The 72,089-nt window shown below is 37.6% G+C and overlaps 2 protein-coding genes across 4 annotated transcripts; both read right to left on the bottom strand.

The window, feature by feature from the left end:
* Positions 1 to 14,208: 14,208 nt before the first annotated feature.
* LOC110944336 (protein NUCLEAR FUSION DEFECTIVE 6, mitochondrial) lies at positions 14,209 to 21,757 on the bottom strand. 3 transcript variants are annotated; one of them, XM_022185996.1, is made up of 5 exons: positions 21,544 to 21,757; positions 20,905 to 21,029; positions 20,727 to 20,824; positions 19,084 to 19,115; positions 14,209 to 14,387 (listed from the first exon to the last, which is right to left on the bottom strand). In XM_022185996.1, the coding sequence occupies exons 1-5, from the start codon at positions 21,672 to 21,674 to the stop codon at positions 14,312 to 14,314; spliced, it is 462 nt and encodes a 153-aa protein (XP_022041688.1). In that variant the 5' UTR covers positions 21,675 to 21,757; the 3' UTR covers positions 14,209 to 14,311. The 3 variants fall into 3 exon arrangements, with proteins under 3 accessions (XP_022041688.1, XP_022041702.1, XP_022041695.1); XM_022186010.1 differs by lacking the exon at positions 19,084 to 19,115 and having other exon boundaries at positions 20,765 to 20,824; XM_022186003.1 differs by lacking the exon at positions 19,084 to 19,115.
* Positions 21,758 to 48,710: 26,953 nt separating this feature from the next.
* On the bottom strand, positions 48,711 to 51,982 carry LOC110944353 (eukaryotic translation initiation factor 3 subunit D). Its single transcript, XM_022186016.2, has 2 exons — positions 50,212 to 51,982; positions 48,711 to 48,923 (listed from the first exon to the last, which is right to left on the bottom strand). Exon 1 carries the CDS (start codon positions 51,919 to 51,921, stop codon positions 50,215 to 50,217), a length of 1,707 nt encoding a protein of 568 aa, XP_022041708.1. The 5' UTR covers positions 51,922 to 51,982; the 3' UTR covers positions 48,711 to 48,923; positions 50,212 to 50,214.
* Between the last annotated feature and the right edge of the window lie 20,107 nt (positions 51,983 to 72,089).

Consider the following 72,089-nt stretch of genomic DNA (forward strand, 5'->3'; position numbering starts at 1 on the left):
AGGTACGTCAGCATAAAAATGCCGGCGAGTACATAGGTTTTGTATGAGTTTCAGATTCATGGCTCGTTTTACATATTGCAATACTTATTTAAAAAACTTGTTTTGAAAAGTATAGTATTGCGACACAAATAACCAACTCAAATCAAATTGGTTATATTTCATAAAAAAAATCTCGTAGCCATGATTCTTAACCCCAAAACATTTGTTTAATTAAATCCAGATTTGTAAATCGTTTATGGAATAAAACTCGAATAGTATAATATATTGTTGGAAAACCTTGTATTACAACTTTGTTTTGTTTACCATTGCCCAAGTGATCTAGATAACGCAACGATATATAATGTATTAAAAGCACTTATATATAGGAAGTACCAGCGGCGTATCCACCATGCTTTTAACACATTATACCCGCCCCGTTACCTAATCACTTCCCTAACCCAACGGTTCAAACAGATTCAAACAGTTCGTGTCAATCAACGGTTACAAACGGTTCACATAGTCAAATAGTCACTAACGGTTCACATAGTCAAATGGTTACAAACGGTTCACATAATCCAACGGATCATCTAGTCAACGGTTATAAACGGTTCACATAATCAATGGTTACTAACGGTTCACATAGTCAAATGGTTACCAACGGTTCATATGATCAAATGGTTACAACGGTTCGAATGATCATATGGTTACAACGGTTCAAAATGTAAAACAATGTGTCCATATGCTGGATGAGCATATGCGACAAAATGTAGTATATGGAAATCAATGTGCTAGCATGTTACGTGAACATACATAGCAAAACACAATGAAATCGTGTACTAATAATGTACTATTGAACATAGTAAGTATATGATATAAAAACATGGGAAACATGAAAGTATCAAGTAGGTACATGTGTTCCACCCCAAAACAGTTTGAAAACAGTAAAAGAGGGGACTATGTACTCACCTGAGAGTGCTTAGAAGTCTTGAACAACAACCAAGCAAAGCTAGAGTGATTAGGGAATCAAACGGCACCCTATATAGGTAACTATGTAAATAACCGGACCTAAATCGGGAGATAGGATAGAATGAGGTTCTATAAATCAAATGAGTAATTGAACTCATATGGTATGATTTAATAGACCCTACATTCTGATTGAAAGGCCTACCTAAGTGCTTTTGACCCGTTTCGACACGTTATGGTAACATAAGCTACTATAAGGCATCGTTAGCGTAAAGCTATGTTCGGATGGTTAACTATGTGCTATGCCAAGTCTTACATGCCCAATTATCCCTAAACATGTTACTAAATCAGATTACTTGTCAAAAATATGTTCACATAGGCAAAATACGGATTTTAGCTTCAAAAGGGTATTTTGGTCATTTCCTATGGGCATACAAGCTAACAAGCAAATGACCAACCAATCCTATGTGATCATAAGGTATAACCTCAGTGGTTATTCCCTATGCAACTATGATCACTAACTAAGCTTGGTCGGATCCTAACGATCGACCAAACGGGTCGGGTTCGGAAGTATAAGCGGTTGTTTAGTCCGCTTATCTTACGACCCTAAACAAGCACAAACTAATAGTGTCGAGTTAGACATGTCAAAACATGTCTAACTTACTGATTTGGTATCAAAACAAAGTGTTTTGATACCCTAAAGTAGTTCCGAGGCAAAATGCGTGCTAAAACGCATTTTGACCGAAACTTTGACTCGACACTACAACTAGATAACGTGGTAATCAGCGGTTATAATCGCGAAGGATTATAACTATCGTGATTACAATCACGTGTCAAAGTTCAATTGAACTTTGACTTGACCAATTGATGGTCAAACCCGAAAGTCAAACTGTTGGCCAAACTGTTTGACTTTCTGCACTACATAAGGAAAAAGCAAGAAAAAGAATGAAAGAAGCTCACTTAAGGTCCTTGCTATCTTTTCTACAAGAAGACAAAGTCCCAAATGCTTGAGAGAGAGCTCCAAAGCAGATGTGAAGAGAAGAATGAGAAGAATGAGCAAGGAATGAATGAAATGGATGGGCTATTTATACTTGTGGTGATGCTCTAGGATCATCACAAGTGGTTTGTTTAGCCATTAAGGAATAAATCTCATCCATACAAGTGTTAGGAGCAGGTGCAAAGCCTTGGAGAGCACTTAAACTTGCTCAACACACCAAGAATTTACCAAAACAGCCCCTGAATTTGCAAACAGATGCTGAAAACACACTTTCTGCCCAGATGAGGCGCTCGCGTAGCGCTAGGGCATAGGCCTTAGGGCTCGCGCTACGCTAGCATGTATCAGGTTCAGCAAAGTTTCAAAATTGACAGAAATGGTCCCTGCACGTGTTTAAAGCCTTTTTCGATGCGTTTAAACCCCGTTAACCTCATTTCAAGGCTCTAAAATGAAGTTAAAGCATAGGGGACTCAAAACATGCTCAAAAATATCTCGGATGTCGGTTCGTTTGGTCGTACGGTCACGTTGTTCGGTTATTTACGACGAAACTCGAACGGACGCGAAAACGATCCAAATTAAGCGACGAATGGAATTTTTGCATGGCGATCACTAAAATAAAAATATTTTAGTGTGTACAAAAATTTTGGATGTCCAGATGTGTCCAGAACGTAAGATATGCGCGAAAATGCAAACTTACGCCGTTTTTGACACTTTTAGTCCCTGTAAGATCATATAAGCATGTTTTCACACACCGAACCTATCAAAGCTTATTTCTAAGCCATATTTAGGTTATATATGGTATGTTTAACTTATGATCAAGTTCCGGACTGTTCGACACCATAGGAATCGGTATAGTTTCGCAGTTTGACACAATTAGTCCCTGCGATCGAATAAACTTGATTTCGGCATACCAAACCATCCAAAACTTATTTCTAAGTTATGTAAAGGTTATTTAAGGTATGTTAAGCCTATGTCACTATTCCGGAGTGTTTGTTGCATTAAACTGGTTATATTTACGCATCAGATCGTGTATAACCTTCCAGAAAGCGACTTAAAGCCCGAAATCGAACAAGAATTGATATGTGCAAATGATACACATATTTTCACAATTCCCAAGAATGAAATACAAAATTTCATTGGTTTGGCATTTGTTTGACGGTCACAGTGACACAGGTGTCACCGAAGGTTTTATAACGTAACCACAAGATCATTCACTTCATTTTCATCACAACTCACCAACACAAAACTCTCTCCTCTCCTTCTTCTAGTCTCGGCCGAAACCAAGCACCACCACTACCCTCACTTTCACTTCAGCTTCATCCATTCCTTAGTGATACAAAGGTGTAAGAAGCTTGATTAAGGACCTAGGAGCCATTGGATGGTGAAGGACCTCTCTCACAAGCTATTAACCACCAAGATTAGCATCATCTTCATCTTGTGTTCTTCCCTAGCCTTGTGCTAGTAGTAAGACCCATCTAATCCCATTTTACATCTTGTTTGTTGGTTAAAAGTATATGTAAATCACTAATCATGAGGAACACTAAAGATCAAGAACATAATCTTTAACATAAGACTAAAAATCATCATGAACTATGTTGTTTAAGTGTTTATATGCTTCTTGATTGTTGATTGTTTGTGTTAATGATGTTAAACATCATATGAAACTTGCTAGATTGTGATTAAACACATGATCTAGCAAGATAAGAGGATGATCTTGTGAAAGACCAAGATAATCATACTTTTTGTAAACATGGACTTGAAGTATGAAGATGTTTTCTTGAATAATGATGATCAAAGTATAATATAAGACTTGTGAATGAATGATTTCAAAACTAGTTTTCTCAAGAAACTAAGTTTACTTATGAGATTTACATAAACATGGTTCTTAAAGAAACTAATCACAATTTTAGTGGTTAATCAAGTGTAGAAACATGTTATTAACAAGAAAAATTCAAGAAGAAATATTTTTAGAAAATCAAGTTACAAGTTGTAAAGATCTAAAATCTTCAAGAATGATGTTTTTAAACAAATAACCACACTTTAAAGGGTAACTAAGCTTACTAAACACTCTACTAAGTTACTACAAATTTTTATAAATTTTCAAGTTCATGAAGTAGTGTAAAATGCATGATTTTGGCACTTGGTAAGTATTGTTTGCTTTGTTGATGAATTGTGATGATTTATAAAAGAAAATGATATGCTTTGAAAGCATGGAAACCTCCATTTTCAAGAGGAAACTATGGCAAAATTTTTCTAGAAATTAAACACTTAGAAAAATATTTTTAAACAAGTGTTTACAAGTGTATTTTAACCATAATTTTTCATATAAAAATTGCCATAATTTTTGTTACAAGAATTACAAATATTGGAGGTTGGTTTTTGATAATAAAAATGACTAAGTATGTAGTTAGGAGAATATATATTTAGATGGCACCATGTGTGTGATAACTTGTATATTATGCGTATTAGTTATACTATTTTAGGACTTGAAATAATATAACCCACCAAAATACCAAAAATTACAATACAAAATATTACCAAAATTCCAAGAATATAAATATATAGTTTATACCCAAAATTGGAGAAACCGAACAAGGAATATAACTTACATAAATATTCTGGAATTACATTCATAAGTATATTTTGGTAAACGGTATTTTGGAAACCAAGAGAACGAAAATATGGTTCTTATAGTTATTATAAAAATATATCATATTTTTTACAAGAAGGAAAAATATATTATTTTTGAGTAAAGAAAAATATAGGCAAATTGGATTTAAATAATCCCAACTCACTGTTATTGGTTAACAATAATCCCAACTCATTTAATCACCAATAATAATCCGAACTATTCACTTTTGTTTGTAAAATACTCCCAGTTAAAAAAACATTAACTAGGTTAAAAATTGCTGATGTGGCTTGCCACGTGGCATATTTTGATGACGTGGCAGCTGATGTGGCAGTCTACGTGGGATATTTTAATGACGTGGCAGCTGATGTGGCAGGTGACGTGGCAAGCCACATCAGCAATTTTTTAACCTAGTTAGTGTTTTTTTAACTGGGAGTATTTTACAAACAAAAATGAATAGTTCGGATTATTATTGATGATTAAATGAGTTGGGATTATTATTGGCCAATAACAGTGAGTTGGGATTATTTAAATACAATTTGCCAAAAATATATATATGTTTTCTTGAATTATTAGAAGATATATTATTTTTGGAAGAAAATATATATTTTCTCAAACAAATTTAGAATATATTATTTTTGGGATGAAAAATAGATTTATAAATATTTTCTAAGTTAATCTTGAAAATATGTTATTTTTGAGATTTATATGAAAATACAAATCTTTTTGCCAAGGAAGCATTTCAAATAATTTTCTATAAAATATTTCTTAAAATATATATTTTAAGAATATGTGTTGGTGAATTTTTATTATTCCGGAAAATTATATACAAAATTAAGTATAAGAATACTTAATAAATACAAGAAAATACGTATTCTCGTACGTATAAATACACACCGGAATACGTCACCAATACTTGGCAAAATGCACAAGGTTAAGAATACATGTGTAAGTATACCCATCCTTGGGAAATTGTTCTTTGAAGGATTATAAAACAAACAAGTTAAAATATATTATTTTAACAAATATTTCTATAATTAATAAATATAATTTAAGATAAAATATTTATTATTTTAACAAATAATTATATACTTTGGGATAATATTAAGACACAAAGAAACGTAACTCAAAGATACTAATTAAGACTAAAATCAAGGCATGACCCATCCGTCTAATACACCTTAGCACGTTTGTAGGTAGTCGTGTGATCGAGTAGCAGCTTTGAGTTACACCGGATTTCGAGACGCAAGATTGTGAGTTCATGTCCCCCTTTCCTCTTACCTGTTTTCAGTTTTATAACTTCGGGGTGAAATACATGTTACAAATGATTACGATTACAAATGGTATGCTAAGAATGAACTGTTAGATCATGTGAATGGGTAGGCGTTAACTTGAGACCATTAATCCTTTTATAAGGACCGAGGGGCATGAGTGATAGATCTATTTGGGTGTTGCGAGCCCCACCCATGGGTCCGCGAGTTGGCCACATGTGGTGACTATGTCGTCCCATCCGGGAGGCCCGGTACGAAATACGCAAAGGATTGAGCCTTCCTACACCGTTGCACACATACTAATGACCTTGCAAATCATTAATTGATCTGTTCATTGTTCGCTTTCATACCGGTTTACAAATACTTACATACTATGGTTACAAAGTTTATTATGAGCTCACATCCAAAACACATGAACTCGCTCAACTTTTGTTGATGTTTTCAAACTACATGTATTTCAGGAAACTGATTATGGATCTGGCAGGCGTACGAGGATTTTCAAGTTGTGTCTTCGAATAAAAGATGTCATCCAGTGTCGAAGGGTTTGGATTGTGTATCTTATCTTGGATAAGATACATAGTTCAAAGCCTAGCTTTTAATAGTGTCTTTTGTTGAGTACAGTATGGAACTTAAAACTTGGATTGTTATGTACTTTAAACTTGAAGTCTTGGTTTGTGGTTAAACAATGATGGTTGTAATATTTTGAAACTTAATTATGGATAAACATCATAGTTTTATCATATAGTTGTTTGTTATGGTTGAACGCAATGATATTAAGCAAGTCACACATAATCACGCTTCCGCAAAAGTCAGGGTGTGACACTTTTAGCTATATATATATATATATATATATATATATTATGTATGTATATGCGTATGGTGTGTGTGTGTGTGTGTTGTGAAAGGTGGCAGCTAAGGGGAGTGTCCACCTTCTCTCTCTTGCCACTTGTGGGTCTTGGAAGCTTAAAACAATGATTAAGCCTTTTTAGCAAATCTTCCATATCTTGCAACATCCTAGAAACCCCATTTCAAAAATTAAACACCTCTCTCTCTCTCTCTCTCTCTCTCTCTCTCTTGAACACCTATGGCCGAACACCCCTTCACCCACAATCATTTTCATTTTCCAACTTGTTTCTTGAAGATTCATGTTCATACAAACTCATTTCAAACTTATTTGAAGATCCAAGAGGGTTTTAAAGGTGATTTCAAGAAGGTGCAAGCTCCATATCATCAAAACCTACTAAAAATCTTGAAGGTATAAACTCACTTTAAAAATCTTGTTCTTGATTCATGGTGATAGTGATGGTTATGGAGGTTTCTCTTGTTCTTGGATTTAAACACTAACTTGAAACTAAAAACAAATAGGTTTTTGAATAAAAATGAAATGGATGAATATATATATATATGTGGGTATGGCCGTATGTATGTATATGTATATGAGATTGAGTATTGACTTTTGATAGATTCTTGTTTGACATGATTCTTGTAAAGTGAAATGCATGTGTGATCAAAAGAATGGTCTAAAAAGGTTTTATAATTTGAGATGAACATGTGAAAAGTGAAATTTTGGAATCATGTGTGTGTGCCTATATGTGGCCATGTATATATATATATATATAGGGTATGGCTAGGTAGAAAACCCTAAAAATTTGAGAAAACCCTAGAAAACCCAACCTCCTGACTTTTTTTTTTTTGAAAAAAATAACACAGGTAATATACATGTTTTTAAGAGTTTTGAGCCAAAAAAATCAAAAAAGCGCCGAGTGGTTTTTTAAAAAAAAATAAACAAGTTTCAGCACTTTTTTTCTCTAACACATGTTAGTGACGAAAGTTGCTGAAACTTGTTTATTTTTTTTAAAAACATCCACTCGGCGCTTTTTTGATTTTTTAGGCTCAAAACTCTTAAAAACATGTATATTACATGTGTTATTTTTTTCAAAAAAAAAGGGTCGGGAGGTTGGGTTTTCTAGGGTTTTCTCAAATTTTTAGGGTTTTCTATCTAGCATTGTCCTATATATATATATATATATATATATATATATATATGCATGTGAAAATTTGATGTTAGTTCATAAACATGTAAGAACAAGATTCTTGCATTTATGATAAATGATTGGATGATAATCATATGAAGATTAGAATGTTCTTGAATGACTGAACATGAGTTAAATGCATGTTGGATATAAATTAGTTCATGCATGTTGATGATGATGTGAATTAAATGCATTAGATGCTTGTACTTAAGCATGCATGTGGATATATGATCATGAAATAGACGAAGGTTATATCTTATTGCTCCTACCTTATCAAACAAATCTCTTGATTGCTCACAAATAGACGAAGGCTAAAGCACATGCTCCCACCAATGATAGTGGCTGAGAGGGTGTTGGTAGTGGAATTTTTTTCCCTCACACCAGAATATATATAAACATAGTCTTCGACCAATGAGAGTGGTTGAGGAGGTGTTTGATATGGAATTTTTTTACCCTTACACCAAATATATAAAATGCTAAGAAAGGCCAAAATGGAGTCTATAGGGCTATGACAAATATGGTCAAACATAAAAAGCCCGCGAGCAATCAAGCAAATATCCCCTTCTCAACTTTAGAAATCCACTAGTTCTTACACGAGTAAAACTAGCAGATTGACCATGTTAAAATAGAGACTATAGCTAAAGCACTTATTCCCGCCAATAGTAGTGGTTAAGAAGGTGATGATAATGGGAAAACCTAACCTCCCTCACACCAGAATATTTAAAATAGTCTTAATGACTTAAAAGTGCAAGAAAAGCCGAAATGAAAAGTCTCTAGAGCTATGACAAATTGCATAGCCAATTATAAATCAAAGCCCTTAGAGCAAATCAGTTTATATATTTCATTAAGTTCTTACAAATCCTCAAGTGGGAGTAAGACTATGTAAGGAACATCATGTCACTAGGAAGAAACCTCAAAATTCTGAGGAAAAGGTGTACGTATAAACATTTTGTCTCAAACAAACCCAAATACTTCAATGTTTTCTTTGTTTTTATTGACTTTATGAACATGATTTATTTGTTATTTCAGGCTTGTTTCTTTTTTTTTACTATGGTTCTTGACTAAACTTTTTCCCTGCCTAGGGTAGACGAATACACATTATGTCTGACATTTATTTATTGGTTTGAAACTTTTATTTTGTGGATTTTAATACTAAAGTAAAAACATGTGTTTTCTGATCTTTCGTATATGCGTATTTAACCTTGTTCATTGAATAATTATTATCCCTCATCTTGCTAATTGAATGTCTTTCAAATAATAGTTGCATGCTAGGTCATTTATTGTGTGTTCTTAACTATTGGATGTTTTGCTAGATGTAGCAAACCATAGGGATATAGTTGTAATTTGAATAGAGTTAGGTATTCTACCAATCTCGATAGTTGTGAAGTGAGAGGTTGTCGGTCTGTCTTTAATGTTAGATCGCTAGGATTAGATACTTTGTGAGAAGATCCCCTTCGTTTCCCTTTCATTATTTGCTTATCGAGTCTAATCATAAAACCATAGTTACATGTGACTTTCGCACTGTGAGGTAGATTGTCTAGAGGGTACTTTATTATTAGAGTTGGAAAGCCCGTAAGAGAATCCACTAAACTGATAGTTAAACAGCTTTTAGATTTCCATAGGTTTCTTCTCGAGAAGGGTCGAGAGTCCTTTAGGTTATCTTTTAAGTTTAGTAATTTAAGATCCCGGTTTCCACAATAGTTTCATAACCGATATAACCTGTCAAACATGTGTAGGTAGTGTGTCTTCTCATCATCTGGTCACATATTCAGTCTCATTTCGTGTTTTCGTCACTTTTAGTTAATTTTAGTAGTTTGTTAGAAACCCCCAACCAACAAAACAATTAAATCTAGTCAGTCTTAGATAAGTTAGTCAAGTCTAGTAAACGTAGTTAATAGAGTATCATTGGTTCGATACTCAGACTTACTTAAGCTTTACTACATTGACCGGTACACTTGTTGGTTGTGTGGTCTAGGTTTTAGAGAGTCGTAGTTATAAATTTAAAACTTAGAGTGTCTAGTTTAGAGTTAAAATTATGTAGTTTAAGTAGAGCACTTTGAGCACATCAGTAAATATGATGATTTAGAGATTTTTACACATACGTGATTTACTTGGATGGCTGGTTAGCACTCAATTTACTTGATCAAATTGGATTAATTACACATACGTAAGGACATGTGAACAAAATCTAATGTGTGCACTTTGTTGTTTTACTTGATTAGGACAACATTCTTACAGTTGCAAGTGAGGAAACACTAATCTCGTATCACACGAAGATTAGATTATTACGTGCACGCACAAAGTCTTGTATCATGTAGGGTTGTTCAAATCGCTCATTGCTCGCTCGCTGATCGCTCGGAAAACGCTTGGAATATGCTCGCTCGGTTTGGTTCGGTTTGCAAACGAGCCAAGCATGAGCAAAGGTCCGCTCGGCTCGGTTCGGCTCGAATTAATTTTTATTAATTTGTTACATATAATTATATATGCACACATGAATTACATGTATATTCATATTTTATATACACCGCTCTATTAGATTTGGACCACTATGCTCAAATATACAATTATATTTATCCACTAGATTATAAGCCCGTGTATTACACGGATCTAAAGATAGAAATCATGTCACTTTACATATTTGCACAAATATACACAAGTGAATTATCTATATACATACACCAATTTACATAACCTAGTTATTCTTTTTCTTTGTCGAGAATCAATGAAAGTAGGTGATCATTTACTTTCTGTACAACTTCGTTCGTAGCAAGTATGACTCTGTTATGAAAATATTTAATTTTTTGAAATATTGAAGAATCATAGCGGTGGTAGGTATTTTATGGTATGTTAATAGAAAAGATAAAACGCTATGCTTTGGTAAAGTTGAAATTGTTATTAGCGATGATGTTTATAGATTGCCATTTAGATCAATATGGATAATTTGAGATTAACATGTTTTTTAAATTATGAAATCCTGATATGCATTTTGATAAGAGATCTGAAAATTAGAGTCATAAATACAAAAGTGGAGATCTTCTTCGATTGGATTGATCGAACCCGTGAATGACCAAAATTAAGGACATGAGAACCTAATTATCTTTACATCATTTAAATGATAGAAATCATGTCACTTTACAATATCTGCACAAATATACACAAGTGAATTATTTTTATACATACACCAATTTACATAACTTAGTTATTCTTTTTCTTTGTTGGGAAGCAATGAAAGTAGGTGATCATTTACTTTCTTTACAACTTCGTTCGTAGCAAGTATGAATCTGTTGTGAAATTATTTAGATTTTTTGAAACATTGAAGAATAATAGTGGTGGTATGGTATTTTATGGTATGTTAATAGAAATGGTAAACCGCTATGCTTTAGTAAAGTTAAAATTGTTATTAGCGGTGATGTTTATAGATTGCCATTTAGATCAACACGGGTAGCTTGAGATTAACATTTTTTTTTAAATTATGAAATCCTGATGTGCTTTTTAATAAGAGATCTGGAAATTAGAGTCATAAATGCAAAAGTGAAGATGTTCTCCGATTGAATTGATCGAACCCGTGAATGACCAAAATTAAGGACTTGTGAACCTAATTATCTTTACATCATTTAAATATTGAATTTGTTTATAATACAATACAACACGTAATAATATATTAATGATAATAATATTAGATATTAATATAATAAATAATATATTAATAATATTATTAGTAAATTAATATAATTCATAACACATCTTAAAAAATATACTATGGTTATTAATTATAATATCGGATACCATTAGAATTATTATAGAAGTAATTATTATATTAATTATATTTAACTAATATTATTATTAAATTAAAGGAGAGAATGTTATTCGCATAAATATTTGAAGAAAGAAAAACTATATAATTAATATTTATAATGTTTAAATATATTACATTTACAATTGAAATAATATAATTTATATTAACTATTTTTATCGCTAATACTAATTTAGAATATTTTGTTATTCATTCATTGCGAAAATCTAAAATATTTTGAGTATCCAAATAAAACAATCAATAATATATATATATATATATATATATATATATATATATATATATATATATATATATATATATATTCATAATATATACTATGATGAAGAGATTTATATTTAATATTAACATTAGAAGAAGAGATTGATGATATTTTTTAAAATATTTATTATTTCAGTGATTAAGTTAATGTTATGTGATATTTATTATATTAAATTAAAAAAATAAATAAAAATTGTGAGAATGAAGGAACAAATGCCATGTGGCATTATTATAACTAAATAAGTGAGAAGAATGCCATGTGGCATTAAAAGGATTTCTTTATTAGTATTAGATACTAGCCTAATCAAACCAATAAAAATTTTAATACCAAATTTAAAAATAAAACTCTAAGTCGTGAAGCGACAATATTTGACATCTTTCTCTCATCAATCGTCTCTCGCTCTCACCATATGCCACAATGCGACAATTGTTCTTTGTTGTTTATTCATCGCCTCACCTGCCTCAGCCAGAGCCTCATCCTCGGACGATCCGACCTCAATCTTAGTGTCATTCTCGGACAGTTGGACCTTAGTCATGACCCGATAGCGGAGACATCAAAGGAAACATGCTAAATCTATGGTTGTTCAAATTGCTCGTCGCTCTCTTCTCGCTTGCCGCTCGCTTGAAAAATTACGCGCTCGAATATGCCCGTTCGGACTTCGCACGGTTGTAAACGAGCCAAGCACGAGCAAAGATCCGCTCGATTCAGATCAACTCGTGAACAACTCTATCACTTGAGAAATTACTGACTTCATGTGTGGCTTTACGTTATGTTTTATAGGATTGCACTCCAAACAGAATACAAGTTCATCAAAGTTTTGGATTCCCTGCAACTATTCTTTCAAAATCATTATATTAACTAGTTGAAACATTATATTAACTAATTGAAAACGTTACATTAGGACTAGAACCCCAAAACTATTCATTAACTCATTCATTTCTTTGTCATTTACACCTTACTTTACCAAGTATGCGCATCCCCCAAAGCTGTCTAAAAAGGGGTCTAGAAACTCGCCTATGACACTATGTTATAAATCACTACAATCCGAAGGATCCTAACACTAGGGCTCCTAATTTAAACTTGCTTAACAATCATAGGCGAAATGCTACATTTTATTCAGACGTAATCATGCGCGAAAAAGTATCCCAACAAAATGTCAAACTCAATGCAATGTCATACTCAACAACAAGTCATACTCAGTTGTTAAGCTTGTATTATTTATTATTGGGTTCATAACTCGGAGAAGCAATAGATTTCTTTAGCGAGTGCGAGACAATTTATGGTTGTAATTGCTAAATCAAGTGTGCTAAATCTGAATAGGAAGGTTTAGAAGTATTTTAGGATTTTTATATGCATTGTTGGTGATGTAAAAAGACCATTCATTGTATATAGGAGGTCTCGAGTCATAATGAACGAAAGTAATATCAATTGTTTGCTTTTAGTTTAGGATTCAATGTGTGTCTATAGCTCGGTCTATCATTGGTACTTCAATTAAAGGGTTGCTAGTTCTTATTTGTAGTAGTACGTCATAAGGTAGCCCACTGGAGCATTATATACCACTGGTCTATGTTGCTATAGCAAGATGCTAGCTAAATAAGGAATGTCCATCATGATCATAAGTCGGACATCAGATTCATTGATTAGGTTAAGGGAATTCGATATCTAGATGATACATGTTTCTTTCATGTAAATTCAGTTTTATTTATTTGCAACTTTTATTTGTTTAATTTTCAAAACCTCGCAATTTAAATCATTAGATTAAATATTGACAATGATTCAGTATTGGGAGCTAATCATCGTGTTATGTCGACGATACCGCTTCTTACCATATGTATGAGATAGGTGCACTTGTGCATCACTAACTTCTTCTGATACTAGTGCGACTTTAAACAACAAATCGCTTGGCCTTCATGATCTATAAGCGATTGATTATACTTCTTGAGTTTTGGTACGAAAGTTTGGTTCCGTAGGTATTCAGTGAGTGATACCTTCTGTAAGTTGTATTGAAAACGAAATCTTACAAAAGTAAAGTTAGAGATATGAAAATTGCTTGGAATTGAATTTAATAAAATAATATTATTTTTCTAAAAAAAAATAAATTTCAATTTTTGTATTCTATTTATAAATTATTACCGCTATATATGATAACTAGGATGCCCCGTCCGCGTTGCGGGGCGATGGTTGAATAATTCTTGTCACACCCTGACCACGTTAAAACAACAAAACCGCGACGGAAACGTCGGAGAGTGGATTAACAGAATCATTGTTTCTCAACACATGGATTGAAATTTCGTTTTATTTAATTAAGTTGTTACATTGTCTTGAAATTTAAAAGCAAAACACAAACATATAGTGTATCATTATTATTAAGTCACCAAGGCCTCGTCCAATCCTATGTGAGCATGCATCCTAGTCATCATCAACATCATCAAACAACAGCACCTGAAACATATGTGAAAATAAAGTCAGCATAAAAATGCCGGCGAGCACATAGGTTTTGTGAGTGTGTCAGATTCATGGCTTGTATAAGTATTGCAATACCTCGTACTATTACTAGAGTCGATAATTGAAAACATTGTTTTGAAAAGTGTTTTGTATTGCAATATGATTAACCAACTTAAAACAAGTTGGTTATAGTTTTTAAAACCTCGTTGCCATGAAATCTTGACTAAAATATTTGTTTTTGTAAACCAAATTGTAAATCATTCTTGTAATAAAACTCGTATGGTTTATATCTTTTAGTAAACATCGTTGCGTGACATCGTTTGAAATCAATCGTTCAAGTGAACTAAACAACGCCACGGAATGTAATATGATAAAAACACTTATATATAAGAAGTACCAGCGACGTATCTACCATGCTTTTATCATATTACACCGGCCCGTTATCTAATCACATATAAAAAACCAATCGTTCAATTGTACGTGTTCTCAATCGTTCGTGTTATCAAAACCAATCGTTCAACTCGTTTGTGCTATAAACCATCGTTCAAGTGTTCGTGTTATAAACCATCGTTCAATCGTTCAAATCGTTCGTGTTTTACTTGTGAAATGCAACTTTTGGTCGTTCTTGTTGAATACATTCAAACCTGTGTTCTGACTCGTTCATCGTTCAATCGTATTAACAAACCACCAAAGGGTTAGTTAAAATTCATCAGGTTCTGTCGTTACCCACATTACCCCAATAACCATGGTGATAGTCCAATAACGGGATTTGTCAGATCCTATGGTACCATAACATACTACTGGTCGGCTCGGCCAAAGCTAATGAATGTCATTTGTGTTATGTATTAATGCACCAACAAGTTCGTCCACATTATTGAAATCGTTATGTTTTATATAAACCATAGTATTTGTTTTGAAAACTCAAAATCGTTTAGCACATATGAATCACCCCAAAACAATTGAAAGCAGTAAAATAGGGGAACTATCTACTCAGTACTCACTTGAGATTGCAAGGTATCCTCAATTAAGTGAACTAACAAGCCCGTCAATGAATTCAAGTGGCACCTAGTAATCGGATCACTATGTTAATAAATCGACACCTAAATCGGGAGATCGGGTAGAATGAGATCTCGTAAACCAAATGAGTATTGGAACTCATGTGATATAATTTAACAAAGCCTACATTCTGATTTGATATCTATCCTAAGTGCTTTTGACCCGTTATGACCCGTTAAGGTAGTATACGCTACTTTAATGCATCATTCGCGCGAATGCGCGTTCGAACCGCCTAACTAGTCCTATGACAAGTATTATATGCCTTAACATGTTTAATAACATTGCATAATCAGTTTAAGTGTCAAAAATTAAGTTACATATGCTTAAATTCAAATTATGCATGAAAAGGGCATTTTGGTCATTTTTCTAAGGCATATAAACTACCTATCATACAACTAAGTGACCATAAGGTATAAGCTCGGAAGGTTATTCCCTATACAACTATGGTCACAAAATATGTTTGGTCGGATCCTAATGATCGACCAAACGGGTCGGGTTCGAAAGTTTAAGCGGTTGTCGAGACCGCTTGACTTACGACCCTAAACAAGCACTAAACTAAAAGTGACGAGTTAAACATGTTTAACTAAGTTAGAAACTGATTTGATATCAAAACAAAGTATTTTGATACCCGAAAATAGTTTCGCCGCAAAATGCACATAATCGTGCATTTTGACCGAAACTTTGACTCGTCACTTCGACTAGTCAATGTGGTAATCAGTAGTCATAGTAGCATGGGACTATAACCATCGTGATTACGCTCACGTTGTAAACGTCAAACAAACTTTGTCTTAACCAAATCATGGTCAAAGCAGAAAGTCAAACATTGTTTGACTTTCTTGCTTAATTAAATAAATAAACAAGAGATGAAAGAACACTTACAAGTGTTCTAGGTTGAAGAAGATGATCAAAAAGACTTAAATATAAAGTATCCAACCAAGTGGTAGCCTCAATTCAGAGCATAGGTGAAAAGAAATGAAGATGAGCAAGGATTGAATGAAAAGTGTTTGCTATTTATAGGAAATCATGAATCATTGGATCTTTACCATGTGTAATTGAGTTGTTCCAAGCATGATCAACTCCATACACATGTTAACTACTGATTTGGGGGCTTGGGGAACACTTAAACCAGCCCACAATATGCAAAAACTAAGGTTAAAATCAGGTTCAGCAAGCTGTTTTGCTGATACAATGAATCTGTCCAGCATGAGTCCTCGCGCCCTGCGACCCAGATAGGGTCTGGCTGTCGCCCCCCGCCAGAGCTCCCAGACAGAAGTTTCTTTTTTTGGCAAAACAGGCCCCTGCAGCCTAAAAATTTGATTTTTGATGCTTTTAACCCTCGTTAACCCCATTTTAAGGCTCGACAAGGATGTTAAAGCATAGGGGACTTGAAATATGCTTAGAAATATCTCGGAGGTTGGTTCATTTGGTGGTACGATCGCGTTATTCGGTTAATTGCGACAAAACTCGAACGGACGCGAAAACGATACAAATTAAGCGACGAATGGTATTTTTGCATTCCTATCACTAAAATATAATATTTTAGTGATTAGAAAAAATTTTTGGATGTCCGTAATGGTCAGAACGTAAGATATGCGCGTATATGCAAACTTACACAGTTTTTGACGCTTTTATCCCTATGATCAAATAAGCGCATTTTCGCATACCGAACCCCTCAAAACTTATTTCTAAGCTATGTTAAAGGTATTTAGGGTATGTTTAGCTTATGATCTTGTTACGGAGTGTACGTTGCTATACGAATCGACAGACTTTTGCAGTTTGTCACAAATAGTCCCTGTGATCGAATAAACTTATTTTTGACACACCAAACCCTTTAAAACTTATTTCTAGGTTATGTAAAGGGTATTTAAGGTATGTTAAGCTTATGTCACTGTTCCGGAGTGTTTGTCGCGTTAAACTGATCACGTTTACGTAACAGTTTGCGTATAACTTTCCAGAAAGCGATTTAAAGCTTGAAATCGAACAAGAATCAAAATGTGAAATTGTCAAACACAAATACACAAGTATTGAAACCAAAACACATTATTTCATTGATAATTGATATTGTTCTACATCGTACAGTGTTTACAGAGCACAAATGTCACAATTCTCAACCAACTAAAAAAAACACTTTTATAGTTTTCCTAGAAAAAAACTAAAACGATGAGAAGACCGTAATTTTGAACTCAAGGCAAAACTGTAATTTGTTAAAACTAATGAGTGAGTGTTAGGAAAGCTTCTTGACACGAAAAAAATTAAACCAAGTCAACCAACTAAAACAAAACACTTTTATAGTTTTGCTAAAAAAAACTAAAACGATGACAATACTGTAATTTTAAACTGAGAGCGAATTTTTTTTACTAGGGTAAAATCGTAATTTGCCAAAAGCTGAAGTGATGGTAATATTGTAAATTTGAACCAGTGGCAAAATCATAATTTTGAACTTAGGGTAAAATCGTAATATTAATTTGAACTAAGGGCAAAATCGTAATTCTAATGTGGGGGCAAAACCATAATTTTATTTTAAACTAGGGCAAAATAAAAATTTTGAACTGTGGGCAGAATCATAATTTTGAGTTGGGGGGCAAAAGCAAAATTTTATTTTGAACTAGGGCAAAAACGTAACTTTAAAGTGAGGGCGAAATCATAATTTTTGAAATGGGGGCGAAATCATATCTTTGAAACGAAGAGCAAAATCGTAATTTTGATCTGGGGGCAAAACCATAAATTTTATTTTGAACTGAGGGCAAAATTATAATTGTGAGCCGATGGCAAAATAGTAATTTATAGCTAGGGGCAAAAGTATAATTTTATTTTGAACTGGGGGCAAAGTTATAATTTTAAACTGGGGATAAAATCATAAGTTCGAACCGAGGCCAAAACCATAGTTTTTAGCCAGGGGCAAAAGCATAATTTTATTTTGAACTAGGGGCAAAAGCGTAACTTTAAATCGGGATAAAATCGTAATTTGGATTGGACTACCTTGCTACGGGGAGCCATCTTATGGGAACCCTAGGCCGTGTTTCGAGAGAAATTTTTTGATAGTAATACCTGCTCTAATCAAGCATTGACTTTTTCAAGTGACCATTGATATAACTTTTCAATCAAACTTGACCCTGACCCACACTAACAATCCCTCTCCTTGAAAAGAAAACAACCCAGCGAAAAACCAAACCAAACCAAACCAAACCAAATTGGTTACACACGCACATTGCTTTAAGAATGAGCTTGTTTGTATCCCTAAATCTGCACAAGGCCTAAGGCACTTGGCAAGAGGTTCATTGCTTCTATCTGCTCAGGCATGAAAGTCACGGAGGGCAAATTTTTTTCATCAGGGGGTTGTACATAAAAGATGTTTTTATTTTTTATTTTAGACAGTCACTTAAATCATATACAGGATATTAAAAATGATGGTGATACCTAGCGCATTGCTTACGTAATGTGTGCGTCTTAGCCTTGGCTCAGTCACTCACAAAACAAATGTTTGGTGTTTCGAGTTTCCAACGCATGTGATAAGAGCGGGTTTTATTTAAAGACCCGATAGCACAAGGGCATGAAGTAATACAAAATCTTGAAAGAAGACTATCAAGTATCATAAACCAGATTAAGAAATAAAAATTAAAGCAGAAAATTACCCTACCTAAATCTCAGTACAATCCCAGAGCTAAGAATCTGCAAAGTGAATTTAAATTGTGTCACCATGATGTGCCAATCAAGCATGTAGCAATAAACATATTCAAACCTGATTTAGGGCACACACCTAACTAGCACTGGAACGGGTACGAGATCGGGGTACGGGGACGATACGGGAACGAGGAATGGTAAAACTCAAAATTCCAAGATACGGGTACATCAATAAAAAATATAAAAAAATAAAAATACATTAAACAAATTCCAAAAATACTACATCTTCCAAAGGTAATTAATTATCAATAATCAAATTATTTTCAAATTCCGGTTCATCTAGTGAGAGATCGGCAATCGATAGAGAATTAGAGATGATGAGACTTGAGAGTATAGAGATTAGAGAAGCCAAATATGATAGGTCTATTTATTTAATGGTCGGTTGTGGAATTTGAAAGGGTAAAAACCCTAAAAATAAATGGAAACGGGCTGGATACTTCTACCAGATACGTCCCCGACGTGGAAACGTTTAGGAAACGTCCCCGACGAGTACCCATGGTGTTTCCGTCCCCGACAAGTACCCGAGACGGGTACGGCCACATAAATGGAGTCCCTGTGCTACATAGGCACACACACACTGGCGGGTTCAAATGAGAACTACCAAGTATATAGGAACACTTAGAAACCAATAATTCTTTAATGGTTCTATAATGGCCGTATTCATGTGTGGTAATTATATATTCTAATGATTCGAAAAATAACCAGTGGATTGAATGGTTACTAAATATTAAGTAGTTCTCCTTTAAACCATTATATATCACATATTGTAAAAGACTTTTCTTTTAGTAAACAAAAAAAGTAAAATAGCACAATATGTAAACTTTATTAATCAACAAAACTCCATTTTCAAAGTTCATTCTGAATGGCTTGAGCCAACCCTGTGTGCAATGCTCAATAAAATCCTATAATCTTGATCAAATCAACCATATCCATAAGACTGTGGGGTATGGGGCTTGGGTTGGGGCGTGGATTGGCTGAAAACGCCCAAGCCACCACCCCGGGTGGGCTTGGGTTGGGGCGTGGCCCAAGGGGCGGGAGTTTGAAGCCGGGCGTGGGGCGGGCTAGCAATCCTATGTGGCGGGCTCCTATTCGCTTTGTTGGCCATGTCATAGCGGGGCGGGGTAATTTAAATTTTTTTTTAATAAACTGCCAAGCCACGCCCCAACCCAAGCCCCGCCATACCCCACGGACACGTCACTCACCGGTGGGGGGGCTCAAATTCCACGTGTCAACTCATGCCCCCAACCCAAGCCCCACCATAAGGTTACTTTATTATGGAATTCATGTATGTACTTGATCTAAAAATTAACCCCGTACAACTAATTTTGGATGGGCCGAAGCCCCATGCGTTAACCACTAGGAACATCAAAACTCTCGGTAATGTCAAAACTATTGCCCTCACCATATATCTAGAAAACAAACCATCACATTGGTTTCTTGTGGCAAGAAAAGAAAATTAAAATTTTGAAGAGTGAGTGGTTTTATAACCAAAAATTGTTCGTTCTTACAAATACAAACCGTAGGTTTTATACTTGTAAAAAACAATAATTAATTTGTTTGCGCTTAAACAGTTTGCTTAAAATGTAGAATTCTACTTACCATATTAGATATATTTATAGAAAGTGGAATCCATTTACCCATGTGGCACTTTAGCTTGGATGGAATAGTGCATGATTTACACACAGCATGGAAACAAACTGGCCAAGTATAGATAGTTCAATTTCATGTATGTAACCAAAAAAATCATAGCATTGAGAAGTTTAGAAAAGAAAGATACCATCAATGAGCCAACCATATCTACAGGGAGCAGTTGAAAGCATTGAAGTGAGCAATGCAGAAGCAGTGGCTGTGTGGAAGGGAAATAATGATTCCACAGTAACACAACTCATCTCTACAGGTGACCTATTTTTTCATAAAGTTGTTATTTGGCGCAAGAAATGCATATTAAAAACAAAGACCCTGGAAACCTAATTTTCTTTCTATGTTCTAATCAACCGCATTCGTAAAATTAACACTGCGAAGCGAAATCCAATATTATGCATGAGCTTTCTATCTAGTAAACCAACCATGATCAACAGCATACATGTCGTCCTATTGCAAGTAGAAATGAACATACATACTAACTAAGATATTTTTGGCTTCAGTAATTGGAAGCTGTAAGACAAAAACTGGTACAGTGGTACCTACAATCAATCTCCTCTAAACAACATTCATGGCAATCTATCTAGCAATAAGGATCACAGTGTGTGGTGTCAAATATCCTTAATAACTAACTGGTTAACCAAAACACGAGTAGACTGAAATCATCAATCATATGTGAAAATTCAAAAATGCAGATACTGAGGGAAGTTGAAGGTTACGAAGAAATAATAATAATAATAGAAATAAGAAAAAAAAGGAATGTGAAAGAGGTAACCTGAAAATGCGATGAGAAAGGGGTTTTCGAGAGCGGAAGGTGCGTGTACAGCCAGAGATTCTAGGGGCTGATGCTCTGACGGAGGTGGAGGCTGAACGGAGGAGGGACCTGGCTACGACGGATGCCGCCATGACGATGGATGCAGACCTATTGCTATTGCTGGCTGGGTTTCGGAACCCCTAAACCTTAACGGGACTTCTTGTTATCTCATTTCTTTGTGTTTTCTATTTTAAAATATTTTACTTTTTATTCTTTTTCTTTATACTAAACTAGATTACCCCCTGGGGTTTAGGCTAATTGGCACTCTTATCCCCCTAACGAAATAATTGCAATTTTACCCCCCAACGTTTGGTGTTATGTCGCAAGTTTACCCCCCGGCGTCAATTTTGTTAACAGATCTGTTAACTATAACTTGAAATGACTATAATGCCCTTTCATATTACCCACTGTGTTTTGTTTTACTCTGTGATATTACCCCCTGCCACCACTGCCACCGCCATTCACCACCACAACCACCACTGCCACCTCCAGCCACCATAGATCAATATTTATAGATGAATCTGGTGCAGCCATATGGAAAACAACTTCAGCCCCTTCACAAGTTGCAATTACGCAAACGCATATAAAACATACAGTCAAAGAGTTTCATTTTCCCTCTCTTCTGAACTAGAAAAGTTTTAAGTTACCTTTTAATACTTGAGATTTGCCACAGAGATCCATAGATACGTATTGAGCACGACCTAAGCGTAAAGCTTGACCAAGGTTTCCTCTTTCCTTGTAGGGTTCCAGCTTGATATCAGGACCCAAATCAGCAATCCTAACTGAATATATTTCATACCTTATGAGCATATCAACTAGATGTCGAGCAGCAAAGCCTCTTCCACCCGTCAGAACACACCACCTCTCTTGTGGACCAGCCATTCGGTGTCCTTATAATAACATAACAACCATATCAACTGATGCAAGCCCTAGTTAGCAATGCAATGTGTCTTAAATCCAAACATTTGATTGCTATTTAGTGCTACTTTAAAGATGCATCCAAATCAAAATGTAGCTAATTGTTAAGAAATATCGCCTATATAACCTCCATTGTGACATCAAAAACAAATTTAACTTGTCCAACAAGAAAATTATAGATCTAATTCTGTTAATTACAAAACAAAGCCTGGAACTCCTGAATTCACACGTTAAGCTAAGCCAATTGTCACATCAAAAGTGACAGATTATGAGATAATCGTTACGAATCTCAGTTTTGCAACAATTTTCAATTTCTACATAGATAAATTAACGGAATCTAAGAAGTTTCTAAGTGAGAATTCAGAAACAAAGCCACTTTTGTGGTTCTAATTTGTCACACCCCCAAAATCCACAAGCGGAGTATCACCGCATGGAGGCGTGACTGACCAGGATCAAGCCACCAATCATATTGAACAATATAGTAAAGTAATTAAAAGTTCAACCACACAATATAATTGGTGTTCACAACCAAGTAAACCAAGTTCAAATTAAACAGCGGAAGCATAAAATGTAAAGCCAAAACATAAGTTCAATAAGTTCATAAAGTTTAAATGTTATAACATGGAACTCTACAGTCCATGTCCCACAATGACCACTCCTTCTCGTGCAAGCTCCATCTAGGTACCTAACGACCTGCAAGGCATGTAACAAGGAGTCAACACAAAGTTGAGCGAGTTCACAGTTGGGTGTTTATTTTAAGTTGTTTTTGAAAACATAGTTTTTCTTTGGCAGGCTTACTTGTCGTGGGGGTTACCCCGTAGTTGAAAATATGATTAACCAATTCCTTCTTTCCCAAAACATAACCAGTGGGGGCTTCCCCATGTGAACCACTAGACCGTTACCATATCAACAACTGACGAAAGTAAGTTGTGCCCTAAGACAATGTCTATCATCATTGACTGAGTGCCCAGATCCATTAGTACACGCCCGTCCTACCGGCACGGTGTGAGGCTTGTCAACCCTAATAGCGCTATTAACTAATGACCCGCTCGCCATTGGCCCGGCGATTAAGTCGATATAAAAATGAGAGACTTAATGATAGAGTTTTGTCTAGTAAGTTTTAAGGTGGTTGTCCTACCCAAGGAGGACGAACGTACGTATTCTACCCAAGGAGAAATACGCAGGATTAGTATTGGCATCCTACCTATGGAGGATGGCGATACATATCCTACCCAAGGAGGATATGCAGGTTCCGTTTTAGTTCTTTAACCCATTCCCAACCACTGGGAATCCCATGCCTTAAAGAGTGTGAATGCACCTTGGTTTGCTAGGTTAGATTAGTTACTCTAATAATCAGGCATCAAGCACGTCCTAATAAGGTACAGATAACAATCAGTTTCGCGTGCATGCTTAACAAGTATTCTACGTACGGTTTATCTACTCATTACTTCTATCACATACCACACAATTCTAATGTCACACACTGTCTTTTGTGGAAGATCATAGTTAAAATACACTTGTAACCCTTGTTAGAAAATATTTTCTATGTGTTGGAATTTTTAGAAAATTTCGCCATAGTTTCCTTTGTAAACGGAGGTGTCCATGCTATTTAGCATATCATTTTCTTTTCAAAATAATCACAATAATCATCAACAAACACTTTACATCACCAAGAGCAAAAACTATATGCTTTATATAATAATCATGAACTTGATATTTCACAAAAACGCGTAGTAACTTGGTAAAGTGTTTAGTGGGTTTAGTTACCCTCCAAAGTGTGTTTACTTCTTTTAAAATCTCATTCTAGCAAAGGTTTGGTGTTTACAACTTGTGAGCATAATTTATAAAAAATTATTCTTTTGAACTCTTCTTGTAAATAAAGTGTCCTTACACTTGTTTCATTTACAAAAATGGTGTAAGTGCAAGTAAAACTCATGATCTTTTAAAATCGACTCTTGGACTTGGTTTGTTTTAGAAAAATCTTTTGTAAATCTCGGATCTACATGATCACCAACTCATTGTTTTACTATATTTTTAAGAAACCATTTTTATTTCTCAAGTTCATATTTTTATTAGAATATGATTATTTTATGTAAACACATAATCGTCTCCTAATCTTGTTAAATCATGCTTCTAATCATCCTTTAACAAGTTCAATATAGTGATTAACATCATATTACCAAGAATCAACAAGTAATCAACAACATATTCACAACAACATCATAATAACAACATTTCATCCTATTTCCTCTTTATGTAACTTTATGTTTATGATTCTTGTTCATTTTCTTTTAGTGTTCTTAAGTTACATAACAATATATATCTATTTAACTAACAAAATAAGAAATAGAAGCTAGTAACAAGAAGCTTACAACTAGCTCAAAGGCTAGGGAAGATCACTATAGAAAATGATGAAGGAGATGGTGAATGAAAGCCAAAGATGAAGGTTCTTCAAGATCTTCAAACACCAAGCTCCATGGATCACCTTCTAACACTTGAATGAAGCTTAAAAATGGAATGATGGTGGTGACAAGGTGGTGGTGGTGGTGGTGGTGGCGGCCTTAGAGTTAGCCGAGAGGGAGAGAGAGGTGTTGAGGGAGTGGAGTGTGAATCTTGTGAAGATATGATGAAGATATGAAGTGATCTAATTTAGATACTCACCATACTTATAATCATCCTATCTAATATTTTGTTCATCATCACAAGCAATATCTAAATATAATATGTGAATGAAATCTAGTAGTATGGTGGTGATCTTGTTGGGGTCCTCCTTGGACCGTAAATGATGAGAGGGGGGTTTATTGTAAATTTGATGGTTAGTAGGTAAGTAATAGTTCAAATCCAAGTATAAGGTTACATGTTCTAGTTAGTAGATATCTAGTGGGTGTTATGGTGTACGGGGATCATAACTAGCCAAGAAATAATTAAACAATGTTTTTAGCAATATTTTGGTGTCCCGGGTAATGTCCGGTTGTTCGGTTAGATACCGGTTCGTTAAAGTGCTAAGTTGTTCCGTATAGTGTCTTTTATGTAACTTTTCGTAACACTTTTAATTCTCAACACTTAGGAAAGCATACAGGACCATTTTGTCAATTTTCTGCACAAGACTAGTATGTTGAAAAGCTGGAAAATGCAGAAATCATAAAGCAGTTACGTCATCAGTTGCAATTAAGCACAGTCATTAAGCACAATTTAATATTGATTAATCGTACGGATACATGCAAGTATGAGGGTTGTCACATTCTCCCCCTGTTAAGAAAATTTCGTCCCGAAATTTAGCACGTGGTTACTGAGGAAGCTAGTTAAGTTGCGTGGTTTCCTGGTTTTCCTGGGGTGTCACATCATCCCCCCGTTGGTTTGGAATTTCGTCCCGAAATTCTGCAGTAGCTTCAGCCTCAGTAGTGGTTGCACTTTTCTTAAACAACCGGGGATACTTGAGTTTCATTTGGTCTTCTCGTTCCCAAGTATACTCTGGGCCATGACGGGAGTTCCAACAGACTCGAACAAGAGGTATTATGGTGTGCTTGAGAACCTTAACATCTCGATCAGTAATCTCTACTAGTTCCTCGACGAATCGCAGCTGATCGTCGATAGTGAGCTCCTTGAGAGGAACTATGAGGGTCTCATCTGACAGACACTTCTTCAGATTCGACACATGGAAAACATTGTGAACTCCGCTGAGTTCTGCTGGTAGATTCAGCTTGTAGGCCACCTTGCCAATCTTCTCAATGATTTCGAAGGGTCCAACATATCGCGGGTTGAGTTTGCCTCGTTTGCCAAAACGAACTACACCTTTCCAAGGTGAGACTTTAAGTAGCACTCGATCCCCGACCTGGAACTCGAGCGGTTTCCTTTGTTTATCAGCATAGCTTTTCTGACGGTCACGAGCTGCCGACATTCGTTGTCGTGTCTGAGCAATCCTCCCGGTTGTATCTACTACAAGTTCTGGGCCAGTGATTTGGCTGTCGCCAACCTCTGCCCAACAAAGAGGTGATCGGCACTTCCTTCTGTACAATGCCTCGAACGGAGCGGCCTGGATACTGGTGTGGTAACTGTTGTTATACGAAAACTCCACTAACGGGAGGTGTTTTTCCCAGCCATTACCAAAGTCGATTACACATGCCCTAAGCATGTCTTCAAGGGTTTGGATGGTGCGTTCAGATTGCCCATCCGTCTGTGGATGATATGCCGTGCTCATTTCTAATCGAGAGCCAAAGGACTTGTGCATAGCTTGCCACAACTCAGATGTAAAACGTGAGTCACGATCAGAAATGATGGAGGTTGGCACTCCGTGCCTTGATACTACTTCCTTTAGGTAGATGTCTGCTAGAGTAGAAAATTTATCCGTGTCCTTGATAGCCAAAAAATGTGCAGACTTAGTCAGTCGATCCACTATCACCCAAATGGTATCATTTCCACGTTGAGATCTAGGCAGGCCAGTAACAAAATCCATGGAAATTTGCTCCCATTTCCATTTAGGTATCTCTGGTTGTTGAAGTACGCCTGATGGTTTCTGGTATTCGACCTTGACCCTAGCACAAGTCAAGCATTTACTGACGTAGGTTGCTATGTTGGCTTTCATACTAGGCCACCAATACGTAGTCTTGAGATCGTGGTACATCTTATCCGAACCAGGATGTACGGAGTAACGAGACTTGTGCGCTTCATCCATCACAAGCTCGCGTAAGTTTCCGTAAAATGGGACCCAAATGCGCCCTGTTACATAGTAGGTGTCGTCTTCCTTTTGTTCTAACCGCTTCCTCGATCCTTGTAAGGACTCAGCCCTGATGTTCTCTGCTTTCAACGCTTCGACCTGAGCATCACGAATTTGAGCGGGAAGGCTAGAGTGAATGGTAAGCTGTAACGCACGTACACGCTTTGGTGTAGTATCCTTTCGACTAAGGGCGTCGTCCACAACATTGGCTTTGCCCGGATGGTACTTGATTGCACATTCATAATCATTCAAGAGCTGACCCATCGACGTTGTCGCATGTTTAATTCCTTTTGCTTGAAGATATGCTCGAGACTCCTGTGATCGGTGTAAATGGTGCACTTGGTACCGTACAGGTAATGTCTCCATATCTTAAGTGCGAAAACAACTGCTCCCAATTCCAAGTCGTGCGTAGTGTAGTTCCTTTCGTGAACTTTAAGTTGGCGCTATGGGTAGGCAATGACCTTGTCACGTTGCATCAACACGCAACCAAGTCCTTGGATGGAAGCGTCGCAATAAACCACAAAATCATCTATGCCTTCTGGCAATCAGAGGATAGGCGCGCTACAAATTCTATCTTTTAAGTGTTGAAATGCGGACTCCTGTACATCACCCCAACGATAGGTGACACCCTTCTGAGTCAGTGAAGTGAGAGGTTGCGCAATCTTTGAGAAATCCTTGATAAACCTTCTGTAATATCCTACCAAACCCAAGAATTGGCCGATTTCTGTTGGTGTACGGGGTGCAGGCCAGTTCTTGATCGAGTCAACCTTAGATGGATCCACATGAATTCCATCCCTGTTTACCACGTGGCCTAGAAAGTGGACTTCGCGAAGCCAGAAGTCACATTTCGAAAATTTGGCATACAACTGCTCTGTTCGAAGAAGTTCCAAAATAAGCCTCAGGTGTTGCTCGTGTTCTTCCTGGCTCTCCGAATAGATCAGGATATCGTCAATGAAAACTATGACAAACTTATCCATGTAAGGTTTGCACACTCGGTTCATGAGATCCATGAAGACCGCAGGTGCATTTGTCAGCCTGAAAGGCATGAAAAAAACCTCGTAGTGCCCGTATCGAGTTCTAAATGTTGTTTTGGAGACGTCCTCATCTCGGACTCTCAGTTGATGGTAGCCTGACCTCAGGTCAATCTTTGAGTAGAAACTCGACCCTTGCAACTGGTCAAATAAGTCATCAATGCGCGGGAGAGGATAGCGATTCTTCACGGTCACCTTGTTGAATTCGCGGTAGTCAATACACATTCTGAAGGTACCGTCCTTCTTCTTCACAAATAACACTAGAGCTCCCCAAGGCGAAGAGCTAGGGCGAACAAAACCCTTGTCCAAGAGCTCTTGTAGTTGCGAGGACAGTTCTTCCAGTTCTGATGGAGCTAGACGATAAGGTGCACGAGTTATTGGTGCTGCTCCAGGAGTTAGCTCGATTTGAAACTCGACTTGTCGATGAGGCGGAAGACCAGGTAATTCCACAGGAAATACCTCAGGAAAGTCGCGCACAATAGGAATGTCTTCTATCTTCTTTTCCTTCGAAGATGTATAAAAAACGAGGGCTAGAATAGCAGTGTGGCCCTTTCGCAACCACTTCTGGGCCTTAAGGAAAGAGATGATGCCCACAACAGCACCACTCTTGTCGCCACGAATCACGAGGGGTTCTTCACCAGAACGAGGGATGCGGACAATCTTCTCGTTGCAAAGAATTTCTGCTTGCTGATGAGATAACCAATCCATTCCAATAACAACATCGAAACTACCCAGAACGATAGGAATGAGGTCGATAGAAAAGGTCTGATCAGCAAGAACAAGATTACAACCCTTAACTATGTGTGTGGCCTCTAAACTTTTACCGTTTGCTAGCTCTACCATGTGTTTGGTGGTCAAAGGTGCCGGGGTGCGCTTAAGCATTTGACTAACTTTTAAGGTCACATAACTAGTATCGGCACCCGAATCGAATAAAACAGTAATAAAGAAATCATCCAGAAGAAACTTACCCATCACAACGTTGAGATCGTTCCTTGCGTCACCCTGACCCAGCACGAAAACACGTCCCCTGGCACCATTGCCATCATTGTTTCCCCTATTATTGTTTCCGTTTCCCTGGTTGTTGTTGTTGTTGTTCTGTTTCTGGTTCAACTGGGGGCAGTTTCTCTTGAAGTGTCCTTCAGCACCACACTGATAGCATCCCCTGTTACCCTGCTGTTGCTGCTGCTGATTCTGTGGAGCTTGTGGCTGCTGTTTACGATTCTGATTCGCAGAACGTGAGCTCCTGCAATCCTTGGCTTCATGACCCAGCTTGTTACATCTCTGGCAACGACCCTTGTTGCACGGCCCGCTGTGGTGCAAATTACATCGATTGCACTTAGGGTGATTTCCCTTGTATCCACCTTGACCTTGATTCCCAGAAGACTGCTGATTGGGCTCGTGTACTCATCTGTCTTTTGCTGCTGAGACTGAGACTGAACTGAAGTAGAGCCCTTGCCCGAATTTCCATCCCACTTGCGCTTGTTATCACTGGGAGCATCAGTAGTAGTAGCGCTAATACGCTTGGGCAGCTTGTTCTGCTCAACTGCCTGATCAGTGAGACGATGAGCCAACCGGATGATTTGCTGAATGGTGCCAAGATTAGCTGAGGTCACGTGGCTCTAAATTTCTGGCACTAAACCCTTAAGGTACAGCTCGATATGCTTGATGGGAGGATCCACCATAGTAGGACACAAGATAGCTAATTCGTTCGATCTCTTTGTGTATGCCTCGATTTCAGACCCCGTCATCTTCAAATTGAAAAATTCCACCTCTAGCTTGTGAATGTCGTCACGACTACAGTACTCTTCTTTGATCAATTCTTTGAAGCCGTTCCATGGGGTGGCATTAGCAACCGCCAGCCCTAGCAGTTGAACCTGTGCTTTCCACCAGGTTAACGTAGCACATTCGAGCGTCCCAGTAGCAAATTTCACCCTACGATCTTCCGGGCATTCACACATCTCGAACCAGTGAAGAAGACCTACAGATCCTTCTGTGCCACTGAAAGTACTAGGTCGGCAATCCATGAACGTTTGAACGTACATACGGGAGGCTGAGCATGTTGACCTGTGGCGCGAGAATAAAAGACAAGGTTAAGCACAAGAGTAGGTTCGCGAGGGTAGGATCTAAACGTCCTAAGATGGGTTCATATGGCAGGTTATACCTCCTGCAGGTACAGCGGCGAGTGCCTCAGCCACTCGTTCGTAGATTAGAGCTGTCAGCTGGGCTTGAGTCAAGTTCAAACGTCCACTCATGATCTTCACAACGAAGCAACGTAAGTGAGAAAAGTGTCACGAAAGTGCGTAAGCGTGGGATAACAGAAGAGAGTAAGCACACAAGGCTCAAATAGCAGTTATCACGTTAACTAATGCACTATGTGACTATCAGACAGATAATATAAACATAAATCATACCACCTATTGTTTCAAGTCTTGCACGTGGAGCGAAGCGTCGTTGTGGATCGTTGAGCACTGTACAGGTTATAGTCTGGTTTTGTCAAAAAGCTTTTCCCTTTTTAAAACCAAGTTCACTATAACCAATGGCTCTGATACCAATCTGTCACACCCCCAAAATCCACAAGCGGAGTATCACCGCATGGAGGCGTGACTGACCAGGATCAAGCCACCAATCATATTGAACAATATAGTAAAGTAATTAAAAGTTCAACCACACAATATAATTGGTGTTCAAAACCAAGTAAACCAAGTTCAAATTAAACAGCGGAAGCATAAAATGTAAAGCCAAAACATAAGTTCATAAAGTTTAAATGTTATAACATGGAACTCTACAGTCCATGTCCCACAATGACCACTCCTTCTCGTGCAAGCTCCATCTAGGTACCTAACGACCTGCAAGGCATGTAACAAGGAGTCAACACAAAGTTGAGCGAGTTCACAGTTGGGTGTTTATTTTAAGTTGTTTTTGAAAACATAGTTTTTCTTTGGCAGGCTTACTTGTCGTGGGGGTTACCCCGTAGTTGAAAATATGATTAACCAATTCCTTCTTTCCCAAAACATAACCAGTGGGGGCTTCCCCATGTGAACCACTAGACCGTTACCATATCAACAACTGACGAAAGTAAGTTGTGCCCTAAGACAATGTCTATCATCATTGACTGAGTGCCCAGATCCATTAGTACACGCCCGTCCTACCGGCACGGTGTGAGGCTTGTCAACCCTAATAGCGCTATTAACTAATGACCCGCTCGCCATTGGCCCGGCGATTAAGTCGATATAAAAATGAGAGACTTAATGATAGAGTTTTGTCTAGTAAGTTTTAAGGTGGTTGTCCTACCCAAGGAGGACGAACGTACGTATTCTACCCAAGGAGAAATACGCAGGATTAGTATTGGCATCCTACCTATGGAGGATGGCGATACATATCCTACCCAAGGAGGATATGCAGGTTCCGTTTTAGTTCTTTAACCCATTCCCAACCACTGGGAATCCCATGCCTTAAAGAGTGTGAATGCACCTTGGTTTGCTAGGTTAGATTAGTTACTCTAATAATCAGGCATCAAGCACGTCCTAATAAGGTACAGATAACAATCAGTTTCGCGTGCATGCTTAACAAGTATTCTACGTACGGTTTATCTACTCATTACTTCTATCACATACCACACAATTCTAATGTCACACACTGTCTTTTGTGGAAGATCATAGTTAAAATACACTTGTAACCCTTGTTAGAAAATATTTTCTATGTGTTGGAATTTTTAGAAAATTTCGCCATAGTTTCCTTTGTAAACGGAGGTGTCCATGCTATTTAGCATATCATTTTCTTTTCAAAATAATCACAATAATCATCAACAAACACTTTACATCAGCAAGAGCAAAAACTATATGCTTTATATAATAATCATGAACTTGATATTTCACAAAAACGTGTAGTAACTTGGTAAAGTGTTTAGTGGGTTTAGTTACCCTCCAAAGTGTGTTTACTTCTTTTAAAATCTCATTCTTGCAAAGGTTTGGTGTTTACAACTTGTGAGCATAATTTATAAAAAATTATTCTTTTGAACACTTCTTGTAAATAAAGTGTCCTTACACTTATTTCATTTACAAAAATAGTGTAAGTGCAAGTAAAAGTCATGATCTTTTAAAATCGACTCTTGGACTTGGTTTGTTTTAGAAAAATCTTTGTAAATCTCGGATCTACATGATCACCAACTCATTGTTTTACTATATTTTTAAGAAACCATTTTTATTTCTCAAGTTCATATTTTTATTAGAAGATGATTATTTTATGTAAACACATAATCGTCTCCTAATCTTGTTAAATCATGCTTCTAATCATCCTTTAACAAGTTCAATATAGTGATTAACATCATATTACCAAGAATCAACAAGTAATCAACAACATATTCACAACAACATCATACTAACAACATTTCATCCTATTTCATCTTTATGTAACTTTATGTTTATGATTCTTGTTCATTTTCTTTTAGTGTTCTTAAGTTACATAACAATATATATCTATTTAACTAACAAAATAAGAAATAGAAGCTAGTAACAAGAAGCTTACAACTAGCTCAAAGGCTAGGGAAGATCACTAGAGAAAATGATGAAGGAGATGGTGAATGAAAGCTAAAGATGAAGGTTCTTCAAGATCTTCAAACACCAAGCTCCATGGATCACCTTCTAACACTTGAATGAAGCTTAAAAATGGAATGATGGTGGTGACAAGGTAGTGGTGGTGGCGGCCTTAGAGTGAGCCGAGAGGGAGAGAGAGGTGTTGAGGGAGTGGAGTGTGAATCTTGTGAAGATTTGATGAAGATATGAAGTGATCTGGTTTAGATACTAACCATACTTATAATCATCCTATCTAATATTTTGTTCATCATCACAAGCAATATCTAAATAAAATATAAGAATGAAATCTAGTAGTATGGTGGTGATCTTGGTGGGGTCCTCCTTGGACCGTAAATGATGAGGGGCGGGGGTTTATTGTAAATTTGATGGTTAGTAGGTAAGTAATAGTTCAAATCCAACTATAAGGTTACATGTTCTAGTTAGTAGATATCTAGTGGGTGTTATGGTGTACGGGGATCATAACTAGCCAAGAAATAATTAAACAATGTTTTTAGCAATATTTTGGTGTCCCGGGTAATGTCTGGTTGTTCGGTTAGATACCGGTTTGTTAAAGTGCTAAGTTGTTCCGTATAGTGTCTTTTATGTAACTTTTCGTAACACTTTTAATTCTCAACACTTAGGAAAGCATACAGGACCATTTTGTCAATTTTCTACACAAGACTAGTATGTCGAAAAGCTGGAAAATGCAGAAATCATAAAGCAGTTACGTCATCAGTTGCAATTAAGCACAGTCATTAAGCACAATTTAATATTGATTAATCGTACGGATACATGCAAGTATGAGGTTGTCACATAATTACACACTAGGTTAAGAAAATGAAACATCTAGATTGAATAAGAAGGAACATTACCTGCAATCGGAGATTCACCGGAGAACCGCACGGGCAAGTTTGCAGCGATAGTGTTTGTGTACTTCCGATCTGAGGATTATAAGTTCCAAGCACGTGGTAAATCTGATCACTAGTCCGTGATCTTTTTTTGCTGGACAGGTCATTAATTTTTCAAGTGGTGGTTGTGGTGGTTTGGATTAGGTTTGCAGCGATGGTGGTTTTAGATGATGATATTAATTTGGTGATGGTGGTTGTAGATCAGGACATTGATTTTTAAGTTTTATGGTGGCTGGAGGTGGAAGTGGTGGCTGTGGTGGTGAATGGCGGTGGCAGTGGTGGCAGGAGATAATATCACAGAGTAGAACAAAACACATAGGGTAATATGAAAGGGCATTATAGTTATTTCAAGTTATAGTTAACAGATCTGTTAACAAAATTGACACCGGGGGGTAAACTTGCGACATAACACCAAACGTTGGGGGTAAATTGCAATTATTTCGTTAGGGGGGGGGGGTAAGAGTGCCAATTGGCCTAAACCCCAGGGGGTAAAATTGCAGTTTACTCTTTTCTTTATTTATTTACTAGGTTAAAGCCCACGTGTAGATACGGTTTAAGAAATAAAAATAATACAAAGGTTTAATTCATAATTAATTTAAAAAAAAATATATACATATGTAACACAAGCCATAACATAGTATAAATATTGTTGTAATGGATCATTAAAATGGTGTAATGGATCATTAAAGCTTAAAGTATAAATATTACTAATTAAATACTAACGTAGCTAAATGTATATATACATCAAAGATAATACAAAAAAGAAATTAAAATGATATAGTTCTATAATCTCTAAAAAGACTTCTCTAATCAATAACGTGCAATGGCTATTTCCTTTGCCCCGATACATGATCTTGTATTCTAGAAGCTAAAATACCAATTTAATTCCTGAAGACGTTAAGAGGTGGAGACAACGATTGATGTTGTGTAGGGTTTGTGATAATGAAGGATCATGATAAAGAGTGAAGGCAATGATCAAGGGGAATGTATTTTAGGGATTTATGTTATAATCTTTTAGGAAAGTGTTTTAATTACATCGGGTCGAGTATTTTCTTTAATTACAAACAGATACTGAAAACTAATTAAGGGATCTACATGATATGGAATGGAGCCCCTAGGGCTCTACCGTGCCCCGTCAACCAGGGGGCTCTGTGGTCTCTTCTCAATAACACGCATGCCCCCCTCTATTGCCTCTTCTCACCAATGGTGCCCCTTTATCGTAGAGAGAAACCATAACTTCACACACACACCTCTCGTTATTCATTGCCATTACAACCATGCAGAACCAATAGCGCCCCCATAATAGCTCCTATGGTATGGATTGGGGGAGGGGCGCTATTGGTGAGAAAAATGGCTTGAGGTTGATGGGCAATGGCGCCCCATACCACCCAGTCGCGAATGTGGGAAAAAATGGGACATGCTTTCATTGAGTGTTGTGTCCCATATTGAGTTTACTCCGGCGAGATATTTTCTCTAATGACAATATTTTAAGAGTAAAGTTGACAAAAAAAATACTTATAGCATTCATTTTTGTTTATAAGGTTTTAAGACATTAAAATGGCAAAAATGGACACTTTGTTGCTGCTTCACTAATGCACATAGCTACTAAACTTCAACTACTTGACAAAAAGTGTTTGCTGATTTCTTCTTGTTTTAATGGGAGAACGGCTTAGCTTTCTTTGATACAACTGCTTCGGTTTCTGTTGACCAATCACAGCGTGTTGGTATATCTGAAAGAAAATAATCTTTGAAGCTCTATTTTATGTATACATGCAATTTTGTTGGGGTGATATTTAGTTAGTAATAGGTCTAAAAGGTAACTAACTTATCTTTACAACAAATCCATTACTAATGTGACAACCGGTAATTAACGCCTCCTAATTACGCAATTAACAAACGTTTAGGCGATAATAACTAGTGTTTAAGACACGAATTAACTCAATTAGGCTATTGGAATGCCTAGGAACGTTTGTCATGACGTTATAGTGCGCGTATGGTGATTTTCGGGAAATCTGTTGAGCGTTAAACGATAATGAATTAATACCGTGCAAAATACTGACAAACGCCGACAAATACGAAGTCTATACATATAACTTATACTTATGGATTTCGTCTTGTGAAATTATCACGCTTTCGAACGGCACAAAACTCAAACGTGAACGAAAAACGCGGAAACAATAACGCACTAACAATCAACAACGAAACGGAAGAACCGGACTCGAGTTATGTCTCGATATTTATATAATATGATATTTTTGGCTTCGTTTTCGAATTTTAATATTCGTAGTTGAAATCAGATCGAGAAACGAACGAGAAACGGCGGACGAGGCTTTTACGCGATTTAATGCGACTAATCGAACGAACGCGTCTATTAACGACTTACGGCGAAATTTTAAGGGCATTTGACCCTAAAACAATATCCTACGACAATTTACGAGGATCGTGTGTGTAAACGGGCTTCGGGAATGCGTTTAGGCCGCTCAAAACACGCTAACGGGCCCTGGGCCCAAGCCCACTTAAAACAAGACTTACCCTAGCTATTTAAATCTAGTGAAACCCTAAGTTCTTCTCATTCTTCAGCCGCACATGAAGATTATCCCCTCCTAAATCCTCTTAACAAAAAAAAGAAAGAAATAAAGAAACACAGACATATAATCTGCATCCTTCCCTCTCGATTCCTACTGCACACACACAAAATTCATGTTCTCTTTCTCTTCTCTGCCAACACTCATCAAACACAAAAGAAAAAAAAAATTCATGTTTCATTGCTCTCTACTCTCATCCTACCCTCTCAAGGTAACCGCCAGTCACCATCACCGGTGGTGGCGCGCAACAGCTATGGCAGAACCTCTTCGGCGATGGCTCTGATTTTAACACTTCAGCGATTTAGCAATAAACCACATGAAGAATTTGAATGGCTTTAATTTTAACCTGAATTGAAAAACCCCAAATCATGATTCATGATAATACATATATGAACTGATATAGAATTTCCTTCAATAAGTGACATCAAAAGTCAAAAGTATGAGCTGATATTTGCTTCAATAAGTAACATCAAAAGTCAAAAGTATAAATAAAAGAGAAGAGATGTCGTACCACATGATTGCGATGTTGGTAAGTGTTTTAAAAAGTTACTAGTAGTAAGACCCGTGTGTACACATGGGTAAGTTTAATAACGACCGAAATCAAATAATAAAAAACAGATTATAAATATATCATTTAAATTGTTTGTGTTTAGTTACATATGTTTATAAAACAATGTTAAAAACAGTATGTGTTAGTATTATAAGTATAATGATAAAAGGTCCTCTGTCTCTGTTTGTGTTTAGTTACATATGTTTATAATGACAACAACAACATCAGGCGTAAGTCATAATTGAAGCTACAATACATTCAGAAACAAAGGTCCTCTGTCTCTGTCTCTGTTTCAAGCCAATATTTGACCTTAAAACCGTAACTGCAAGTGGCGCTGAATTTCTTGGTCTCAACACCCAACCTACCTGAAATTGACAATTACTATCCCGTAAGTTTCAAAACCACATTGAAAAATTATACATAACAACCTAAGTTTCGAGATGTATTAAGGAAAACCGTTACCTGAGATGTAAACGGAAAGAATGTGATGGCTCAATGATGGTTACTGTCATTGGGTGCATTGAGACCTAACGGAAAGAATGTGATGGCTTAAGTATAATCATAAGCTTATTAACGAAAAAGACCATATTAATTTAAAATTTAACCTTATGATAACCAAGAGGCAATCTTTGTATAGTCTGAAACATAAGTCATCCTTGAACATGGGTCATCGGCCAAATCAAATACTAAAAACAGATTATATCTCTGCATGAAAAACAAAATCGATAAATGTAAGGAAAATGGGTTTGAAAGATGATAACCCAACAGTAGAGGATCTCATTCTACAGCTCCGATAAATGCAGGGGTGTTCTCAAATAATGTTTCCTAGATGTTTGAAAACCGACAAAGAACGACAAATGTCCACAGTGTTGCTTCTTTGGACATTTGTCGGTCTTCAAACATCTAGGAAGCATTATTTGAAAACACCCCTGAATTTATCGAGGCTGTAGAATGAGATCCTCAAATACTGGGTTATCATCTTTCAACCACATTTTCCCTAAATTTATCAATTCTGTTTTTCATACCTCCCAAAGCCACCTATCCGCCTGCAAAGAGATCGAAAAAGCTTGAAGTATAACCTATACTTAATTATATGGCACCGGATTTTCACTGATTCAAGAATCTCATCATCAGCTGACAACAAAGAACCAATTTACAAACATCTTAATAGCAATCCATAATTCAGATTATTAACTTCTGAATGCACTAACTGGTTTTTCCTGAAGAATTGTTGTCCAGTCTGTGTGATGTGGTGTCAATTGTATTGTTATTCCGCTTGTTCCTGTATTAATACATTAAAATCTTAAAACATAAAAGCAAACAAAATGTTCAAAAAAAAAAAAAACAAAACACAAGTAGTTAGTTATATGCTACAAACCTTGAAGTGTTGCACCGCAGCCTCCACATGTGTACACCGGTTTGCTGCTTATCAAACTAACCGTTATCATAATCAGCAAATTGCTATTATCATCAAAACACGTTTAAGAGAAAAGTAAACTGAATGAAAAACAAACAAACATCATTGAATCTATAAACATCATCCAGACTTGCCCGCGTGTTGAGTTAACCGGGGAATGTTTATATAAGTTGCTGTTGTTGGCTTCATGATCATCGTTTTCGACATGCCCGATGGTTTTGGTGGTGAGTTCTATGGGTGATTCTCCTGTATCAACCAACTAAAATAATTAAAAAAACAAATCAAACACTACAACAAAAGAAAAATCATCACCACAACCAAAACCAACCAAAAAAGATGAAACCTTTATCAAACTACAAATTCTTGAAATTACCAATCACGACTAAGAACAAACAGACCAAGAACATGTTCAGGGATGGTAAAAGTACCTTATCTTTCTGAGTGAACAACAATCGAGAATTGAGAGTAATCGCCCTGATCTGTAGGAGAAAGTTGCTTCAACCTTAACATCTTCTCAGTCACTCTGTATCAATGGCAACGATGATTCAACCAAATTCACAGACTAAACTGGCCACACGACCACCTGTAAAACAAAACACAGGAATCGGGTCCAAACGTCAATTTATATAACCGATCTACAAACGAAAAATTGGAAAACCTACCAGCGTCATCACATACAGCTAAATAGGCATCTCAGAGCAACCAAACTCCATTTTCTTGTATAGATGTGACAACTATTATACACGATCCCTTTTCAAAACCTTAATCACCAACAGGGCGTCGGCGAAGGTCATTCATAGTGAACTTGCAAAACATTTGCATTGTCAGAATGCCAGGCTCAAATTGTGCATAAAGATGACAACACCATAGCTGCAAGAGAGGTTGCATGAACAACTGCCATCCTACAACCTTGTCATACCATAATGCTATCTTCATTCAATTTTTACTCAGATCTACAAAATCATCATAGCATCGTCTTGAAAGGACAAGAAAAAATGCACTTTGCATTCATTTTTATTCACCATCACAGTCAACACTAAATGATTTACTAAACTAATACAAATGATTGCAAAATGTCGGACCTCGCGTATATTCAGGCCGACGTTTGCTTCATCGGAAACGCATCTAAGTTACCGGAAAGTGTCCAGAACCCTAGGTCACTACCAAAACACTCTGGGAGCACCGTCAACCCTAGAATTGTCAGAAAACACCATAGTTTTAGTCTCAAGTGAGAAGCATCTCATCAACATCATTGACTGAATATCGCTTACAATCTAAAAAACGTGGTCTTAGGTGACATCGATCTCATAATCATCGACCGAACATGGATTACAGCCAACGCTACCTAGGACAGCCACGAACGGCAGCCGGCAATGATGGTTTATATGTTGCAACAACACGCCCCAGAGCTCACCATCGTAGCCTCAGATGACAAAATCATCTTCATCGGTCTGAGTAGAGACATTCAAGTTGTTTTGTGCAATAAATGCACCTGTGAGAAGTAATTATATCTCCATCTCTATCTTTCTTCTTCACACTTTGATCTACAAAATCATCATAGCCTCATCTTGAAAGTACAAGAAAAATGTACTTTGCATTCATAATAAAAATAATAAAAATCTGATTATTATATACAATATTATTTAGATTAAATCGGATTTATGACATCAGCATGGACAATGTGGCATATCTCAGAGGTTGACACGTAAGCAAAGTGAGGTCACTTTGCTTACGTGTCAACCTCTGAGATATGCCACATTGTCCATGCTGATTTCATAAATCCGAATTTAATCTAAATAATATTGTATATAATAACAGTACCTCGGTAGCAACATCAGATGCAGTGGGTCTAATTCACCAAGATCTGTTGGTAAAACCACCATAGCCACACGACCACATGTAAAACAAAACACAGGAATCGGGTCCAAACGTCAATTTATATGACCGATCTACAAATGATAAATTGGAAAACTTACCGGCGTCCTCACATACAGCTAACTAGGCATCTCAGACCAACCAAACTCCATTTTCTTGTATAGATGTGACAACGATTATACACGATCCCTTTTCAAAACCTTAATCACCAACACAGCTTCGGCGAAGGTCATTCATGGTGAACTTCCAAAACATTTGTATTGTCAGAATGCCAGGCTCAGATTGTGCATAAAGATGACAACACCATGGCTGCAAGAGAGGTTGCATGAACAACTGCCATCCTACAACCTTGCCATACCATAATGCTATCTTCATTCAATTTTTACTCAGATCTACAAAATCATCATAGCCTCATCTTGAAAGGACAAGAAAAACACCATAGTTTTAGTCTCAGGTGAGAAGCATCTCATCAACATCATTGACTGAATATCCCTTAGGTGACATCGATCTCATCATCATCAACAGAACATCGATTACACCCAACGCTACCTAGAACAGCCGCGAACGGCAGCCGGCAACGATTAGGGCATGTTGCAACAACACGCCAGATCTCGCAGTCGTAGCCTCAGATGACAAAATCATCTTCATCGGTCTGAGTGACAAAAGATGGTGATTCACCAACGGATTTCTTTATAAATGACATGGTTCGTGTGGAAGATGAGGAAAATAAACCCTAAAATCGCCTGTGAGTTTGAAATGAGAAGAAAGAGAAAGATGGAGATTAAAGTGTGAAGAAGAAAGAGAGAGTTGAGATATGATTACTTCTCACAGGTGCATTAAATGCACAATTCAACTCTCCATGCATTTTCAAAAGTTCCCTCCTAAAAAAACTAATTTTATCATAATAAAAATAATAAAAAATCTGATTATTATATACAATATTATTTAGATTAAATCGGATTTATGACATCAGCATGAACAATGTGAGGTCATCTTCTAATCTCTGCACAATAAACAGTGTTTCTGTTTTAACCCAACAGTGGTTTCAAACACTGTTTTAACCCAAAAGTGGTTTGAAACACTGTTTTAATCCCAACATTGGTTTCAAACACTGTTTTAACCCAAAACTGGTTTGAAACACTGTTTTAATCCCATAACAATAATAAAAACCAAGAATGTTACAGTTGATCGAAAACTGTATAATCACCAATGGTTAAAATGTTGGAGATGGAAAATCATAAAATATGAACAGATATCAGATGAAACATGCTTTAGAGCTATCAGTTTGGTTACCATAGCTTCAGTAATACTCTGTTCGGTTCAGTTTTGTCGGTGATGGAAGCCTAGATAACTGAATTGATAGTTCTATACAGCTAATATCGGTGATATATCGGTTATATAACTGAATTATTAGTGTTAGATTGCTATATCTATAAATTCTGCATGATATTAAAATTATTGATATCTCACCGAGTAACCTACATCTCAAATATCGGTCTCTGACCAATATCCGATATTTTACTGCATCAACTGCATAGGTTCCAAGTTTCGTCTGATATCTGTTCAGACTTTTATGATTTTCCATCTCCGAAACTCGGTTGATTCAGTTTTGTCGGTGATGAAAGCCTAGATAACCATAAATCAGTAAGGCGACCCACTGGTTTTTGGTACTGTTCGGATTCATCGGTTAAAGGTCAGTGATACAAATGTAATATTGGATTTAGTTGCAGCATTATCTATATGTAACACTTGTACTGGAATCCAAACTGAATAAGACGCAAATTGATATAATAAATCTAACAAAAAGAGAAAGAGATTATTATACCTTCTTCATCCAAGTTCTAATTTCAGATTTGCGAGCTTTATTATACAGACGCCTCTTCTCAGCTTGACGAGCTCTCTTGGCTGCAGAATCAGCTTTCTTCCCAGCCTCACACACAATTGAAATCGATCTACCAGATTGCCTTCCGATAATAGGGTTTACAGACACTACTCCTGTAAATTCAATCAATCTGTATCAATATCCGTGAAATTAATAGAGGATATTTTGTATGTGAACCGGATAGAAGAAGAAATTGCATACCAGTGAACTATTTCCGTTTTTTGCTTGAAGCCACGTTTTTGGTCTAAGTTATTATTCCTTGTGGATTGTTGTTGTGATGATGATAGTTGTTCTTGGTGGTGGTGGTTTGATCAAGAGAGTAACCGAGTCTCCACTTAATGATTCACAATGTGGAATATTTAAAGAATCTGCGTCATGGTTTACTGGTTTCGACTGTTCTTGATTGTTTCCGACTTGCAGGAACAATGCTACCTATAATCACCAAGACATAAACCAAATCTGAGGGTTTAAATGATTGTGGTATAATATTAACTCACCTTTCTTAAATCAATAAAATTCAGATTAGGATTATATGACTGGATCATATTTTTAAAGAGATAGCAGGACATAGGGTTCAGTTGGATCAGGTAACTTGTCAAAGCACCTACTAACATTTCAACCCGAATCTATCATGATTAGCTACCTCACACATCAATTTTAACCCTAACCAATTGCGGACATAAACTATTTCAACCAAAACCATTTCATCTGAACCTAATACAATCAGTTACTTGACCCATTCTTATACATAAGAATATCCAATGTCGACGTAATCAAATATAAACCATAATTATGCTAATTAACATAAGATAAACACCCACAAGCATTCATCTTCATTTAAGATCTCATATATACAAATAAACGTGTTAATGTAATACCAAGCATATATCACTGGTTGTGTGATTTGACATTGCAATGCAACTGTGGTAGTCTTATTGAAGTAGACAAGAACTCATCTAACTATTCTTAATTGTGAATCCACAATCAAAATGAAACATATATCCGTCGAGATCTCGGCAACGGTACAGAGCGTCTGGTGCATCTTCAATTTTTAGAACGACTGAGAATCCATTTAGGTTAATGATCAAAAACACAAAACCTAATTAAATAAACCTATGCATCCATTACAAAATCTGGTAATAAACATACATGAACTTCACCAGCTTGACGGTTAACATCTGCACCTCATACATAAACAAATCAATCAGATTTAATCATCAACAATTTTCATCAGCAATTTTAAAACAGAGATCTTCTACCTAATAGAGGTGAGTTAACTACAGAGCTCTTCGAAAACACTAAATGTAATCAAAATCCCCAAATTAGAACCTTAATTTCTAAAATTAAGCAAATTATTACAAAAAGGTAATTAATTTATACAAAAGTGGATTGTTCTAATTAGGTAAAACATTAAATTCAACTTTCAAATAAAGCTTTTAAATAAAGCAAACTTCAAAGTAAGATAAAACACCACATGCAATAAATAAATTTCAACCAAAATCAACCAAATCACAACAAAATTACAGAATCCTGAGTTCAAACTGTTACATAATTCACTTAATCAGTTCTAATCATGTCAAAAACTAAACAAATGAGAACCAAATCAGTTCCAATCAGGTCAAAAACTGAATAAATTCGAACAAAATCAGTTCTAATCATGTCAAAAACTAAACAAATTCGAACCAAATCAGTTCCAATCAGGTCAAAAACTGAATAAATTCGAACAAAATCAGTTCTAATCATGTCAAAAACTAAACAAATTCGAACCAAATCAGTTCCAATCAGGTCAAAAACTGAATAAATTCGAACAAAATCAGTTCTAATCATGTCAAAAAGTGAACAAATTCGAACAAAATTGAACAAAATCGCACCTGATTCCTTACAAACTTCAACAGCTCCTTCTTTCACCACCACCACCGAATCTTTCGAATACAAACCCATGAAATCTCGTTCCATAGTTCCACTACAAGATTCCAATCCCAATTTCATCAAACTTTCACCTGATAAAAAACGCACAAAATCTCAAAAAACTCAAAACCCTAAAAATATCTAAAAAAATGTTGAAAAAACTTTGAATTACCTTGAAGATTTTCAACTCAAAATTGCAGCAAGCGAAAGAAATGCTTCAGACTTGCAAAAATCTAGAGAGAGAAAGTAGAGACAGAGAGTAGAGAGAGAAACAGAAATAGATCAATGGTCGAAACCGTAGTTTGATTGGCCTCCATCACTGGTCTGAACCCTAGATCAAGAGAAAGATGTAAGAGCAGAAATTGTGGTGATATAGGGTTGGATCTACATCAGCGAATGGATTGATGTTCTTCATCACTGATTTAACGATGAACAGAGAGAAAGCGTTCAAATCTAGATGTTGGTTCCTGGGGATTTGAGAGAGAGGTGTTTGAAATTTGAAAAGTGTTAGGGTTTTGTTTCTGCACGTGTTTGAAGACGTGTTAAAAGGGGCTTTCAAATTTGAAATGTTTTAAATTGTCCCGCCTAAAAATACCACTAATTTATTGTAATTAAAATTCAAATAAAAATCAGATTTATAATTATTTATATATCCGAATTATGACATCAGCATGGACTATGTGACATAGCTCAGAGATTGACACGTAAGCAAAATGACGTCAGCCTCTAATCCCCTTTAATAGATAGTATAGATTTGTTTTTTACATCTATTCGGCCGAAGTATTATTATTGTTATTGTTATAAAATATTACATTATAATTTTTGAGTTTCTTTGTAGCAAATTATCAAACATTACCTTTTTTGACAAAAGATTTGTGAAACGTTCTTTAAAGCTATGGGGAAAGAAGAAGATTACCGGAAAGAAGATTCCATTTCGAGCAAATGGACCGATATCAACTGGAAATGTCATCTGTTTCAAGAGGTCTTTCAATGTAATTGGGACAACAGGGAAAGCGGCCAAAACGACGCTAATGTTATAACAAGATCGTTGGAAGAATACAATGCTACGAAAGGCAGTTTCACTTATTTAAGATGTTGGGAGCTTTTAAGAGGACGTCCCAAATGGGCAAGCGTACCGACGATGACGTCTAGCGTTAGACGTAAATCAAAGCGGTCCAAAACATCATCGTCGGTTGACCCGGACACACCAACCTCAGATGCTCGTAACGTCGATTTAAATATTAATTTAGACGACGAGGAAGATTTGGAGTTGGAATGACCGCCGGGTAGAAGAAGTGCCAAAAATAAGGGGAAAAAACAGAGTCCTCTTCTTCTAATCCCGAAATATTGAAGCAAGATTTCGAAGAGATGAATCGACGCCTTCAGGACATTCGAGATCTCGGTCATAGGCGTTTACAAACTATGGAGGAAAGAAACGCCGAAAACAAAAAGTTTGTCGCGATACAAGAATCGAGACAAATGGAGAAAGATATTGAATTTTTGTCTAAACCCATCGACCATGTCACAGGCGACGCGTTGATCCTAGCCCAAATGCGTCGGGAACAAATCAGTCAAAAATACGGACTCTAGCTTAATAGTATTTTATTTATTTGTTTCGGTTTTTTTTAGGATTTTATTTCTTTTGTTATTTCTGATTTTTTTTAAGAATGTAATGTTTTTTATTTAATGAATTTTAGTAGTTTTAATTAAAAAAAATTAATAATTGTGTAATGATTGACGGGGCATTATTGGGCATTATCACCACTACGACCCTTTGTGAAAAACGCCCCTTTGATGATTAGGATTATACGTGGCGGACAACGCCCATGGGTAAGGCATTATTTATTATTACCACTACACATGGTCTTACTGGACGTGTAGATTAAAATGCAGGATTAGAATGTGAGTTACCTATTTAAAAAGAAATAGAAAAAGAATCCATTTGCAAGAACACAATAAACCGAAAAACTAAAAATTGTGCCAAAAGAATTACAACCTTTGAAGCGTATATATATATATATAACTTTAAGACCTTAATATAGTAAACTAGGTTAGAAACCCGTGTATTACACGGGTTGAATAAATGTAATTGTACATACCAAATAACAAAAAAAAAATCTTAAAAAACTTCGTTTATTACACGGGTTGAATAAATGTAATTTTATATATTAAATAATAAAAAAAGTTATATCTTTAAGAACCCCGTATATTGTACGGGTTGAATAAATTTAATTTTATATAATAAATAATGAAAAAAGTTATATATTTAAAACCACGAGTATTACACGGGTTGAATAAAGTAATATTGGTTTACCAAATAATAAAAAAAATTAATATCTTTAAAAACTCTCGTGTATTATACGGCTTGAATAAATATGATTTCATATACCAAATAATAAGAAAATTATATTTAAAAAAACTAATGACATACTCGGTACGGCTTTTTTTTATTTATTTTTTATTAGACTTTAACTAAAAGAAGCCTTATTAAGATGATGACAACATATATATTTTAAAAATTAAAATTATAAAAAATAAACTTTAAAGGAATTCTAAACTTAAACATTCAACAATGAAAAAGTAAACTCCCCAATATCTTTCTTTTTATATACATGAATTTGTGTGAATTTATAATTATATTCTATATCATATAAATTCTATTCTGTTCTATTCTAACATATATAAAAAACATGATAGGGAATAGTATTTTTCTGCCATTTGTTCAAATAGGCGGCCGGCCCTCCCTCATTGGACCAACCAGTTTATTATTTTATACGCACTTTAAATTACGTTTTTGCCCCAGAATAGTGTTTACCTGCCATTGGTCCAAATTGGTGGCGAGCAATACTCATTGATCCAACCAGTTTATTATTTATACCCATTTTAAAATTACGTTTTTGCCCCCAGTTTAAAAATACGGTTTTGCCTCAACTTCAAAATACATTTACCCTTTTGCCCCGAGCTAAGAAATACGATTTTGCACTCGGTAAAAAAATTACGCTTTCACCCTCAGCCAAAATTACATTTTCGCCCCAGTTCAAACTAATATTTTGTTTTCCCCCGGCTAAAAATTACGATTTTACACCAGTTTATTATTTTATACCCAATTTAAAATTACGGTTTTGCCCCCAGTTTAAAATTACGTCTTTGCCTCCAGTTCAAAATAAAATTTTGCTTTTGCCCCCAGCTAAAAGTTACGATTTTCCTCTCGGCTCAAAATTACGATATCACCCTTAATTTAAAATTACGTTTTTGCTTCCAGTACAAAATAAAAATATAGTTTTTCCCTGGCTAAAAATTAGGATTTTACCATCGGGAAAAAAATTGATTTTTCCCCCAAGTAATAACAAAAATATGACTTTGCCCACAGTTAAAAATCGTGTCAAAGAGCTGCCTAACAATCTTTTTAGTTTTTCTTTCTAGCAAAACTATAATACTGTTTTTTTAGTTGGTTGAGAATTATTCGGCCATCGCCCCGCAACATGGATCGGGCATCACCTATTCTATACTATATACATTGTATGGCCTACAATTAAATTTGGAATTTTGTGTAATTTAATTAATATTTTACTTTTTTCCGAATTCAGAAGATAAAACCAAATACCACGAGTATTATATTAATTATCTATTCCTTTTTGTGTAATTAACTTTTTTTTTATTTTCAATTATATTATATTAATTATCTATAAGAGATGGTCTAATATAATGACAAGTGTCCCTAAAATGGTTTCTTTTATTATATAGTATAGACTAGAAAACAATAATTTCAGTTAGAGCAAGGTTGGAGAACTCGCTAGTCGATCGATAAAGTGGGGAGCTACTACTCGGATCAGGTTTTTTATATATAATTTTTAGTTTTATGTATATATATACACACATTTTTATAGGTAAATCTTTTAAGTAACTAGGTTTTAACTCTTACTCAACTCATCTTTTTAAGTGTACAAGATTAATTATTGGAATTCACATGGATTGATTGGAAAGTGGCCAAAATTTAGAGGTTTTTGCCGGAATATACAGTTTTTTGCTGGAATCTAGCCTCAATGGCCAATTTTTGGCCGGCCGACTAAGTCTTACTAGACCGACTAGTGATTAATGGACTAATTAACGAAAAAACTACTCAGTTACTGGTCGACTAGCAATTAATTGCGATTTTTACAACACTGGTCTAGAGGTATCCACGTGAAGACATCAAGCTCAAGAGAGCTATTTGCTGAAACCCTTGTCAAGTTGGACTAATAGGAATGAAAAGAGCAATTCTTGAAACCAACTACGAGCAAGTTAGTTTATAAAAGAGAACTCTTCTGATCACAAACTTATGGTTGAGGAGGGAGGGACCCCTTTTAATCACCAACTTACATCTAGAACAACCAATTATTATCTTTTAACCGTATAAACATCCACCTATATCTATCCCTAGTATCTACTACAAGGGCTGGCAATAGATATCTGTATAAGACACGATTAGACCTATTCACTGAAAAAGTACACAACGTGATTTTTTACTTTTTAAAAATAAATATAATTATGATGTTAGGGTCCATCATTTCTTTTTCTTGGTACATAAAACATAAAACTGTATTATCAACATGAGATATAAAGTAATTAAATAAGTTGTATTCATGTTTAATACTTGTGTTGCACACGTCGTTAGAGACCTGTTAAACCCGATAAGACACCCGATAAGACACGATTTCCCAACCCTCTACAATAATTATTATCTTCCAACCCTAAAAACATCCATCTATATCCCTCATACCTACAATTAGTTGGTAAATCATCTTTCATTTGAAACTAAATATCTTTGGATTCCGGTTTGATCATCAAATGATGCAAGTTTTATGGTAACAGAGACAGGCGGTAAGTATATCCATCCTTACATAAGAAAAAACGAAATATCACATACTTAATTTAAGGTCGTCATAAAAAAAACAAAAAGAACCAAAACTTCAGCTTCTTTCTTTTGCAATGCATTACTCCGCCTGAAAACAAAATATATGATCAAACGGTTGACCGTTTATTTATAATTTTCAACCAAAAAACAATCAACATATGACAATTCTGAGAAATATGTGAATGCAATCAATTTATACAGCAAGTGTCATCATGAGCTTTGCAGAAGCTCTCATCCCATACTAAGCGGGAAGGAAGGTAACGGATCAAAACATGGTAACAGAAAATCAGAAAAGGTTCGCTGCGGTGTTCATTTTTATGGAGGCTAGCGGCGACAAAGAGCAACGGTGGCGGTAGATGCTTGACCCATTTGACTCTTTCTAAGTTAGTAAATTATAATATTACCTCAAATGTAAAGTGTATTTGTCATTAACACTTTAATTTTATTTCTTTCAATTCATTTTTGAAATAGTAATTCAACACAATATTATGCTTCTAGACCAATTTATATCATTCAGTGAACTTTGTGTTTGTTCTGTATAACCATTTTAAGACATAATAAAAATTAAATGTCTAATATAAATAAAAATTTAAGTATTCTTGTTTAAACAGATATGATTCAGATAAGTCCAGACCAATCCGAGTATTTATAACAGATATGATTCAAACTTGCCGTTCAAAAAAATAAAATAAAAAATCACTTCGTTGTAAGGCATCAAGCACAAATTTCATAAATAATAGGCTTCCTTCTTACTTGACATATCATCAAAAAATTGCAACACCTTAGTTCTTCTAGGTTAAAATTGGTCAAAGCTGGTATAAGTTGGGGTTTCTAGGAGACTGACATGACATGTAAAGAAAACCAAAGAGATTAAGAAATTATGAAAGGTTTGCTTGATTAAAAAAGGTTGACATGTAGAACAAATGAAAGAGATGCAGTTTCCGGTTGTAAATAGAACCTATTTACATAGAGCAACGCCTCACGCCTTAGGGTGCCTCGTTCTTTTTAGAACCAAAATTACAATTTTTATTATATAAATATCCCAGATAGGACTTGTCCTGTAAAAGCTCAAAACTTTGAATGTGATTAGTAGATATTGATCTCCTAGAAACACAGTTCCACCAAAGTATAAAGAATTAAATGTCAACTCTGTGCCTTGAATTCACAATAAACCGAAGTTGGATTTCAAACTCAAATCCAAACAACCCCAAAAAGTATTGTTCGGGTAAATGAACCTATCGCAAGCAAGCAAATTAAAAACACACCAATAACTCGTTAACTATTGTTCCAAGCAACAAAACAAGTAAAGCATAGAAAAAAAACATCACAAAAGTTTAAAAAAAAAAAAAAAACATGTAGCATAACGAAGTTGTTACCTTCTAAGCTTCAGCTTTGACTTCTTTGGCTTCCACTTCATCTTTAGCTCCATTTTCATCAGCAGCATTCTCCACAGGAGGCTGAACCTGTTCGTCCTCAGGCAGCGGTTCTTCCACATAATCATTCTCAAATGCATCAGCAGGAACCTCATAAATCCTAACCTGTGGCTTCTGTGGATCCTTGACCAAAACATACTTTCCTTCATTCAACTTCATACACAAATCCACAATAGACTTGACTATGCCCCACATATTCGAAGTATTCAGATTAATCTGCCCTGCAAACTCCCTTGGCTTATACCCAACAACCGCCAATATAACATGATTGAAATGATCACGAGGATGAACCCGGGTCACATAACCCAATTTCATCATATCAGCACTAGCCAAAATCGCTTGTGCGGTCCACTTAGCTATCTTATTAGCATTGTTCTTCAACTCTGTTGCCAAAACCGCACCCCTTTGGGTATCCAACTTCCTCCTCCAGTCAACACCAGAGTACTTGGGATCAAACTCATTCAAGGCATTCAAAGTCAAGAAAGACTTTTGATTATTAACATCCATGTAACTTTGGACCTCACACCTAACCACCAAATTGGTATCGTTATCAAGCTTCCAGCGCCTGTATCGGTACCCAACGGAAGCCACCTCTTCCCCTTCGCTAGCAAAGGGATTAGGCTCATCAAAAGTCACCTTATTCCCATCTCTGACCAAAACCTGCTGGGAAAAGTTTTGGTTAATATAAGCAGCTTCAACAGATAGAGAATGAGCGGAATTGATATCATCCTTGGCCTCGGGCAATGGCTCCTGAGAGGTCTCATTAACGGAGAGCAAATCCAACTGGGAGCCATCTCGCTTATCAAAAAAGAGCTTGTTACCAACACGCTGAATGACAATATCCCAAGAATAAACGGACCTAGGGGCGCACATGAGGGTGGAAAGGATAGAATCGGTGGCAAAGACGGTCGCTTGATCCTCATTTGCAAGCCTGCGTATAATGGGATCATCAGTAGTAGTAACTTTGAAGAAATTCCTGTTCTTAAAGCGCTCCAAGCGACGCTCATTCTTGGGGGTGATTCTGTCGTAAGTCTTGTCATAGGCTTCTAAGGAACCGCAGATAAGGAGGTCTTCAGGGTCAGGAACGCTATAGGAAAGTTTGGTAAAGGTGGAAAAGGGGATCTGATCAAGCATATTCCACTCGGGCTGAATATCAACGGAGGATTTAAACACCGCGGCTTCACGCCTCGGGTTATTACCTCCAGAGCGATTGGCATGGTACAAACGGTCACGGCGAGCACGCTGCTTTTCCGCTTCACGTTTCTTCGCCTCCACCTCCTCGTCACGGCGCTGTGGGAGCTGGTTCCGGTTGTTCTGGAACCTCCATTTGGGGCCAAACTTAGGGCGCGGTGGGGGCTTGCCGTCGACTAAACGGAAGGTGGAGTCTTCGTCGGCGTTGAGGGCGCCGCCGAAGGAATCGTCGGTGGTGAAGTCGAAGGCGGAGTCGTTGGAGCGGTTGTTGTTGTTGTTGGGGCGGTTAGGGTTGGATCGGGTCCAGTCGGCGATGCGGCCGAGCTTGTCGGAGCGGGAGAAGGGGGCGAAGGGGACGTTGAGGGGGTGGTTAGGGAGGATGGGGACGGAGGAGTCGGTGGATTCCGGTGGACCCCAACCGTCGGGGTTGAAGGGGACGTCGCCGATTTCGAAGCCTACCATGCTTGTCTTTCTTACGATGACAGATAGATCTAGGGTTTGGAGAATGGAAACTCTCTTTAAAACCCTAGCTAGCTCGGTTTCTGTTGCCAATGGAAAATTACCCTTTCACCCCTTGGTTCGGTTTATTACTCTTCTCATTCTCCCTCAATTTACTTGTTATGTTTTTAGTTTTTACTTTTACGGTAAAGTTACCCTACACACACGATGAGAATTTCGCCACAATTAGTTCGGTTAGAGATGACAAAAAACCCAAGTCTCGTGGCTATAGGATTGAAAAAAGAAATATCTTATGAATATGAGTTGGGTATGGGATGATGTAACACCTTGTAAAATCATGTCCAATTATGTAGGGACACGTATTCTAAACCCTAAACATGTAAGAGATTGAATTAAGGGGGCTAAAGTTGACAAACTATGAAAATACGTATGCAGAGGGACTAAAAGTGTCAACATGCTAAACTTATGCCTCTGATTGACCACACACGATGAACGTATTCTTAAACGAGTAAATTATCGGACGTAAGAAGTCGTTTGTGAAAGAAATCGAAAGTTTACAAGACAAAGGGGTTAAACGTGTCAACATGTTAATTCTTACCTCTGAGTGACCTTTTAACGAACTCGGGGCTTCGTAATGTTCGATTATACTCTCGAGAATACGTAATAATGAATTACAAGGTTTCGGTATCGTTTTGTGATAATTATGTAAAATTTCAAGAAGGGTTAAAAGCGTCAACGAGAGAAACTAGTGTATTCTTGTGACCTTTAACGAAACCCGGAGCCTAATGGTGTTTGGTTATACTTCCAAGATCACTTACAACCTAACTAGGAGGGTTAAATGTGCCAATTACGAAAGATATATTGCATTAAAAGGTTCAAGGACTAAAAGTATCAAGTTTTAAAACATGTTTGCTGAGTCCAGGTGTGGTCGCGCTGCGCGACCCCTACCCCTCTTTGCCGTCGCGCGACGCGACACCTTCGTTTCGACAGAATGGTTGTGACACTTGCATGTTTCTTCTTCCTTGGCCTCCAAACAAACCACCAATCCTTTGAACTCGAAATCTATAGATTTTTGATGGTTTTTAAAACCACTTTGGACACATGTGATCATCTCTGGAGTGTCCTAACACCTGGTATGATCCAAGAACTCCCTCTTCAACTATAAATAGAGGCATTGGGCTGCCTTCATTCTTGCACCATTCATAATTTCCATCTCTTCTCTCTTGCTTGAGCTTTCTTGAGCAATTCTTGAGGTTCCTAATAAAAAAGGAAGCTCCCCTGAGTTCAAAGTTCGAGCTAGGACCCTTTGTAAGTGTCCTTAGCCACAATAGTTCGGTTTTTATGCGTTTAAAGACCGAAAGTCAAAGTTGCCGCAAAACGCCTTTGACTTTCGGTTTAGACCTAAATGGTCCAGCCATTGTTCGAGACGAATATGGCTACGTGATCGTAGTTAGGTAGGTGTTAATCCCTTAAAAGGGCACCTCCTAATTACCACGTTTAATTAGTTAATTGTCGGGTCAAAGTAATTAAATAAAAAGTCAAATTTTAAAAAAAAAATCAAATCTGATAATGTAGAGATTATAAAACATGTTTTATCACTTTAATAACTTGGTAAATATTATTAGAACATGTCTAAACATGTTTAACCCGATATTTCTAAGTTTAAGCTCGGTTCGCAACCGAAAGTCGCAAAAGCTTGACTTTTGCTTTGACTTTCAGTTCTGACCCGAATTAATTTATTTTCTCTATGTCTTAAGTGTAACACCCCGTGTTTCGGAAGTCAAAGTCAAAGTCAAGATTGAAGTCCAAGGAAGAAAAGATTGCTAATTGCGATCTGTCTCTCCTTGCTCAATTCCTGTTTTGACTTCTTTGACTTATAGTTAGTCTTTATTTTCGCCTTCGTTGTATTATGTGGAGTAATAGTTAAGAATCGCAGTAATCGATGTATATTTATCGCTATGAATCGCCATGCGACTATGAACAATAGGAAGTAACAATGCGATATAGTCAACTAAACGCTAATCGAACTAATCTAATCGACATCGCACTCGCAACTCGAAGTACGCATTTTGGGTGATTGTTATACGTGTGTGTGCCTTATGTGTTACTTGTGCATGTTTATTTATGTTATGTGTGGTAGTCAATCGAAATGCAATCGAACTCAATCGCAATCGAATCGCAAACGCTAAACGAATATGAAACAAGAATGCTTGTATGTGATATAGTATGATAATTGGTGGAGAAAAGATAGCGCAAGATATGAGTAGTTGGGATTAAAAGTAATTTGACTAGGAAACTCTATCGCATCGCAACGCTCGCAATCGAAATCGAAACAGAAAAACTCGTCACACCGAACACTCGAATCAGGCGACCGATCGATCAGGCAACCAGCCGATCGACCAGCCGTCCGCTCGGACTGCAGTCCGATCGGACTGGCTGTCCGATCGAGCTGCCTGGCCGATCGACCAGCCCTTTCCTCTTTGGGTAACCCTATAAACACCCCTTGTCACTTTCATTCTTTCCACTTTTGGCAAATGACGTCCGACCAGCGCATTCCCCTCACTTCTCTTCAGATTTCTCTCGATTCCGGTAAGATCTCGTCCTAAATCTTGTACTTCCTTAATCTACACACATTCCTACACCTTTCTTTCTTTTAAATCTTAACTTTTAACCGTGAAATCACCAAGATTCAAGGTGTTCTAGGATGACGTCATCATGTGTTCTTGAAAGAACTTCATGTTTTGGCCTCAATCCACCAAGAACAACTTGGATCTAACCGATTTCCACATAAACAAACAAAGATCTTTCATAGATCTAAACATATTCACAAAGAAAAGGATTGAAAGATGGTTTTCCAGCTTTCTTTCAACTCTTTTACACCCAATGCCTTCAAAACTGATAGAAACAGAGGTTGTGCCGACCTACTACCCATTCTTGTGGTTGTATTAGGGCTGTAAACGAGCTGAGTCGAGCCGAGCTAGACCCAGCTCAAGCTCGGCTCGAACTCGATTCGAGCTGGCTCGGCTCGAGCTCGAATTTCAAATCGAGCTGAGATTTGAGGCTCGAGCTCGGCTCGATTAGAATTCGAGCTAGCTCAGCTCGGCCCGATCTAGCTCGAACTAACAAAGAACCGCAAAATTTATTACTTAAAAAGCCCTTAAAAATAAATTTCTTCATAGCCTAAGGGGCCATAATTGCTATTTAATTTAAGCATATGGCTAAATATGCAAGTATAAATAGTTAATTCACTTTCTATATTATATTTACCTTCTTTTATAGGGAAGATACTCCCTTAGTTTTTGTTTTCTAAGCGATGTGAGACAAAAAAAAATGAAGGATGTAAACCTTATCGAGCCAGCTCAAGAGCTCACGAGCTGAGCCAGACCAAGCTCGAGCTCGGCTCGTATAAACCGAGCCGAGCCATGTCACAGCCCCCGATCCCAAAACCCCGGGAACGGGCGGCCGCGAGCCAGTTTCGGTGGTATCACGTTATTTATTCAATTTGGCAGCGGAAATTTTCATCAGGACCGTAGTTAGGAAATATTTTATCAGAGTAAACCATCACCACATTTTATAATATTAAACATACGGGTAAAACCCCAAGTTTCAGTACACATAATTTCATAGGGATACACCCTATTTTATTTAAGAAAAACATCTATTTCTTTTTATGTAACTTTATTGCCATTTTTTCAAGCCTTCAGTGCTGTCCAGCTGGCTTCTATTTGGCTTTCACATTTTGTTACCTGAAACGCGTTTTAAAAACATTTTGTCAGTGGGAAATACTGGTGAGTGAATCCCAGTTTAATCAAGTTGAAATACCAATCATTTTACAGTATTGAGGGCACATCCGCAATTACATTTGTTTCCAAGAAATAACAATTAACATCAGTGGTACTGTCATACTCAACTTGTGGAATGTTACCACGCCAGTAACAAATTTTGTATACAAAACCCTAACATACCCACTATAATTGTATTCTTTACAAATACTCAATAACTGCTTTGTATATATTTAATTAAGTGAGGTTTTGTTAAAAACAGTAAACAAAAGGTTTACAAAAAGTGGATCAACTCACATTGCTGTTTTAGGGTTTTCAGTAAGGATTTCCTGGGAATAATCTATAAATTGAAATGACGTCTAAAACCATATGAGAATGGGTACTTGATAATGATTTCGGTAAAGATACCCGATGTATGGGTAGGATTGTGGACGAATGCGTAAACCAAGAGACGGGAACGCGAAATGGAAAGTTAAAAGACTCGGGTTTTGAGTCATAACTAAAAGACGACAGGATAATGTAAATAGAAATTTTGAATAAATTATGTCCAACTATTTTAAAGTTGAACGGGTCGAATACAATATCATGCCGGACGACATGAGTAAACGCAAGAGGGATAAAGGTAGCGTTAAATGCAAAAGGGTAATGAGCCCGGTAATGGGACATAACCAAATAAGAATATATGCAAATCAAATAACAGTAAGTATAAGAAGAACTGACGCATAAATGACGTGAGAAGTCATAAAATCAGAAAATTGGCCAAAAGAAAACAATTGTAGCCACGAAACTACAATCAAGGTTAACGGAACCTAAGCTTGAAACCAAAGGATTCTTCAAACAAAAAACAGGGTGCCTTGACACCAAACATGTATTTTAAGAATGACATGAGTAAGGAATGATCTACGGGATCAACCTAACCTTTGGGGTTATAAACAATGGAAAGGTCTACGAGACTAAAACTACCCACGGGTCATGACTAGAAAGAAATAGATTATAAGAGCCTCGCCTTAAAGAGGTGAAAGTCTAATAAAATAGCCTATAAGGCAAAGTGATAAAACCTACGAGTTAATTAGACAAAGCAAGGGGATAAATTGAGAATCCCCGCATAAAATAAAGACTGTAAAAGAATAAATGTTGGACTGTCAATATCCCGGTATGGATAATTGACAAAAGTTAAAGAGAAGATGCTAAACTAAAACTTCAGTTTTGATAAGAAATAACGTTTTACAAATATAAATTCTAATAGGAATTTAAATAGTAAGCATAAAAGATACAAGTCTTGACACTGATAGGCGCATGACGATATATTCGAAAAGAGATGTTTTCGAAAAATGAAAGGTTGATATAAATTAAACATGATGTGACACGATCACGGTCAAGAAATGCAATGTGAAGTAGAGTCACATTTTAACCAAGCGAGCAGTAAAAAGTAACTGGACTAATAAGACTAGTTAGTGAGACCGGTTAAGGTCATTTAAGTAAATTTAGTCGCTTGTAAGCGGTGGATTCGGTATAACTGAATCGAATAAATGAAAATGAAAACAAAAGAAATGGTTGCTAAAAGTGAAAGATTTCACTAAAGACCTTTAAACGGGTCAAAGTAACGGATTCATAAAGAGTTCGATAACATATAAAAGCGATGGATATCGCTAAGTTAACTAAACTAGTAGAAATAACGAAATTATGTTATTTCAAGTTGCATTATGCCGTATGAGATACGTAGATTATTAGTAACCAAAAGGATATTATCATACTTTTCGGGTAATACCAACAATTGGTTAAAATATGAGCAATGCTCAATTGAGTATCGAAATCAAATGCATGGAGTTAAACTCGATAAATCATGTAAGAAAAAGGTTTCGAGGACGAAACCTCTTTAAGGGGGGTAGACTTATAACACCACAAAAACGGGTTTGGTAATCAAACGCCGTTAATACTGAAAGACGGATAAAGTACCGTTAGAGGTAAACTTTGTGACAACTCGAAATTTAGAACCTTTCGTTGTAACTTGCTTGTACGTTATGTGACTAGTTAAAATGATAACGTGAACTTTTTTGTGTGATAAGTGCTTTGTTATGTGTGTATTGTATATATATGTGTACGTGTTTTATGTGAACCGAGAACCCGACACGAAACAACAAAGAACCTGACTCGAGACCACGAGGTCTCGAGTGGACTTGGGCCGAGAACCTTTGGCCGGTTGGGCCTTTGGGCCGTGAACCCCACTCGAAACCCACTAAGGGTGCACACTCTTGGAACTTGACTATATATACCATACCTTAGTTAGTTTTTGCCATTTGTTGAACATTAGAACACACACACACTTCTATCTTCTCTCCCACTAGAACTCTAGCACACAAACACACTTCCAAGACTCTCGGATCTAATCGGTTAGCACAAGAACTCTCGGGCTTGGAACTTCGGACCGGCACACACACACACATCACCAACCGGTTAGTATTTTTATGGTTAATCTTGTTGTGCTTTGTGATGTATGATAAAATGCATGAAATGATGCTTAATGTTAGTGTTTCTTGATGATCATTGTTGAATGCTTAGTGATAGTATGTTCATATTATGCTTGTGCTTAAATAGATGTATGAATGAGATGATGTCTTATGTGTGTTAAAAAGTTTAGTGTTGGAATGTGTTCATGGGTTAAATAGAGTTTAAACTACTAGATCTTGATGATACATGAAATCGGGTTGCACTTGGCATGAAATCGGACATATATGAAAACCGAGTTGTGTGTTATGTTTAGTGTTTTGATGCTTGTTCATAGTTTTGGGTGAATAAGTGATTAATATGTTATGATCTTGATGAATATGTGTTTGAATATGTGAAGAACACTTTGAATGATAGTTAAGAATATGAAAACCCTTGTGATTTTGATCCATCTTTGACTAGTAACCTGATTAGGAAAACTGTTAGTGGAATGCTATTGGTAGTTTCCTGATTTGGGCCTGATTATATTGTACTAATGGGACTGATACACCTGCATCAACACGTGAACTTGAAAACGACAGCTTACCGACTCGCAATCACCCGTTGCGACTCGCAACCACAGCGTGATGACTCGAGACCACGCGGTTGCGACTCGCAACCATATCAGGGCAAGCCGAGACCACAGGTTACGAGTCCCGTTGCGACTCGAGACCTTAGCATGATGAACGGAGACTACGGTTGCGACACCGGTTGCGACTCGCAACCATCCATGATCAACACACAGCATGACTCGAGACCATGCTTGCGAGTCCGGTTGCGACTCGAGACCACACTTTTTGGGCCTTAGTTAATGGGCCAGACCGATGGGCTTCTGTGTTATCTGCTTTTACGTGTTGGGGCCTAAGTAGTTGGGCTGAACTTGTGAACCTTATGTGCTACTGTTGATACTGTGAACTGTTAAACGTGCTTGCCAAACGTGCTGAACAATTGTGCACTACTTGGTTCGAATCTGATTATACGTGATATCCGTGTTAGGACGTTATTGACTACTTGCGACTTGATTGACTTTCTGTGATTAACTGCCGAGCAAACCAAGGTGAGTTCACACCCTTTACAAAGCATGGGATTCCCTGGGTTGGGAACGGGGTTAAGGAACGTGGTTCCTCGTCTACCTTGGGTAGGACGTCGGTGGTTCAGGAATGTGATTCCTCGTCCGGATGGACGGATAAACGTACTAGACTAAAACTCTATCACGAAGTCCCTCCTTTTTGTATCGACTAATCGCCGGGCCAATGGCGAGCGGGTCATTAGTTAGATAGCGCTATTTAGGTCTGACAAGCCTCACACCGTGCCGCAGAGGACGGGCGTGAACTAATGGATCTGGGGCACGTCAATGATGATAGACATTGATGTTTTCAGGGCACATAAACATGACTACAGTCAGCAATCGATACGGTAACGAGTCTAGTATACACATGGGGTAGCCCCCACGGCTGGAGAGCCAGATGATGTACATGGGGTAGCCCCCACGGCCGAAATGCCTGATAACTACATGGGGTAGCCCCCACGGCCGGAGTGCCGGAGTAACTGGGAACGAACATGTCACGTTTTTAAACTATGGGGTAACCCCCACGGCAAGATGCCAGATAAAGTAAACTGTTTTCGAAACAACTAAAACGAACGCCCACCTGTGAACTCACTCAACTAGTTGTTGACTCGTTACTACATGCTTTGCAGGACCATAGGTACTCAGCTGGAGCTTGCATGGAGGAGGATCGTTGTGGGACAGGGATTGCTACAAGACTATGTTTAACTTGAAATTTTTGGAACTTAAGTTATGACTTTAAACTTATGCTTCCGCTTGCAACTTAACTTGTTTGATTTGAAACACCAATCGTGATGGTTAAACTTTTATAACTACTTATATGCTTGTTCAGTATGATTGGTGGCTGGATCCTGGTCAGTCACGCCTCCAAGCGGTAGTACTCCGCAGGTGGGATTTTGGGGGTGTGACAGATTGGTATCAGAGCCATTGGTTATAGTGAACTTGGTTTTAATAAAGGAGAAACGTTTTTGTTAAAACCAGACTATAACCGGAACAGTGCTCAACGGTCCACAACGACACTTCGCTCCTCATGCAAGGCTCGACGTTCTAGGTAATATGATGTATGTATATTGCCTACTTGTTAGTTGCGTAGTACATTGCTCATGGTATGCTTGATTAGTATAGCTACTGTTGTTTGAACACGTGCGTGCTTACTCTGTCCTACTATCGTGCTTTCGCGAACCTCTCTCACACGTATTACTCTTGTTATAAAGAACCATGTCTGGACGCGTTAACATGACACAAGCCCAGTTGACGGCTTTGATCAACGAACGAGTTGCCGCAGCGCTCGCAGCTGCACACGCAGGAGGTCAGTATGCTCAGGCACCGGTGTGCACTTTTAAGACCTTTATGGACTGTCGACCCACGACTTTTAGCGGCACTGAAGGAGCAGTAGGTCTCCTACACTGGTTTGAGAAACTGGAGTCTGTGTTCGAAATGTGTGAATGCCCTGAAGCGCGCAGGGTGAAATATGCTACTGGTACTCTCGAGGGTTTGGCCCTCACGTGGTGGAATGCTCAAGTGCAGATGTTAGGGTTGGTTGCTGCCAACGCCACCCCATGGGAAACTTTCAAGGAAATGATCAGGGAGGAATACTGCAGTCGTGACGACATTCACAAACTGGAAGATGAGTTCTACAATCTTAAGATGTCGGGATCAGAAATTGAGGCATACACTAAGAGATCGCATGAGCTTGCCTTGTTGTGTCCTACTATGGTGGATCCTCCCTACAAGCGAATTGAACTCTATCTCAAGGGCTTGGTGCCAGAGATCCAAAGTCATGTGACTTCAGCAAGGTTGACTACTATCCAGCAGGTTGTACAGTTGGCTCACCGTCTCACTGACCAAGCGGTGGAGCAGAACAAGTTACCGAAGCGTATAGGTGCTGCAACTACTTCTGGTGCTTCTAGTGGGGATAAACGGAAATGGGATGGAACTTCAAGCAGGGGTTCAACTTCAGTGCAAACTCAGTCTCAGCAGAGAAAGACGGATGATCACAAGAGCCCCGGTCAGCAGTCATCTAGTGGTCAAAGTCATGGTGGATACAAGGGGAATCACCCCAAGTGCAATCGTTGTAGCCTACACCACAGTGGGCCATGCACCAGGGGCAACTGTCATCGATGCAACAAGCCTGGTCATGTTGCAAAGGATTGCAGGAGCGCATATCCTGCCAACCAGAATCGTCAGCAACCTCAGCAGAATCAGCGACAGCAGCAGGGTAACAACAAAGGGTGCTTTCAGTGTGGAGCTGAAGGTCATTTCAAGAAAGATTGTCCCCAACTGAACCAGAACAACAACAACAATCAGAGGAATGGTAACAATGGGAACAACAACAACAACAACAATGGTGCTAGGGGACGAGTGTTCGTGATTGGTCAAGGTGAAGCAAGGAATGATCCCAACGTAGTGACGGGTAAGTTCCTTCTCGACGACTTTTATGTTACAGTCTTATTTGATTCGGGTGCCGATACTAGCTATGTGTCACTAGAAGTTAGTAAGATGCTTAAGCGTATTCCTACACCCCTGAGCGACAAGCACACCGTAGAGCTAGCTAATGGTAAGAGTTTGGAAGCCTCGCACGTAGTCAAGGGTTGCCAGCTTATCCTCGCTAACCAGACCTTCGCCATCGACCTTATTCCTATTGTCTTGGGTAGTTTCGACGTTGTCATTGGGATGGATTGGTTATCCCAACACCGAGCAGAGATTCTTTGCAACGAGAAGATCGTTCGTATTCCTGGTTTAGGTAGTGAACCTCTCATGATTCGTGGCGACAAGAGAAGTGCTGTTGAGAACATCATCTCTCTTCTTAAGGCTCAGAAATGCTTACGAAAGGGCCACACTGCGATTTTGGCTCTAGTTACTGATACCACAGAAAAAGAGAAGAAGCTAGAAGATTTTCCGGTTGTACGCGACTATCCTGAGGTATTCCCTGAGGAATTACCTGGTCTTCCGCCCCATCGCCAAGTCGAGTTTCAGATTGAACTAGCTCCTGGAGCCGCGCCTGTAGCCCGTGCACCTTATCGTTTAGCTCCATCAGAGTTGGAAGAACTCTCCACGCAACTACAAGAACTCTTGGATAAAGGTTTTATTCGTCCTAGCTCATCGCCTTGGGGAGCTCCAGTACTTTTTGTAAAGAAGAAGGATGGTACCTTCAGAATGTGTATCGACTATCGTGAACTCAACAAAGTGACTGTGAAGAATCGTTATCCTCTACCGCGCATTGACGACTTGTTCGACCAGTTGCAGGGGTCGAGCTACTACTCAAAGATCGATCTGAGATCGGGATATCACCAGCTGAGAGTTAGGGAAGAGGATGTCTCTAAGACGGCCTTTAGGACTCGATATGGGCACTATGAGTTTCTGGTCATGCCGTTTGGGCTGACAAACGCACCGGCAGTTTTTATGGATTTGATGAATCGAGTGTGCAAGCCGTACCTGGACAAGTTTGTTATAGTCTTCATCGACGACATCCTGATCTATTCTAAGAGCAAGGAAGAGCATGAACAACATCTACGGCTTATTCTGGAACTCCTCCGGAAGGAACAGCTTTACGCAAAGTTCTCGAAGTGCGACTTCTGGCTTCGTGAAGTCCATTTCCTAGGGCATGTGGTGAACAAGGATGGGATTCACGTTGATCCATCCAAAGTGGAATCTATTAAGAACTGGCCTGCGCCCCGCACACCAAAGGAAATTCGCCAATTTATGGGATTGGCAGGTTACTACAGGAGATTCATTAAGGATTTTTCTAAGATTGCGCAGCCTCTGACCTTGTTAACACAGAAAGGCGTTGTTTATCATTGGGGAAATGCACAAGAGTTAGCTTTTCAGCATCTAAAGGATAGACTCTGTAGTGCTCCTATCCTTTCACTGCCAGAGGGCACAGAAGATTTTGTGGTTTACTGTGATGCATCAATTCAAGGTCTTGGTTGTGTATTGATGCAACGAGATAAAGTCATAGCCTACGCCTCACGACAACTCAAAGTTCACGAGAAGAACTACACGACACATGATTTAGAGCTGGGAGCTGTTGTTTTCGCACTTAAGTTATGGCGGCATTACCTATACGGAACCAAGTGCGCCATCTACACTGACCACAGGAGTTTAGAGCACATATTCAAGCAGAAGGAACTGAATATGCGGCAGCGACGATGGGTCGAGCTGCTGAATGATTACGAGTGCTCTATCAGGTATCACCCGGGCAAGGCCAATGTAGTGGCGGACGCCCTCAGTCGGAAGGACACTACGCCTAAGCGCGTAAGAGCTTTACAACTCACGATCCATTCTAGTCTACCTTCGCAGATACGAGCTGCTCAGATAGAAGCACTGAAACCAGAGAACATTAGAGCCGAAGCTCTACGCGGGTCAAGGCAACGCTTAGAACAGAAGGAAGACGGTGCTTATTATGTAACAGGACGCATTTGGGTCCCACACTATGGCGATTTACGAGAACTTGTGATGGATGAAGCGCACAAATCTCGCTACTCGGTACACCCTGGTTCGGACAAGATGTACCACGATATTAAAACCACGTATTGGTGGCCTAGCATGAAGGCCCACATAGCAACTTACGTCAGCAAGTGTTTGACTTGTGCGCGAGTCAAGACAGAATATCAGAAACCTTCAGGCCTACTTCAGCAACCAGAGATACCACAATGGAAATGGGAGCAAATTTCCATGGATTTCGTTACTGGCTTACCTAGATCACCGCGCGGAAACGATACTATCTGGGTGATCGTGGATCGACTCACAAAATCCGCACACTTCTTGGCAATCAAGGAGACGGATAAATTCTCCACTTTAGCAGAAATATACCTCAAGGAAGTTGTTTCGAGGCACGGGGTGCCCACTTCTATTATCTCTGATCGAGATGCACGTTTTACTTCGGAACTGTGGCAGGCGATGCACAAGTCTTTTGGCTCACGTTTAGATATGAGCACAGCGTATCACCCACAGACGGACGGGCAGTCCGAGCGAACTATTCAGACCTTAGAAGACATGCTTCGCGCTTGTGTAATCGACTTTGGCAACAGCTGGGAAAGGCATCTGCCACTCGTAGAATTCTCGTACAATAACAGCTACCACACCAGCATTAAAGCTGCTCCGTTTGAGGCATTGTACGGACGTAAATGCCGGTCACCCCTCTGTTGGGCAGAGGTGGGGGATAGTCAGATCACTGGTCCAGAACATGTGGTAGATACTACTGAGCGGATTGCTCAAATACGACAACGCATGGCGGCCGCTCGTGACCGTCAGAAGGCATACGCCGATAAGGGCAGGAAACCACTTGAGCTCCAGGTTGGGGAGCGGGTATTACTCAAAGTTTCACCCTGGAAGGGTGTTGTTCGTTTTGGTAAACGCGGCAAACTCAACCCACGGTACGTTGGACCTTTCGAAATTCTTGAGAAAATAGGCAAGGTGGCCTACAGACTGAAATTACCAGCAGAACTCGGGGCAGTTCACAACGTTTTCCATGTGTCAAATCTGAAGAAGTGTCTGTCAGATGAGACGCACGTAGTTCCTCTGAAGGAACTCACGATCGACGAACAGTTGAAATTCGTCGAAGAACCAGTCGAAATCACGGACCGGGATGATAAGGTCCTCAAGAGCACTAGAATACCTCTTGTTCGAGTTCGTTGGAACTCACGTCGCGGTCCAGAGTTTACCTGGGAGCGCGAAGATCGGATGAAACAAAAGTATCCCCAACTGTTTGAGAACAGTACAAACGCTACTGAGGCTGAAGCTACGGAATTTCGGGACGAAATTCCAGATCAACGGGGGGTGGATGTGACACCCCAGGAAAACCGGGAAAACCTTACAACTTGACTAGCTTCCTCAGTGAGTGCCATCAAATTTCGGGACGAAATTTCTTTCAACTTGGGGATGATGTGACAACTCGAAATTTAGAACCTTTCGTTGTAACTTGCTTGTACGTTATGTGACTAGTTAAAATGATAACGTGAACTTTTTTGTGTGATAAGTGCTTTGTTATGTGTGTATTGTATATATATGTGTACGTGTTTTATGTGAACCGAGAACCCAACACGAAACAACAAAGAACCTGACTCGAGACCACGAGGTCTCGAGTGGACTTGGGCCGAGAACCTTTGGCCGGTTGGGCCTTTGGGCCGTGAACCCCACTCGAAACCCACTAAGGGTGCACACTCTTGGAACTTGACTATATATACCATACCTTAGTTAGTTTTTGCCATTTGTTGAACATTAGAACACACACACACTTCTATCTTCTCTCCCACTAGAACTCTAGCACACAAACACACTTCCAAGACTCTCGGATCTAATCGGTTAGCACAAGAACTCTCGGGCTTGGAACTTCGGACCGGCACACACACACACATCACCAACCGGTTAGTATTTTTATGGTTAATCTTGTTGTGCTTTGTGATGTATGATAAAATGCATGAAATGATGCTTAATGTTAGTGTTTCTTGATGATCATTGTTGAATGCTTAGTGATAGTATGTTCATATTATGCTTGTGCTTAAATAGATGTATGAATGAGATGATGTCTTATGTGTGTTAAAAAGTTTAGTGTTGGAATGTGTTCATGGGTTAAATAGAGTTTAAACTACTAGATCTTGATGATACATGAAATCGGGTTGCACTTGGCATGAAATCGGACATATATGAAAACCGAGTTGTGTGTTATGTTTAGTGTTTTGATGCTTGTTCATAGTTTTGGGTGAATAAGTGATTAATATGTTATGATCTTGATGAATATGTGTTTGAATATGTGAAGAACACTTTGAATGATAGTTAAGAATATGAAAACCCTTGTGATTTTGATCCATCTTTGACTAGTAACCTGATTAGGAAAACTGTTAGTGGAATGCTATTGGTAGTTTCCTGATTTGGGCCTGATTATATTGTACTAATGGGACTGATACACCTGCATCAACACGTGAACTTGAAAACGACAGCTTACCGACTCGCAATCACCCGTTGCGACTCGCAACCACAGCGTGATGACTCGAGACCACGCGGTTGCGACTCGCAACCATATCAGGGCAAGCCGAGACCACAGGTTACGAGTCCCGTTGCGACTCGAGACCTTAGCATGATGAACCGAGACTGTGAACTAATGGATCTGGGGCACGTCAATGATGATAGACATTGATGTTTTCAGGGCACATAAACATGACTACAGTCAGCAATCGATACGGTAACGAGTCTAGTATACACATGGGGTAGCCCCCACGGCTGGAGAGCCAGATGATGTACATGGGGTAGCCCCCACGGCCGAAGTGCCGGAGTAACTGGGAACGAACATGTCACGTTTTTAAACTATGGGGTAACCCCCACGGCAAGATGCCAGATAAAGTAAACTGTTTTCGAAACAACTAAAACGAACGCCCACCTGTGAACTCACTCAACTAGTTGTTGACTCGTTACTACATGCTTTGCAGGACCATAGGTACTCAGCTGGAGCTTGCATGGAGGAGGATCGTTGTGGGACAGGGATTGCTACAAGACTATGTTTAACTTGAAATTTTTGGAACTTAAGTTATGACTTTAAACTTATGCTTCCGCTTGCAACTTAACTTGTTTGATTTGAAACACCAATCGTGATGGTTAAACTTTTATAACTACTTATATGCTTGTTCAGTATGATTGGTGGCTGGATCCTGGTCAGTCACGCCTCCAAGCGGTAGTACTCCGCAGGTGGGATTTTGGGGGTGTGACAAACTTACCCGGTAAATATTAGGATTTAAATAATTAAACCTAATATTAAATAAAGGTTGTACGAAGAACTTTCAAGAAACAAAATGGACAAAAGGCCGAGTAACGGGACTTAAACCAAACCTAATCATAAATTTCTCCGAACCCACTAAGATAACTAGGAATGCCAAACCTAGTTAATAAGTGGAAATATTGTTAGAAAGAATTAGGTTGGGGCTAACTTAATAACTAGCCAAAATACGGGGGACTAAAGTTGGATAACTTGAAAATGGAATTATAAAAATAAAACAAAACACAACACACACACACAGAGTGTGTGTGCGTGCGTAGAGAACGACCAGAAGGCTCCCATGGAGCCAAGAACCCTAGTTCAGCTATTCCTTCAAATTGAAAGGCTAATTGAAGCCCGAATTCAAATCTGAACACATAATAATGATCACCAATTCAAGGGGATCGTAAGGTATGTCGAATTTCTAACATTCATGAAGTTGTGAAAATTTGTTAAGTTTGCATGATGCGATCAATGTGTGAATCGTAGAGGCTATGGCCAAACTAATGAAATATGATTGCTTAGGAACAAACCCTAAGTAGAAATTTGAAGTAGAATTGCTACAATTTGAATGATTTGATGATTACCCATGTGTGTGCTAAGTGGGTTTTATACTATTAAGATGAACATATGCTTATGTATGTTAAATTGTGAGAAAAACTGATGCTATGATGTAAGATAGTGATATTGTTCATGAATACTAGACCAAGGGCTTGATTTTGATAATGTAGATTTGGTTAAAAGTTAGTAATGAACTAGATAAACCAAGTATAAAAATCTTGCCCGCAAGGTGTTCGTTAAAACGCCTATATGAAATTGGATGCCTACTAGTTAATAAACTTGAATGTGCATTTTATATACTAAGGGACGTTTGACTTTAAAAAGTCAAACTGACCTAGAATACGATGAAGGATAATGTTTGGATATAAATGCGTAAGGTGGAATAATCATATTAAATTATGATTAAACTAACCACCTTGTAAACGATGATGATAGTTTGACGCTTAACAAGCTAGGTGGAAGCTTGGAGGAGGAAACGGGTCAAACGAATCAAGAAGGAAAAGAAAAAAAAAGCGTAATTTGGATGCGAGGTAAGTTAAGCTTACACCCCTTATATTTACAATATGCTTACTTGTGAGTAATGATTATGAATTATGTTAAGTTTTTTTTTTTTAAGTATGATGATCCGATGCGATATGATTCGGATCGGAATAAAAATAAATGATGAAAACCATGTAATGACTAAGATTTAATGAGTTTTCGTGAAGGTTACCTTATAGTGTAACGAATAATAAGAAAAAGGGGTAAAATGGAAATGTAGTTAAACTGTAGACTAAGGTAAATTGAGGATTTAAGTGTACCCATGGTGTAAGCCAAAATGGGTTAATTATGCAAGAAAAAGATGAAAAAGAAACATTTGGGGTAAAATTTGAAATGGGTCGGATGCGTGGATTTGAAATTAAATACCAAGTTTTTATAAACATCAATGTTTGGTCATTTAGGCCAAACGGGTCAAATGGTAGTGATAACAACATTTGACAAAAATCGACTAATGTTTGGTTGTCAAGTTATATGTTCACAGGAGCGAATAGCAATTTGGATAATTGCGTCGCCGTAGAATTTCGGCTAATAAACGCGAGGTATAAAAACGGGTCTATTTGTTGACCCGGGCCAGGTACGCATATATAGTCTTATAGTTAAAAGTGCAATGATTGGTCAAGTATTTAGTGAAAGTCCTTCATCGCAAGTTGAAGGACTAAAATCGACCAAAAAGGCCATTGATGGGTTAACCGGGCAAACGACCCTTAGAGGTTGTTTAAAAACTTATATTATGACCATGCAACCCTTGGGTGCGCATAAAAGTTGTAGGATTAAACTTTCTAGGGTTAAACGCCTTAAAGTGCTCTTGCCGTAAAATAACATATCCGAGGGATAAAATTTGGAGTAAGTATATAAGTACATTAAATCCACCACAATCATAATTGTGGTGGAAGACTATTCAATATAAATGGGTGGACTTATGTTGCATACAAGGGACGAGCGTAAATTAAGCTTAAAAGTACATAAATACCCTTAACGGGTCAAAACAAGCATTTAAGCGTAAACGGGATTTTATTATGTAAGAAACCCGTGATTTGAGATTAATATGATAGAAGATATTCAAATAATGAATTTCATGAGTTTAATAGTCAAATAAACATGTTGGTGTGATAAAATCACGAACGGGTCAAAAGTTGGTAAAAAGGGTAGTAAGCCGAGGATTAAAAGTCTGAAATTTTATTATGTTGGATGTTGGATTTTAACTCCAATAGATGGAGGATTAAATTACGGACGCGTAGGAAAAAGAATCGGGTAAAACGGATCAATAACGAAGAAGTTATGGCCGTTTCCGTGAAATCGGGTTGAGCTGGGAATGTACAGCAACAGTCTGTGAAAAAGGGGGCCTAGCGTCACGCGACGCCCCTTGGCATCACGCGACGCCCCCTAACTCCGAAAATTTTTAAATTTTGTCATTTTTAACCCCTGTACTTGTTTGAACTTAATATTTGACTATCAAAACTAACTTTTAAGTTGGTTTCGATCATAGGTGAATGTCAAGAGTGCCCGGATGAAGATCAAGCGACGAGCAAGAACCGAACACGATTACGAAATAAGCTTCCGCACTTTGTATCGTTATTATGTTAAACGACGAACTTATTTATGTTATGTTGAAAACTTTTAAGTTGTAAAAGTTTTAAATTACTCGTATTTTTCTGAGGATACTTGATAGTAATTACATGTTTATTTTCGTTTTTTATACGAAAACCTTTAAAATAATAACAAGAGTGTTACACGCGTCAATGCTCGGTCAAAGCGTAGGTTGTCCGGGTCATTGAATAGGTTCAACACGTTGATGACACGTGTCAGCACAGGGTTCTGCCGTGTTCCAAGACTCTCGCGGCCCGCGTAAAGGTAAGCTTAAGCTTACGCGGCCCGCCTGAACTAAAGAAAACAACGGGATCAGGTTCTGATCCTAATACCGCCCGCGTGAATGTTGGGGTGGGTTTACGTGGCCCGCCTCAACTTAAATAAACTTGTTTTTTAATTATTTTTAATATTATATTATATTTCGGGCTCGGTTTTCACATACGGGGTGTATTTAAAGGCATTTTGGGATTTTTTAAGTATTTTAAGGTGTCGGAAAAATTATCAAGGGTGTCGGTTCTTATGAGGGTTGTTATATCCTCCCCACCTTGTTTTAGAGCTCGTCCTCGAGATCTACTGGAACAAGTGTGGATATTTCTTTTGCATTTCTGATTTAAGCTCCCATGTGTATTCAGGTCATCTTTTGGAGTTCCACTTCACTTTGACTAGAACTAGTCTTTTATGTTTGAGATTCTTGATTTTCCTGTCTTCGATCTGTAAAGGCCTTTCTACAAACTTGAGTTGTTCATTTACCTCTATATCCTTGAGAGGCACTACGAGTGATTCATCAGCTAGACATTTCTTGAGATTAGATACATGAAATACATCATGTATCCTTGCCATTTCCTCTGGCAGTTGTAGCTGATAGGCTACAGGTCCTATTTTTCTAACAATTTCAAAAGGTCCAATATACCTGGGACTTAGCTTTCCTCTTTTGATGAATCTTACTATTCCTTTCCAAAGAGAGACTTTTAACAATACCTTATCACCTACCTGGAATTCTAACGGCTTACGTCTGTTGTCAGCGTAGCTCTTTTGTCGATCACGTACTGCTTTCAGTCGTTCCTTGACTTGAATGATCTTATCGGTTGTTTCTTGCACTATCTCAGGGCCAGATAGTAGCTTTTCCCCAATTTCTGCCCAACAGACTGGGGTTCTGCACTTTCGTCCATAAAGTGCTTCGAATGGTGCAGCATTAATACTTGTGTGATAACTGTTATTATAAGAAAATTCTATTAAAGGTAAGTGATCGTCCCAATTACCTCCGAAATCAATTACACAAGCTCTAAGCATGTCCTCCATTGTCTGAATTGTCCTTTCACTTTGGCCGTCCGTTTGAGGATGGTAAGCTGTGCTTAGATTTAATTTGGTTCCCATTGCTTTTTGGAAACTTGCCCAAAAATGAGAGGTAAAACGGCTATCTCTATCAAAAACAATTGATAAAGGTATTCCATGTAATGAAACAATTTTATTTACATATAATTTGGCTAATTGTTCCATACTAAAAGTTTCCTTCATTGGTAGGAAATGAGCTGACTTAGTTAGCCTATCTACAATCACCCAGATTGTATCATTACCTTTTCTTGTTTTGGGTAACTTGGTAACAAAATCCATTGTTATGAATTCCCATTTCCACACTGGCATTTCTAGTTGTTGCAACAATCCTGAGGGTTTCTGGTGTTCAGCTTTAACTTGTGAATAAGTTAAACACTTAGAAACATAAGCTGCTATATCTTTTTTCATTCCTATCCACCAGAAATTTTTCCTTAAATCCTAGTACATCTTATCACTTCCTGGATGCATCGTATATTTAGATTTATGAGCTTCTTCTAATATACGGTGACGTAAATTTCCTAATTTAGGTATCCACATTCTCTTTTTATGGAATCTCCAAATTCCATCTGTTCCTTGTTCTAATTCCTGAATCATTCCTTTTAATTTTTCAGTATCTTCCTTGATTATTGATTCTTGTGCTTTTCTAATCTGATCGTTTAAATATACTTGTAGATTTAACTTAAGAGAACGTACCCTTTTTGACTTTTCGTGATATTTTCGACTTAAAGCATCTGCCACTACATTAGCTTTCCCTGCATGATACTGGATATCACAATCATAATCACTAAGCAATTCCATCCAGCGTCTTTGTCTCATATTTAATTCTTTTTGTCCAAAAACATACCTTAAACTCTTATGGTCGGTGAATATGGTAAATTTACTACCATAAAGGTAATGTCTCCAAATCTTAAGTGCAAAAATTATGGCTCCTAATTCCAAATCATGGGTTGAATAATTTTCTTCATGATTCTTAAGTTGTCTAGATGCGTAAGCTATAACCTTTTGACGTTGCATCAATACACATCCGTAACCTAACTTAGAAGCGTCACAATAGACTATAAAGTCTTCAGTT

The sequence above is a fragment of the Helianthus annuus genome, chromosome 1 (assembly GCF_002127325.2).
Source record: "Helianthus annuus cultivar XRQ/B chromosome 1, HanXRQr2.0-SUNRISE, whole genome shotgun sequence".
NCBI classification, from domain to species: Eukaryota; Viridiplantae; Streptophyta; class Magnoliopsida; order Asterales; family Asteraceae; genus Helianthus; species Helianthus annuus.

What these genes read in the sequence shown, in the direction of transcription:
- LOC110944336 (XM_022185996.1), bottom strand. Translation starts at nt 21,674, where the DNA reads ATGGCGGCATCCGTCGTAGCCAGGTCCCTCCTCCGTTCAGCCTCCACC. An exon ending in CTTTCTCATCGCATTTTCAG is followed by an intron (nt 21,030 to 21,543) that starts GTTACCTCTTTC and finishes ATGAAAAAATAG; the next exon opens with GTCACCTGTAGAGATGAGTT. An exon ending in GGGATTGTACTGAGATTTAG is followed by an intron (nt 14,388 to 19,083) that starts GTAGGGTAATTT and finishes CATATGTTTCAG; the next exon opens with GTGCTGTTGTTTGATGATGT.
- LOC110944353 (XM_022186016.2), bottom strand. Translation starts at nt 51,921, where the DNA reads ATGGTAGGCTTCGAAATCGGCGACGTCCCCTTCAACCCCGACGGTTGG.